Source organism: Mesocricetus auratus, unplaced genomic scaffold (assembly GCF_017639785.1).
Source record: "Mesocricetus auratus isolate SY011 unplaced genomic scaffold, BCM_Maur_2.0 Super-Scaffold_100006, whole genome shotgun sequence".
In the NCBI taxonomy this organism is placed as follows: Eukaryota; Metazoa; Chordata; class Mammalia; order Rodentia; family Cricetidae; genus Mesocricetus; species Mesocricetus auratus.
Window position 1 is genome coordinate 55,201,882 of NW_024429190.1, and position 71,555 is coordinate 55,273,436.

General features: G+C 45.4%; 2 protein-coding genes and 1 long non-coding RNA gene across 5 annotated transcripts in view; 2 read left to right on the forward strand and 1 right to left on the reverse strand.

Annotated features, from left to right (window-relative positions):
* Positions 1-1,396, forward strand: part of Thegl (theg spermatid protein like) — a 42,021-nt gene extending 40,625 nt beyond the window's left edge. For both annotated transcript variants that reach the window (XM_040747262.1, XM_040747263.1), the window contains 2 exons: positions 630-805; positions 1,128-1,396. In XM_040747262.1, coding sequence (XP_040603196.1) covers positions 630-805; positions 1,128-1,242 — 291 coding nt within the window. In that variant the 3' untranslated portion in view covers positions 1,243-1,396. The remainder of the gene's footprint in view (positions 1-629; positions 806-1,127) is intronic.
* A 27,004-nt stretch (positions 1,397-28,400) lies between these two features.
* Positions 28,401-54,252, reverse strand: Hopx (HOP homeobox). 2 transcript variants are annotated; one of them, XM_005080758.4, is made up of 3 exons: positions 53,913-54,252; positions 35,216-35,372; positions 28,401-29,076 (listed from the first exon to the last, which is right to left on the reverse strand). In XM_005080758.4, exons 2-3 carry the CDS (start codon positions 35,357-35,359, stop codon positions 28,999-29,001), a joined length of 222 nt encoding a protein of 73 aa, XP_005080815.1. In that variant the 5' UTR covers positions 35,360-35,372; positions 53,913-54,252; the 3' UTR covers positions 28,401-28,998. The 2 variants fall into 2 exon arrangements, with proteins under 2 accessions (XP_005080815.1, XP_005080814.1); XM_005080757.4 differs by lacking the exon at positions 53,913-54,252 and adding an exon at positions 35,562-35,707.
* A 1,120-nt stretch (positions 54,253-55,372) lies between these two features.
* On the forward strand, positions 55,373-57,501 carry LOC121140852. The gene is made up of 2 exons (XR_005877808.1): positions 55,373-56,112; positions 56,802-57,501. It is a non-coding gene; the product is annotated as an uncharacterized LOC121140852 (long non-coding RNA).
* Positions 57,502-71,555: the final 14,054 nt, after the last annotated feature.

Here is a 71,555-nt window from a genome sequence, read left to right on the forward strand (position 1 = left end):
GACAGTCTCCAAAGCCACAGAGAAACCCTGTCTCGAAAAACCAAAAAAAAAAAAAAAAAAAAAAAAAAGAAAAGGACCATCTGTTCCTTAGGGTCTGATGAATCTGATCTAGATGCAAATGAGGAAAAAGTATCTCAGCCAAGAATGAGGAAAGACGTCTTAAGTAGAACTAGTAAGTGCAGAGGTCCTGAGGCAGAAAGAGCCAGAACGAGTAGAAGCCTTGTGTGGTAGCCAAGAGTCACAGTGTCCCTGATGGGGAGGGGGAGAAGTTGAGTTTGGAGAAATGGGGTGGCCTCTGCAGATACAGGAAGGAACATACTCTACCGTCAGCAAAATGAGGGTGCCTCAGAAGGGGTTAGCACCTGAGCATGGTGTGCTCCTTAGCTTTAGGAAGTACTGGAGTACTTCCTGGCCGAGTGTTGAGATGATGACGTGGGAGTGATGGAGGCAAGTCACTCAGAGCTGTTCTCCAGTAGCCAGCAGGGGAAGGCTGAATTGCTTAGGCTAATGGGGGAAACAAGGAGATCAGTAGGGAGCATGGACCATCACAGTATCGTAGGAGAGGAACAGAAGGGAGACAGGCATGGGGAACCCTGGGATGAAGAGCTGGGTCTCTGTTTTTGCTACAGGTAGCCCCTGCTGCCCTGCTTGCCAAACCTACTGACCGAACCATATCTCTAGCAAAGTCCAAACGTGTTCATGAAGATTATCTCCCTGCTCGAGATGCCCGATGGCCTGTATCTTATGCTGCTGCCCATTCTCAGGTGTCTAGCAGAATCCAGCAGCTGGCTAATCCACCTGCAAGGTATGGCAGTTTAAGGCTAAAGCAGGGAAGGAGGGCTAGGGGTCTGGAGAAAAGGGGGAGGTTGATCTAAAGTTAAAAAAAAGGCAACATTTTGGGGGGAGTGGAAAAGACCAAAATCTTTGGCATCTGACAGCATGCAGACCCTTGATTGTGCTTATAGTGTCTTGAGTCTTCATTTCCTCACCTATATAATGGAGACCATGAAATCGCAACTGGACAATAACATCCTGGGGCTTAACGTGGGGGTGGGGCGTGCTTGGGAAATATCAGTTCCTTTCTCTCTTCTCCTTAGTTCAGATTGGTTTCTTTTTCTGCTATTCAGGGCTTCAGTGCATATTGTATACTACGACCCAGACGTCTTTAAAGTCAAGCCTTCTGCTTTGAAAGCACAGTGTTCTCCCAGGGTCAAGGAGCTGGCGGAACCCATTGTGCGCTAACTTCAGCAAGCCACCCGAGGCTGACACAAGTTACCCAGTTCCATATCCAGAACATGCAGCAGATGACTTGTTTCCCTGCCTTGGTGTTTACATCTTACCAATCTCCTCCTAAATATGAGACTTCCAGGGAATACCAGCGTGAGCTTCAGATAGGCACTGTCTGTGACCCTGTCTTTACCGAGTTTGGGGACTCCACCCTGCAATAAAGGGGAAACCAATACCTGTTTCGAAATCCCTCCCACTCACCCCAGGCATTTTGGCAGCTCCCTCGCTGTGCTGAGAAGAGGACTCACTTTCTCACATTTGTGTGCTCGCCTACCCCTCCCTCCCCCACCAATTATGTCTCCAGCCCTTCTCTACAAAGTCCTGGGAATTGAGGTTACTCTTAGTGTTACCTTGTCAATCTCCCTTCATCATCTGCAAAAAACCAACCAACCAAACAAACAAACAAAAAAACACCACAGGGAGAGCTTCTTTGGATGAGATAAAATGGTTTTCATAGTCTCTATTAGGGAACTGCTCGCTTACTTTAACTAACCTTTTCACCAGTCTCCATTGCCTAGCTCCAGGCTCGCAGTCACTCATCAGGAAGGACAGAAAAGAGACCCCCACGTGGTGAAGTGGTATGTGCCTACAATCCCACTACAAGGGGAGAGGGAGGGGCACCTGAGCCCAAGAGCTCATGATCAGTAGGCAGCGGTGACCTCCCATCTCAAAACGATAAACACAGTTTTAAAAGGAAAAGGCTTACCTGGGCGTTGGTGGCGCATGCCTTTAATCCCAGCACTCAGGAGGCAGAGGCAGGCGGATCTCTGTGAGTTCGAGGCCAGCCTGGTCTTCAAGAGCTAGTTGCAGGATGGCCTTCAGAGCCATAAAGAAACCCTGTCTCGAAAAACAAAAACAAAAAGGCTTAGTGATATGATGCATATCTGTAATCCCAGAATTTCAGAATTTGGGGGACAGAGGCAATAGGATCTACACATAAAAAGACCCTGTCTTGGAGTGTGTGTGAGAGAAGGGGAATCAAGATATTGTTTTTAATGGCAAACATGAAAAATTCTCTGTTACATTGTATCCACTTAGAGTTTTTTAATTTAGTTCTCGTCATGTACCAATGTTTCAAAAATTTAATTTTTATGGGACATGCCTAGATTGGCATGAGAATGAGTTTACTTGAAATCTTATTTTACAATTTAAGAGCTACATCTTGAAGGATGTTGGAAGGCAGTGTTATATAATAGTTTTGTTGTTGTTGTTGTTTACTGTGAGCTTAGATTTGTAGCTCTCCTGGGCCATTTACTGGGCATTTGAGCTTAAACAAATTGCTTTACTCCCTGTGCCTCAGTTTCCTTATATCTAAAGAAGGTTCTCCCCACAGTGTTGAAAAGAATAAATGGAAAAAATACATATAATAAAGTGTGAATATGAATGAAATTTGTTTTTAAATTTCACTGTGTTTTCTGCGAGGGAGAAATGGCATATGGATGAGAAAAACGTGGCTTGGTGTTTTTTTTCCCTCATCAAGTGCATGTTTGCTGACTACTGTTCCAGGCACTGGAGGTGCAGCACAGTGAGCCAATCTCAGGGTCTGTTCATCTCCATGAAAAACTCCCTAAATGAGTTTAAAATGGCCATAGCAATAGTAATACGAAGCAGTGTTGTGAAATAACAGGACGGAGAGCTCCCACCCTCCCCCTAAGAAAAGTGAGAGAGGTTTTCTTCAACAGAGAGACAGTTGAACTGGAACCTGAACTCTGAGTAGGAAAAACTTAACTTCAGAGTGGACAGCAAGGCGTTCCAGAGAGCGGGGAATATACGTTTCTGGGGTGCATTTGGGTTTCGGGTTATCGTGCAGCAATTCTTCCTCCCTTTGGAGAGCATCTTCAGTTTCCTTTCCAGGAGTTAGCTTCTACTCACTCAAGCTTTACACAGGGGGATGGGCACACAGCTAAGGATTGGGACAGTGCTCATCTAAGTGCAGGCCCCAAGTACAACCCCCAGTACCCACAATGTAAACAAATAAGGAGGCTGGAGAGATGGTTCAGTGGTTAAGAGCACTTGCTATGCTCACAGGGGACCCAGGTTCAGTTCCCAGAGCAGCTCACAACTCCCTGTAATTCCAGTTCTAGGCTATCTGAGGCCCTCTTCTGGCTTCCTCAGACAATGCATGTACATGGTGCAGTTCCGTATATACTAGCAAAGCATTCATACATGTGAAATAAAAGTCAAATCTTCAAAAGGAAAAACATAAGTAGCAAAGTTTTATGGGGCTGGGTACAGCGGCACATGCCTTTAATCCCAGCACTTGGGATGTAGAGGCAGGAGGATCACTCTGAGTTTGAGGTCAACCTGGTCTGTACATCAAGAGCCTGTTTACCAGGGTTATACAAGAGACTGTTTCCAAAAAAAAAAATGGTGACTTTTCTTGCAAGTGGCCTAGTGAAAGGATGAACATGTGCCCAAGCCACCCAGGCCTAGTTGGTGGCCATTGTCTGAAACTTTGGGTCTGGAGTAGAACGATGCCAGGGTGGCAGTGAGTGACATCTCCCGCTCTGGGTGTTTTGGCGTTTTCCCACCGGATCTCTTCTCAGTCCGTGCCCTCAACTACTTCTTATACTCAGGACTGCCCATAGCCTTCTAGTAAATCCTCCATAGCAGCTGGAAGGCACACCACAGGCTGAAAGAATGTTGGTATAGCTCCAAAAGAGAAGTTTATAAGATGCCGGAGGAAGCTGGAGGTCAAGTTGAGCATTTTCATCTCCATCTTAAAGATAATGGAAAGCTACTGAATTAAGTAGATTAAGTAGAAGAGGGTACAGAATATCTTTGGTCCTTAGAAATCCTCTCTGGACTTTGGGCAGAGAACAGGAAGACTTCTTGCATTGCCTCTTAGTTTCAGCTCAACAAGTTTGTTGTCACAGTAAATCCCCACTGTCCTTGGGTGAGATGCTCCAAGTCTCTTGTGGACATTTGAAGCTGAGGAGAGTGCCACGCCATTTATACTTTTTCTATACATGAATGAATATAAGGACATTTCAGTATTTTTTGTTTTTGTTTTTCAAGACAGGGTTTCTCTGTGGCTTTGGGGGCTGTCCTGGAACTAGTTCTTATAGCCCAAGCCGGCTTTGAACTCACAGAGATCTGCCTGCCTTTGCCTCCCAAGTGCTGGGATTGAAGGTGTGTGCCACCATCACCTGATGACATTTCATTTATTATCACTATTATTATCTTGACTTTTTTTTTCTTTTCAGACTGGGTCTCTTTATGTAGCCCTGGCTGTCCTGGAACTCACTATATGGATAAAGCTGACCCCCAAACTCATAGAGATCTACCTGCCTCTGCCTCCTGAGTGTTGGGATTAAAGATTTGCACCACCAGGCCATAAGAAAGTTTAGTTTACACCAGGCAGTGGCAGGTGAAAGCCCATGCTTGGGAGGCAGAGGCAGGCAGATCTCTGATTTCAAGGCCAGCCTGATCTACAGAGCGAGTTTCAGGACATCCAGGGCTACACAGAAAAACCATGTCTCAAACAAAACAAAACAAAATGTTAAAAAAAAGTTTAGTTTATAAAGTAGACATCATAAGTGGTAACAATAGCTAATGTTACCACAGAGCATTATAGCACACTTGTTAGTGTGATCCTTCCCTCTCAGAATATCTTCACGTGTAGTCACCCTTCTTCTTGTGATGGTGTGAGATGGCCCAGCGCCTCCATGAGGAGATGAAGCTGAGAGAATGACAGGCATGTGGTACAGCACTAGTCTGTTACCAGTCTTCTGAGGGGTCAGAAAGGCACTAACTACTTTAGATCACCCTTATGCATTTTTTCCTATTTAGTTAGAAACATTTACCTTTTTCCATAAAGGAAGCATGGTACATATTCTCTTTAGCACATTTGAATTGCCCATGTCACTTCTTAAAGTTTGGGGATATGATTGAGTAAAATAAGGATTTCCTGAAGACAAATACTCTGATACCACAAGGACAATCTGGTAACCCAAGATGGGCATTAAGCGACTAACAGATGTGTAGCACATATGATGCGGACACACCATATACAAAAGTAAATCATGTCCCGGGTTGGAGGAGTGGGGGGTTGGCAGGTAGGGGGTTATATGAGGTTCTTTCAATACTCAGAATAGCAAACAATAAGAAACCACCCCTGGGACTCTCTATTTAGTAACTTTACAAAATGAAATAACAGACTATGGAGCTAGAATAAACTAAAGGAGGGGAAGCCTGCAGACTAGCCTTGGCTCACAAAATGGGGAAAGTGGAGTGGTTTTGCCAGCTGTTGTCTGCTCTCCACAGGCTTGTGGACAAAGGTTTTACTTTGGCAGAAAGAGCAGGTAACACTTCTTCATTCAGCCCCCTACCAGTTTCCTTATAGCCACCCAGAGTTGGCCAGTAAGAACCTGCACGGTTGGAGTAGAGAAGGGTGTTGGTCATGACAGGTCCAACTCTCCCACCTTAGTTGACTCTTCTTTCTTCCTTCAGAAGACTGTCGGCTCTGTCCTTTTGTTTGTTTGTGTTTGTTTTTTTTGAGATAGGGTCTCACCATATGGCTCTGACTGTCCTGGAACTCGCTCTGTAGACCAGATTGGCCTTCAACTCACAGAGACCCATCTGTCTCTGCCTCACCAGTGCTGGTATTAAAGTCATTCACCACCATGCCCAGCAGGCTGTGACCTCTAAAGGACCTGTCTGAGGAGGTCCTGGCCCCTGCTAGCTTTGGGAGAGGCCTGAGGAAAGGTGCCTGGAGACACTCGTTCTTTCAGACTGGGTGTGAATTTTCCTTTTCCACCTGAGAGGTGTTCCTGGATTAAAGGATGTTCCCGCCCACTGTAGCATGCATCTGCCTGCCTGTCTGGTTCCTCTGGCGGAGGTGTGCCTTGTTAGGACTTCCAGGATGATGGGAATCCTGAGAGGGATTGCAAGAGAACACAGGCATCTAGCCAGGGATAAGGAAAGGTGGCTGTAGGGAGTGGAGTTCGAGAAGCAGAAACCTTCAGAGTAAGTGGGCTGTGAACCACACCCAGATGCCAGGAACACTGGCCATGGATAGGGAGCTTCATGGAATGAATTGTAATGTCTAAGCTTGCATGCATTCCTTGGGACGTGAAGAGTTTAAAAGTGCCTCCTTCTTCATGGCCAATGCCATGATTACCACATGGTTGGCTATTTGAAAAGGAAAAAACTGTATCATGTAAGTTCAAATGTTACAGGGAAGCAGTCTAGATCTATGATTAAACCTGCATTATGAGTACTATGTCTAATCTCTCTGGGCCTCCATTTTCTCACCAATAAATGGGAGCAAAAAGGGGCTGGAGAGATGGCTCAGGGGTTAAGAACACTAGCTGGTCTTCCAAAGGACCTGAGTTCAAGTCCCAGCAGCCACATGATGCAACCATCTGTAATTAGATCTGGGGCTTTCTTCTGGCATGCAGGCAGAACACTGTACACATACTAAATACATTTTTTCAAATGGAAGCAAAACTACTATTATTAAATTCTGGCTTCCAAAGACCATCATGTAGCTTTGGAACAAAGAAGAGTTGAGCTAAGTTTGCCAAGGGGCAGTGCATCAAAGCAGCATTGGAATAGTTTAGACCAAGAATGAGCCAGCATTTGGATTCTCCACTTTTTTCACCATGTCTTTTGTCTGTTCTGTTGTCTGTTTCCCGGGGTCTGTCTGTCATTTGCTGGTTGTGTGTGTCTGGTGTCGGTGTTGCTGTGAATTGATGCCATCCATGGTCGAGTCAACTCTTATAAAGGGAAACATTTACTTGGGGCTGACTTACAGGCTCAAAGGGTTAGTCCATTATTGCCATGGTTGGAAGCATGGTGGCCTGCAGGGAGACATGGTCCTGAAGAAGTAGCTAAGAGTTCTACATCTGAATAGGCAAGAAGCAGGAAGAGAGAGAGACACTGGGCCTGGCTTGAGCTCTTGAAACCTCAAAGCCCACCCCCTGTGATGTACTTCCTCTAACAAGGCCACTCCTACTCCAAAGAGGCCACTCCATACTTGCTGTTTTGTTTTTTGTTTTCTGCAGGTTTTTTTTTATTTGCGTGTTTATATATTTATTTTGGAGACTAAGTCTCTCTAGGTAGCCATGGCTGGCCTGGAATTAACTTAGATCAGGCTGGTCTTGAACTTAGAGATTCCCACCTTTCTTTGTCTCCTTAATATTGGGGTTAAGGCCAAATGCCACACTACTCTCGGAAAGGGATAATTTTTCTGCAGAACTCTTACCACAGTTTTACAAGGAAAGACTGACCCCAAAGATTTACTGACCCCACCTAACCCAGTGTAGCACAGGCTAGTAAACAGGCTGAGTACCAGTAGGAAAACAGATAGTTTTTTAAAAAGATTTATTTATTATGTATACAGGGTGCTGTCTGCAGTATGTCTTCGGGCCAGAAGAGGGCACCAGATCCCATTATAGATGGTTGTGAGCCACCATGTGCTTGTTGGGAATTGAACTCAGGACCTCTGGAAGAACAGCCAGTGTTCTTAACCACTGAGCTATCTCTCCAGCCCCTAGAGCAGTTTTTAACATAGTATCTTTATTGATCATTTTGGAATTTCACATATTGCACCCTGATCCCACACACTTCCCAGTCCTTCCATATCTGCTCCCCAACTCTTGTGACCCATCCCCCCAAAAAGAAAAATAACCCACAGGTTCAATTTGTGTTGCTCATATACTCACTGGAGCATGGTCAAGCTCCCAGTGGCCCTTTATAGAAAACGGAGTCCTTCCCCACCTGCACCCCTGCCAGCGGCCTTCAGTTGTGGGGAGCTACACTTCAGCATATTGATCACATTTTCTAAGAGTTCCCTATTGGATAGTTTTAAATGGTCTCAAAGCATATTATTAATATTGCAAAGACTGGGTAAAAGTACACATTTCTGAAGGCAAGACATTTTCAGAAAAAGCTATTCCCAAAATTCAGCAGTTTGGCTTTCATAGAATCCATCAAGGGGAGGGCTGTGTGTAATATTCATAAGATTTGAGGGGCTTGGCCTAAGATATTTCAGGAGGAATGCCTGATTAAGATTAGACAGAAGGAAGACAGATACTGTCAGGCAGAGACTGTCAAGGGTGCCTTGGAGAACAGGCGAGGCTAACGGGATCCTTTTAGGACAGTAACAATAAAGGTTATTTTTGTGGGCAGACTTCCCCGAGTCATATTCCAGAAGGCAGAAGTGAGAACTGTGCTCACAGAGGCGGTAAACCGTGTGGGTGTAAGTGGTTTGAGCTCAGTTCTATCCATTTACCTTCAGCATTGCTGTAAAGATGAATGAGACAATGGATGAGATTCTCCGGGTCCAGTGTGCGTGCCTGGTAAATTCTCACAGATTGTCTCCTTTCATGTTGTTATGGTCTTATCCTAATTCCACCCCTCTTACCAGCTTGCTAAAGTGTAAAACTCCACCTCCAGAATTATTTTCCCATGACATAAGGATTTAGGTCTTTCAAGAATGCAAATGCATTTAGAAAAAGACGTCTCATGGCATGTTAAAAGCATTTGCACTTCAACAGGGTGCTGTTTATAAATTCCCAAATGGAGAGTCTAGGTGCTTAAAATACAAGCCTTCCTAAGCCATTAGGAGAGACAGCATCAGAGGTCCTCAAGCCATCCTGGAGGAACCTTGCCCATGCCCACTTCCAGGCAAGAAAGACAGACAGTAGCACCAGACCCAGAGCCTGTGACTCTTGTTGTTTTTTTTTTTTTAAGATTAATTTTTATTGGGGCTGCAGAGATGGCTAAGCAGTTAAGAACACTCGTTGCTTTTGCAGAGGACCCAGATTCAATTCCTAGCACCCACACAACTCTCTATAACTCCAGTTCCAGAGGACCCAACATCCTTTTCAGGCTTCCAAGGCACTGCACACACATGGTGCACAGATAAAATACCCATATGCATAAAATAAAAAATTTTAAATGAGTTTAAGATTTATTTTTAATGGTGTGATATATTCTGTATATATATGGAACTGTGGTGGTTTGAATAAGAATGGCCGCCATAGGTTCAACAGGGAGTGGCACTATTTGAGAAGGACTGGGAGGCGTGGCCTTTTTGGAGGAAGTGTGTCACTAGGGATGGGCCAAGTCTCTTTCTCTCTGCCTGTGGATCAGGATGAGGAACTCTCAGCTATTTCTCCAGCACCATGCTGCCCGTTTGCCACATGCTACTGCCATGATGATAATGGATCAAAGCTCTGAAACTGTAAGCCAAGCCCCAGTTAAATGCTTTCCTTTCTGTGTTGCTGTGGTCATGGTGTCTCTTCACAGCAAGAGAACACTGACTAAGCTAGGACTCATGTGTGTAGTTACCCACAGAGGCTAGAGGTGGGCATCAGAATTCCTGGAGCTGGGGTATAGGGGATTGTGAGCCGCCTGGTATGCACGTTGGGAACAGAATCCCTGTCCTCTGCAAGAACAGCAAGTGCTCTCAGTCACAGTGACATCTCTCTATCCCTGAGGCTCTGACTCCTGGATTCTTCCCTCCCAGTGAAGTTCTTTGATGAACTTTGGGTGAAGAACTTCTTTTGAGGCTGAGCAGAGACGACCGTGGGCAGAACAGAGCGGGCAGGGCTGTAACAGTTTTGCCGGGGAAACTTTCCCCTGGCAGAGAGGCATTGTTACACTCTGCTTTCTACTCCAGAGAGCAGAGCTGAACTGTAGCAACTTCACCTGGGAAACCCTCTCCTGCTGGAGGAGCAAAACTGCTACACTGGGCAAACATGCCCAGCTGGAAGACCCTTTCTTGTTGGAGCAGAGCAGTATACACTGGGGAAGCCTTTCCCTGAGGCAGGGCTCTGAGCTGCTGTGCTTACTGCGGCCTGTGATAGTCCTTGGCTCCCGAGCTCCAGGATGCTTTTCCACCTGAGCTGTGTAACACTCATTATTCTGTGGCTCCCAAGTGCCAGAATACCTGTCCCATCCCGATCTGACCGAAATGCCTACAATCTCTAGAGAATAAATCGGACTTTGTCTTTGTCTTAGTTAGGGGATCTATTGCTGGGAAGAGACACATGACCATGGCAGTTCTTATAAAGGAGAACATTTAATGTGGGGTGGCTCCCTTATAGTTCAAAGGTTTAGTCCATTATCACCGTGGGAGGCGTGCAGTCTGCAGGCACACACGGTGCTGGTTACATCTTGATCAGAAGGCGTCAAAAAGTCAGCTGTGACACTGGGAGTAGCTTTAGCATAAGAGAACTCAAAGCCCATCCCCACAGTGACACACTTCCTCCACCAAGGCCACGCCTTCTTCAAGGCCACGCCTCCTAATAGCACCATTCCCTTTGGGATAACAGGGTTGGGGGCAATTACATTCAGACTCCCGTGTTCTTTGAGTCACACACTATCAAAAAGGCTCAGTTGGTCAGGGAAGCAATACACTGCCTGATTCCCCCACACTTCCTGTGGTGAGTAGGCCCTTGTGAAATTTCTGTGCGACACCAGCAGGCACTAGATTCGGCATGGATCTCAACCCTGGCTGCTCCTTGGAGCCAGCAGGAGACCTCTCAAATAATAAAGCTGCATACACTCTCGTCACCTTCCAGCATGCACCTCTTGGCCAACTGAATCATAATGTCAAGGGGACACTTGCTTTCAGAAATTGCCTCGGTGATCCTAATGCGTGGAGCTGTGGGTCAGCTTTGGCCAAACTCCTGAGAGGAACGCTAACACAGATCCAGAGCTTTCTGCTCCCAGAGGTGCTGGTCACACAGGCCTAGGCTGAGGCTCGAGAGTGGGTATGTCAGAGGCAGTTCCCAGGGATGTGGTTGTGATGGCCAGGCTGTCACGTCACCATGGACAGGGAGAAGGCTACCACAGTCCTATGGTTAGCTGACTCCTCGTTCTCGAGCCTGTGGCTTCTGAGGTTGAGGTCCTGGCTAGCTGTTTTCTTTTGAGTTCTTGCCTTGAAAATCTGTGTGCTCGTGTGGTCTGCCTTTTGAACCCACCTGAGTCTTTATTTCCTTTTCCTTTGGGATACCAGTCAGTTTGGATTAGGATACACATTAATGACCTCATTTTAACTTAATTATCTCTTTGATATACACAGAGGGTTTTTTTTTTCTCCTCATGTTGGCTATATGATATCAAAAACTCAGGCAATAAAACCAAAGAATAAGCAGGAACACTACATTAAATTTAAAACTTATGCATGGCAAAGGAGGCAGTCAAGGTTAAAAAAAACATTGTGAATAGGAGACAATGTCCTTAAGGATCAGCTCTAGGCCCCCACCCCCTCATCCCACCCCCATCCTGTGGATATCAAAACTCACAGATGCTGAGGTTCCTTAAATAAAATGGTGTGGTGCACGCATGTAGCCTGTGCAGCCCCTAAAGACTTTAAACCAGCACTAGATTACATACAATACAAAACGCAGTGTGAATGCTGTAGGAATGGTTTTACAGTATGTATGCTATTTCAGGAATCATAAAACCTGCATCATCTTCAGGACAGACACTTTTTTTTTTTCTGGAAAGCATTTTCAGTCTGTGGTTGGTTGAATACAGGGCTAGGAGGTCCAGGATCCTGGGGACTGACTGTATTAGCAAACCACGTAAGTGGTAAGATGATGACCTCTGAACTATGCAAGGAACTCCTATAACTCTTTTAAAAACAAAATGACCAGTCTCACAGCCTTTGTATCTAGGAAGCGGCTGCTGCAGGAGTCCCATGAAGAAAATTGTTCACAATCTAAAGATCTCTACAGAGTCACGGTGCAGACAGGGTGCTTGGAGTCTGCAGTAGCTATAGGTTTCTGCTCCTAGCTTCCCTTCAGCGGAGAGTCTGTAAGTCCTACATGGGAAGTGGCTGGCAGGGCCTCAGCATTGCCAACCATCTATGCACAGGGAAATCCCTCCAAACAAGGAAATAGGGACCCAAGAATCAGGCTGACTCTTGCACAGTTCAGAGGAAACCTCTTTTAATTAATAGCTGTTGCTCAACTCCTTAGACACTTTCCATAAAGGGTGAGGGAGGGAAAACTTTAACTTACATTCCAAAGGATATTTTTTTTAATTGTTGTAAGATAAAGTGAGTTCAAGCTTAAAGGTACAAACATTCTCGAAATGATTTTAAGGTATGTGCAGTTCAGGGGGATGCTGGCTGGGGTCTTCCATCTGCTGTAGAGACACATTCTAAGCAAATACGACTTGCTCATTTAAAGTAGTGTGGTACAAAAACATTGTCTTGCAGTGCAAGGACTCATTCCTGATGGCTCCTGAGAGACCCCTTTAGCTTGCAAACTGTGACTTTGTGCATGTTCCGGGTCAGGACTCTGATAATTGAAAATGCCTAAAATTGTCTTAGGTTAGTGTTTACCACATTGTCATTCTATGACTATTACTCAGTTGGAAAGACTGTATAAATCCTATAAAAATAACATTCAAGTGATGATGTTCTGAAAACTTTTGATGAACAATGGAACTGTGAGTTAAAAACAATTCCAGAGTAAAACTTGGATGTAATAAAATGCTCTGCCCAGGCAAACAAATACTGTGTTCCAACTCAGGAGACAGCCTTATAAAAAAAGTCTAAACTTACTCTAAGCACTGAGAGCAACAATAAACCAAAGACAGGTTCCCTTTACATTCTAGAAATGGTTCTCTTAGTCTCTGTTTCCTATAGGACAATCAGAACTGAATCACGAGAAATGACCAAAACCTTGTTGACTTAATAGAATATGACTCTTTGAGAAGGTGGGCCAAATCCAGACATTTAGTCCACAAGTGAAAAAAAAATCAAGTTGTGTTCTAGTGTTGATTGCTTCTGTTGAAGAGTTAGGTCATTCATACTATCAGTATTCATCTTTACACATCGTGGGAGAGCGTGTGTGTGGACTCTGCTGGAACGTGGAAATAGGGTTACGACGTAATGCTGATTGGGAGCCATCAAAGGCAGAATTACAAGTACAGCCATGAAGATGAGTATGCTTGGCTGCTTATAAAGACTGGAACATGATTCCAAGAGATACAGTGAAAGACTCAGGTGTAGAGCCTGGCCCCCAGGACCACTAACCCGAGGCACACTATAAACAGCACTTGAATTCATTGGATTCTCATGATCTCTGGAGCAGTGTGATGAGTGAAAACAAATTGGATGTTTCCAGGGCTGGAGAGGTGGGGGGGAGAAGTAGGGAGAGCACAGAGGACTTCTAGGACAATGACCATTCTCCATGATTCTGATGGACACTAGTCATTGCATATTTATGCAAGCTCAATGTGGAGCACCAAGAGTGAACCCACCAGCGAGTATGAACTTTGGTTAAGAATAACCTATCCAGGTGGATCTCTGTGAGTTCAAGGCCAGCCTAGTCTACAGAGTGAGTTCCAGATAGGTTCCAAAGCTACACAGAGAAACCCTGTCTCGAAAAACCACAAAAACAAAACAAAACAAAAAACAAAACTATTCATTTTGACTCATAGAACTGTATCCCACTAATGCAAGATAGTATAAGTTCTACTCATTTTCTAATTGTAAACTTAAAACTTCTCAAAAAAAAATAGAATCTAGGGTTTTTGTTTGTTTGTTTTGTTTTTAAGTAGATGGGTGTCAGAGAGTGCCAGCTGCATATCACAGTCCCGGGGAAATCCTGAATCATCCAGTCAGGCTGAAACATGCTTGTTTGTGAGGCATGAAGATTAAGAACTAAATGAGAGAAAGACCTTGCATCCATTGCCCAAAAAAAGTGTTCTCTCAAATGACTCCCATGAGTATCCCCTCTGCATACTCAAATGAATCAGTTTCATCTTTTAGGAAAGGTTCCAAATCTACTTGTCTGTCAAGTAGACACTGTGCTAGTAATTCTTACCATAGGATTCATCTCACCAACAAACATACATTAAGGTGCTCAGCAAGCTGCTTTAAGTCGTGGCGATTCTAAGGCGACTCGTGCCTTTTAAGAGCAACGGCAAGATTAGCGGCGAGAAATGGGCATCTTTTTGATCCAAATCCACACATTGCTTTGCTAGAGAATGTAGCTTTTGCTTAGGCAGAGAAATGAATAAATCTTTGAGTTCTTCTTTGCGGTGGTAGTTTGGGCAAGCTCCAGACTGGTTCTCCACAATCAGATACCACAATCAGATATCAACCTCCTCCAGCCCTGAGGCTAACTGCTTCCTTTTCTCCCATGCCACTAGCCAACTCTCGGGTAGCAAAACCTGGACACAAACTTAGATGTATGAAAAACAGGGCTTTATAATTCTCCCTGCTTTCTGATTTTGAGCCTTTTCCCATCCAGATACTTTCTGGAGTTCCCGAAGACTCCTCAATGCTAAGATATGAGGGGATGGGGACAGTCCTATGGAATCAGGAAGACCTTTGGGTCCTGGTCCACACTGGTTACTGCTGAAACGTGCTGTCCCCTCCCAGTGTTCTTGTCATGTCCTCTAACTTCCTAGAGTTTTCTGCCCTGTCTGAGATGTCAGATGTGTGCCAGGCCGCTGCCAATCCTATTGGCTTGCACACAGCTATTCCTATTCCTCTAGGGTTTTCTTTCCTGCCTGGTGACTGTGTGGCCACACACCATTATTTCTGCTCTTAGAACTCACAATCTCTCTTCTCCCCCTTTTAATCTCCCCTACGGATGTATCTTCCCAAGCCAGAGATGACGCAGATTCTCTTCCTCTAGTCTTCTTCACAGCACCTTCATCCTAGAAGACTCTAAACATCTCAACTTTTGGAAACAGGGGCAAAAACACTTCCAAGCTATGCCCATTTTCTGTCTGGCTACGTTCTTTCCCTGAGGCAATGAGACCAGACAGACCCTGATGGAAATAGAAGAAATGGAAATGAGTCCTCAGGGAGAAAAGGAAGAAACTTATATATCACTTGGTTACATGTTTTATAGTTGGCCCCTCTATATTTTGTAGGTTTTTTATGTTGAATTTATAGGTTCTGTAACTACAAATTCAACCAAAACAATACATTGTATTAAGTATTGTACATAATCTAGAAGAGGTTTCAGAATAAGGGACGATGGGCATAGGTTATATGCAAATATCTCAAGCACCTATTTGCATGGGATTTTGAAGCCCCCATTGACCTTGAGGGGCAACTGTATAGATTTGTAAGTCCCCTGGAACATTTTAAGCTGTCTCACAGCAGGGCTTCTTTGTTTTGGGTTTTTGTTTTCCTCAGCAGGGTAGAGTCTGAGGTAAGCCCTCTGAGAGTCTTGGTATACCCCTCCCTGAAGCCTTGGTCAGTCCTGAGGAAAGTCTGGGATTATCCCGTCCTAAGAGCCACACACCTGCTGCTAAATCACAAGACTTTCCATCCCAATCTTTGCCAGTGATTGCATTTTCCCTCACCTCTGGAGACACTGAATACCTCCAAACAAAAGTTCACCAGACTGCATGGAATTTTAAAATTGCTTTTCACGAAACGGAAAGATTCCGGTCCAAGTCACTAAAAAGGATGGCAAATATTAAAAATCACAGTGCTGCAAGGAGGAATTCCAGAATTCACACAGTAGGCACAAAAGTCTCATTTTAAAGCTTGAGTGGGCGCTTGCTGAAGTCCTGTTATAAACTTGGGGGTTGTTACCCAAGTGAAAACCCCTGAAAGGATGGTACAGAGAGCAGGTAAATTTTGGAGGGAGGTGGGAATATGGAGAAAGAAGGCCCTAGACTCCCAGGGTGGGAATGAGGTAAGATTCGCAGTCTCCTGAAGTTCAACTTCGCCCAGGCTCAGCCCAGCCTCTGCAGAAAGGCAATGGTCTTGAAGCCACTGCATTCCTTTTGAGAGTTGTCCCAGGAGAGCATTAGTCATTCTCTACTCAACTGGGCATGGAGCCCAAGGCTGCATATTTATCCTGGCACGCAGTTCCCTGTTCACTCCGTGGGATAGAATCCCAGGGTCTAGGCTGTGGCCCATGACTGGGAGAAAAGGCCATGTGCTCTTTGCCCAGTGACTCCACCGCTGCCTACCCAGGGCTGCTGGTATTCTCCAGCCCTTCAGCAGTAAGCCTTCATTACTGCTTTCCTTCTAAACCTTCTAGTACCTTCCAAGGAAAGCATGACATGCGTATAGTCCTAACTTCACCTAGATAAACGTTGCCTGCTGGAAATGGAAAACAGAACAGTTGTGTCACAGCTGTGACCCCTACATCTCTTATTTAAGAGGCTCTGGGGTGTGTGCCCAGGAAATTCTGCAGGGACATCTCGGCATAAGTGAGCTGATGCTCTTTTGTCCTACATTTCACTGAGAAAAGTTGAGGCCCTAACTGGAGTGTTCTACACTTCTGCTTGATCTCTAGTCTTTCTTCCATTCTGAAGGTGCATGCAGACCATCCCCTCACATAGGAGGCTAGGATTTCAACACTTTGGGATCAGGAGGACACAAACATCCCATGGGGGTGATGAAATGACCTGGAAGTAGGTAGCAGTGATTGACATTCATGAATAGCGGAAGAGAGACCACTATAGTGTGCTTTTATGCGAATTACATCCCAGTTAAAATTGTAAACTACTATTGTATATGCAACTCATACTTGTTGCCTGCTTAGTAGCTTGCTGAATATACTCCTGAATCTAGCTTCTGGAATCAAGAGCTATAGTTCTTAACTTCCTTTACATGTTAAAAATCACAAGTATCATGATGCTTGAACCACACAGAATCTGTTCTGCAGCCAAGTTGAGAGTCACTGTGGTGGTTAGAATAAAGATGACCTATAGGCAGTGGCCCTATTGGGGGGTGTGGCCTTGTTGGAGTGAGTGTGGCCTTTTTGGAGGAAGTGTGATTCACTCTCTTCTTGCTGCCTGTTGATCTGGATGTAGAACTCTCAGCTACCTCTCCAGTATCATGTCTGACTGCATCCCACCATGCTTCCTGCCATGATGATAGTGGACTAAATCTCTGCAGTGTAAGCCAGCCCCAATTAAATGGTTTCCTTTATAACAGCTGCCATGGTCATGTGTCTCTTCACAACAGTAGAAGCCCTAAGACAGTCACAGACCTAGAGTATCACAGCCTGCAGGTTGCATCCGTTATGGAAGTGATTTCTCATTTTTTTTATTGTTATTGCTATTTTAGTCAGGGTCTCGTTATGTAGCCAGAGCTAGTCTAAACCTTCCTACGTAGCCCAGGCTGCCCTCAAGTGTGTGAGCCTCCTGACCGACTCACTGAGTGTTGCAATTATAGATGTGTGCTATTGCACCTGGTGAAGTGACCACTCTTGCTTCCTGTCTACTACTTCCTGTCCACTCACAGCTGAGAGAATGGTCCCTGCACCCTTGCTAACTCATTTTTTTAACTTTTGTGGGGACTTGGTATTATAATCCAGGCAAACCTGCCCCTGACACTTGGGGACCTGGCAAAGTGTGCTGCCTTTGCTCAGGGCAAGCAGTACCCTGGCTATATATGTAGGTGCGAAGGTCCCTTTAAGAGGCAAACCCCGCCCACTTCCGTTCTCTCTTTCTACTATTTTCTTAGGAGGCAGGTCACTGTCCCCCTGTCTTTCTGTCTCTGTCTCTTTCTCTCTTCTCTGTTTCCTTCCTTTACTCCCCTACCTTACCCCAATAAGCCTTCCACATAGGTTTTCTCAGCAGGTTTCTGTCTGTCTCTCACTCGCCATTTGTTCCGTGCCAACCACAAGATCAGCCAAAAGTCCCACCTTGCACCGTATTCATAACACTTGGGATGTTCAATATTTTGGTGGAGCTGAATTTTAGACTTTCCCTTTCCTCTTTGGATTTGGTTACTGTGATTCAGCTGTGAGCCGACGAGCATTTGTTCCACGTTAGAGCAAAAGCTGGAGTCCATCCAAGTGTGCTGGCACCTCCGCTAGGAAAACCCTAGATTTTATAGTTAGCGAAATTCTAGGCAGAAACTCAAGATCTAAGGAGCCAGGGACGTGCAAGCGCAGACACATGCCTGTGCACCCTCTTTAATGATCTGACTCAAACACCCTGTTTGCTTTGTAAGACCTTGGCTTTTGTGGGCTTGGCCTCCCTTGCTAAATTTTCACCAAGCTCCTTGGTTGCCATGTCCAACCATAGTTTGGCAAATGTGTCTGGGATGGGGTTCCAAACCACAGGGGCCCTAATCAAACCCACCCATTAAAGACCAAGGAACTTTTCTTGTTCATTCTTCCCCAGAAGCTGGAACCAACTGGTAGAAAAGATTTGGCTGAGTAAAGAAACAGAAATCAGAAGGTTAAGGAATAGCATAGGGAACACAATAGGGGTGGCTTCTACTTTGAGAAAGCTTTCACTTTAACAGGAGACTGTGCCTGTTAGAGGACTGCTGTAAGGAAGCTTGTGACTCTCAGTGGCTTACACACACACACACACATTCTTCACACATTTCATCTCAGTTGTGTTTGCCTACTGAGAGGACAAGATGCTCTGTTCATGTGATCGTCCAGGGTGCCAGGTTCCTTTGGCTGTCTCCTAAATCCACAGCATCTCCATTTAACCAGCAGACTGGAGACAGCCAGGAGAATGCACAGGTGTATGCAGGAGTAGGTAGCAGGGTTTGGCCAGTACTTTACTGCCTCAGTCACTGGGGTGAATGAACAAGGATGTATAAGCCAGAATGGTAAATACAGTAATACTCACAGGAAGAGGTTGCTGATAATACAGGAAACGTTTCTACCGGCATGTGGGCCAGGTGAATCCGGAAGAGATGGATGTCTAAGGTAGGGTGACAAAGAATCATTGTATCTTTTCAGGAACCTTTTTACTAATGGGATACTCTTGCATGAACAGCTTGTTCTACCTATGGTTATTTGGGATTTATTTTATTATCTTGTGTGTTGTCGTTTTAGGGCTATTGGCTTTGTAGCATGGGAATTGAGCCTATGTCCCCTGGAAGAATAGCCAATGATCTTAACCACTGAGCCAACTCTGTAGGTCCTCCTTGGGAACCTTAAAAACTATTATTAGCCATTAGGAAGCAATAGCCTTTCCCTGAGCCATTCCCTGCCTCAAGAAGCATCAAACACTATTGCAAATGACTGCTTTTATTCTTCCTTAGTAAGAAAAAGCCGGTTCTCTTCTGGTGTCAAGCAACAGCCTGTCCCAGGAAGGTGGGCCCCAGGAATCTACTATGACTGGCCTAAGCCAACCATGGCACTCCTACTCACCTTTTGCCCATTTCTCAAATATTTATTTAAGAAGCTCCTGCTGTTAACACCAGTGTGTTCTGATGTATCAGTTACAGGCATGAAGAGGGGCATGTGTGTGGCCCGATGCCTAAAGATGAGAAGGAAGGACAAGACTTATGGGGAAACGCTGGGAAGGAGCTTTCCTTCTCTGACAAAATATGTGAAGAGATACCTAAAAGGGAAGCGGGCCTTTTTGCTTTAGCGTTTGGACATTGGCTGTGGGATGTGCTGCCTGGAACTGAGGAGTGTCCCAGGAATGGTGAGCGGGTGAGGGAGAGGCCTGGCCTGGCTACCTAACCACATCTGGAGTCACGGACCTCTGCTGTGCAGGAAGTAGGGATTAGACTCATCATTCTCAACTCAACACTCAGTCACTTGTAGCCAAAAGCAGCCTAAAAGACATACACTATTTTCCCCGTTATCTCTTTTAGGTAAGAATGAATAAGTACGTCCATATGAGGATAGAAAATTTGACGTTTGTTTCCCTTCCTAGCTTTAATGTTTGATCATAGATTTCTGTTCCAAGATAGATTTGTGTACAAAAGCGTGTTGTCTGAACTGTATTCTTTGTGTCTATGGTGGCTAGTTTTGACTGTTCATTTGATACAATGTAGAATTGCCTGGGAAGGGAGTCTCTGTGAGGGATTTTCTGAATTAGGTTGACCTGTGGGCATGTCTATGAGGGATGTCTTGGTTACATTAATGGAGGCGAGAGAACCCTCTCAACCGGCGACCCCATTCTCTAGGCCTGAGATCCCAGACTGTGTAAAAATGGAGCGAGAGCTGAGCACCAGATGGCATGAGTTCATTCTGTCTCTGCTCTTGACTGTGGGTGTGACCAGCGGCTTCAAGCTCCTGCTTTGACGTCCCTAAAATAAATGGCAACTTGGAATTGTGGTTGAATAAACCTTTCTTTTTTGCTTTGTTTTGTTTTGTTTTTTTTTGTTTTTTGAGACAAGGTTTCTCTGTGGCTCTGGAGGCTGTCCTGGAGCTAGCTCTTGTAGACCAGGTTGGTCTCGAACTCACAGAGATCCACCTGCCTCTGCCTCCCGAGTGTTGGGATTAAAGGTGTACCAGCACTGCCTGGTTTTAATAATAAGCCTTTCTGTAGTAAGTTTTCTCCAACTACCTTTGGACCACCAGTCTCCAAATAATGATCCAAAGACTTAACATTAATTATGAAAGCTTGGCCTTTGCTTGGGCTTTTTCCCAACCAGGTTTTATAACTTAATTAACCCAGTTTTTTTTTTTAATCTATGTTCTGCCTCATGGCTCAGAGTCTACTAGCGAAATTGTGCACCTAGATTCCTCCTCCCAGTTTCTTTCTTTGCCTGGAAGTCCTGCCTAGTCTCTCCTCCCTAGCTACTGGCCATTTAGTTCTTTATTAAACCAATATAGTGGTCATTTAGCTCCTTATTAAGCCAATCAGAGGTTGCCTTAGGCAGAGACACATCTTTACAGTGTAAACAAATATTCCATAACACTTTTGTCCCTAAAGTTGCTTTGTCGGGGTATCTTATGACAGTAATGGCAAGTTTTGGAAGTCTCCCTGAACTTTACCCAAGTAGCAACCTAGCAGACAACCTATTCTCATTCAAAACTCCTGGCTGAACTCAATGGAACCCCAGCTAAGGAGTCAAGCTGGTAAGTCAATGATTGTAGACAAATGATATTTGAATGAATGATGGTGATATTTGAGAATAAGATTTAATTTTTGAATTAACAGATCAAAAAGCTGCTTACTGGAAAGTTTGGTTGAGAGCCATGGATATTTGTTACTTGTTTTGATGGTGATAATAAAGAGGATATATTTCTAAAACACTGTGAGATTCAAGTGTAAATGTGTGTTTGTCCTGATTATTACATGGTTGATCCAAAAGATTTTCATGTCTGCCCATTTCTTATGTAACTGTTATTTTAAATAACAGCTACCATTTAAGGGGTAAGTATTATATCAGTGAAAGTATATGACATATACAACTGAAGACAATTTAATGAAGGGACTCTACAAAGATACGAAGACTATTAAAGGAAACCGACAAGGATTGGTGTAGCATTGGGGCTGACAACAGTTATCACTTCTAGGCTTAGAAGGGGCCAAGGAAGGAAATGTTACTGGAAGATGGAGAGATGGAGATGTGACAATGGTCTCTCTTAGGCAGAACACCTTAGTGACTATCAAGCCATAATTCTGGGTGTACAGAGGCAGGTAAAATCCCCTGGGATTCTCTGCACTTCTGTGTCCTCCCAACAGTGCCTCTCATTGGCCTAACCTAATGTCAGAGGCACAAGATCCTGGTTGAGGCAATCACACTGCCTTCCTTGTCCACAAAGGAGGTAGGAAAAGAATGGGCTAGTAGATCAGGAAGGTCAAGTAGACATTCGCCAATTGGGTGACCCTTCCTTCTTTGTCAATGACTTCAGAACCAGGCAATAGGCAAGGAGTGTTTTGATCCACTCTTTGGTAACTATATGCTTTTGATGTTTAGGACACAGACTGCAGTCATTAGTAAGACAGACATTTGTTTCTTGTCCAGGTACTTTGCTGCATAAAAGTCTGGGACTGCAGTGTTGGCTTGATGATAATGTTGAGTTCCTTGGAACCTATTCTTGCGGCTGAAATATTTATTACCAATTATTTTTTCCTTTTGAAATGAGGGTGCTTTACATTTCTGCCCTCTTGGGGTTAGATACAGCCATGCACCTCACGCAGACCAATGAGATGTTGAGTCCAGCATGTGTGGCATGAAAGTAACCAGTTGCGCGAGCAGGCCTCTCACTTTTTCTCTTCCAGGGAACTTCAATGTGGAAGGAAGCTGCACTAAAAACTACTCTAAGGGCAAAAGATTTTGGGGAGCAGGGAATATACCACTGTGTTTAAGCCACTAAAAATCGAGGTTGGGTGTTATGCAGCTAAGCCTGGTGTTCCCTGACTAATACAGAATCCGAGCTCTTTCTGAATGCTTCCAAGTAAGGCGTTGCTGTCACCCACGTGATGTAAGATTACTCATTAAGACTTAGGATAACTGCATTATTTCTTAGGACATAGGAAGGAAAAACAAGAGTTCATTCTTGACCAAGTGTGAGAACAGCACCCCTATAATCCCAGCACTTGAGAGGCTGAGGCTCCCTTACTAGAGGCCAACCTGGGCTACTTGGGAGGAAGCTTTCTAAGATCCCTAAGTAGCACATATCTCTTCCTTGGCAAGCCAGGTATTTTGGTTATCTATTACCTCATAGAGCATTATTCCAAAGCTTAACATACTAAAGCAACAAACGTTAAGTAGATCAAACAATTGCAAGGGTGGTCTAGGTAAGTAGTAACCATTAAAAGGCTACCGTGGCATGACTCTGGCAGAAGGATGCTCTCCAAGGGCAGGAGGATGTCTCACCAAGATCACACACATGGCTGTTGGCAAGACTCCTCATGGCTGCTGGCTGTTATCTGGAGGCCTCTGTTCCTTGCTAGCTGGCCCGTCTGAGAGCAGTTCAGCAGAATGGCCATTTTCTCTAGAGTGAGGAGCTACAGAGGAGGGAGGAAGAGATGGCAGCCACCTAATCAGGAGTGACTCCTTCAATAATTTTTGCTGTTTTATGAATAACACCAACTGCAATGGTACGTTGTCTCTGAAACTTGCAAGAAGTTGGATAGCCACTATGACAGACTTGGGGTTGGGTCTTTAAGTGGTGACTGGGTTAACAAAAGAGATTAGTACTCTCCTTGGGGAAGTGGGATGGAACTTGGGGCTGTAAGAGAAGGCTTTATCAGCAGGACAGCTTCCGTGTTACATTTCTATAGTCACTCCTGGTCCTTTCTTACTATCTCCATGTTTTGAAGGGAATCAAGACTCTTACAGATTGGCTGCTCAATCCTGGACATCTCACCTTCCAGAACCATAAGCCTAAGAAAGCTCCCTTCCTTTAGAAGTTATTCAGGCTCAACTGTTCCCCACAGAAATGGTAAACAATGGCACGGAGGAAGATGTGTCCTATTTTGCTTCTCTGTTTTGGTGATAAAATACTGACTAGAACCAACATGGGGAATAAAAGCCTTATTTCATCTTACAGCTTACAGCCCATCACCAAGGGAGCTAAGGCAGGAACTGGAGTCAGGACCCTGGAGTTGGGAACTGAAGCAGAGACAGGTCATAGAGGAAAGCTGTTTCCTGGCTTGCTCAGCCTGCTTTCTCACGCAATCCAGGACCACCTGCCCAGGAGAGGCTCTGCCCACAATCATCACTCAAGACAGTGCCTCATAGACATGCCCACAGGACAGTCTGGTGGTGGCAATTCCTCAGTGGGATTCCCTCTTCCCAGATGACTCTAGTTTGTGTCAAGTTGAAAAAAAAAAAAGCTAACTAACCAATATAGCTCAGTACAACTTGAGATGCAACTCAGTAAAAGTGTGACTATCACTGGGCAATGGTGGCACATGCCTTTAATCCCAGCACTTGGGAGGCAGAGGCAGGCAGATCTCTGTAAGTTTGAAGTCAGCCTGGTCTACAAGAGCTAGTTCCAAGACAGCCTCCAAAGCCACAGAGAAACCCTGTCTCTTGAACGCCTCCCCTCTGCAAAAAAAGTGTGACTATCAGGAGGCAGATGTCATTAGAGACATCTTAGGGCTGCTAAAACCCTAATGGAATAGAGTATGAACACACAGTCTCCCACCGGCCAGCCAACTCCCAAGAAAAACTCAAGATGGGAGAAGGGCCAAGGGGGCAACCAGAATTCTCTGTCTCATCTCTCTCTATTTGTTACATAAAGACTTCTCATATATTAATACATTCTGATTTCTGGATCATAGTACCTATACTCTCATGGATTCTAGATCATATACCCCCCAGGATTCTTCCTCTTATGGAAACTGTCAAATACCCACACAGAAAGCTTCTTAAAAACCAGGAGTGGAAGCCGGGCAGTGGTAGGGCATGCCTTTAATCCCCCTCTTGGAAGGCAGAGGCAGGTGGATCTCTGTGAGTTTAAAGCCAGCCTGGTCTACAGAGTGAGTTCCAGGAGAGCCAGAACTGGCACACAGAGAAACCCTGTCTCTAAAAACAAAAAACAAAAACAAATAATAGCCCAGGTGTAGGAAGGGAGCTTCCATTTGGAAGAAGAAGAAAGACTCTGCATTGCTGAACTCTGGGTGATTCACATGAACTATGAGTCAGCTCATCGCTGTTGACATACTTACATGTGTTAGCTAAGCCGAGATTCAAATCTTCTTGTGCTTTCCCAAGCTTGGCCAGCAAACTCTTACAAGAAGCCACAGACGCTTCGGGTCTAGAGGCGGAGGTCTTCAGGCCATACTCTCTACATTTGGTGCAACCCAGAGGGTGGAAGGGAGCAAGTGGGTCTTAGGAAGGCAGCGTCTCTGTTCCCATGCTTGCTTATAGGGAGCATCTCATCACAGCTCCCTGTAAATAGGCTACGTGACACCTGTTTGGCCAATATAAGCCATGAGTGCTGTCCTAAATCCTGGGCTGGCAAGTGCCCAGGTTGTTCCTCTTAGCTCTCTGTCAGAGGAAGAAAATGCAAGGTTTCCATGTGTTTTTATTATTCCCATGGTTGTCAGTATTTTGGCATTGAGTTTAGGCATGGGTACACGTGAAGCAGTTGGTGTGAGGTTGTCATTTTTATTTTTGAAAGATTTATTTGTTCACTTTCATTTATGTGTGTGTGTGTCTGCATGAGTTTGTGTGTGCCACATGCATGAGGTGCCCTCAGAGGCCAGAGGGCATTGGATCGCCAGAAACTGTGCTTACCAGCAGGTGTGTGATACTTGACACAGTGCTGGGAATTGAGCCCTGGTCCTCTGGAGGAGGACATGTGTGTGTGTGTGTGTGTGTGTGTGTGTGTGTGTGTGTGTGTGTGTGTGTTTATGTGTGTGCCCCTCAATATATACAAATACTACCTGCTCAGTTCCTATAATGCTACTTGTACGTGTTTGATTTCAGAGTTGACCAACTGACACTGAATAACCAACAGGGGTGTTCTTCCGTGGGGAAGATGGTTTCTCCAGCTGTCCAACGTCCTTAGTTGCCTGTAGTTCCTTGTCTAGGGTTGAGGCCTGGTGAGACTTCTCCATATAATCCAATCATTTTGGTTACCGGGGCTTTTGGTTTACTCTCTTTGTATCCTGGCTGCTGCGCCTGGTCCCCTCTCTCCCCTCTCCCTAACCCCTCCCCAATATGGCCCAGCTCAGTCTGATCATGTCCACTCTGGACTCTCTCTGATGACCCTGCCTCTGGCCATGCTCTCCCCATATCTATAATAAACTCTCTCCTCCACTGCACCTACAAGCAGTCATGTCCTTTTCCTTTTCATTCACGCCTCTCTCTTGCTTCTGACTCTTGTCTTCCTTAAAATACCCTAGTGGCCCCCTACCTAAACTCCCCAGGGACCAACCCTGGATTTATGCTGCAGCCACTCAGGGTCCTCCTCTCTTCCTCTCCCTCCTCACCCCTTCCTTCTCTCCATAGTTGCCCAAATATATCAGAGTGTGTTCCTAAATGAGAGTCATTTTTCCCCCTTAGGAAGACTCTCTTCATTCTCTCAGGACAAAGATAGGACCTGAACTGCATAGCTTCTAATATGGCTCCAAGTACATTATTACCCCAACCATGGAGCACTAGAACACTAAGGTTAATTAGAGGGTGGTGGGATCCTGGGTAATTTTTATAGGTTTTATTGTTTCTTTTCCCATTTTTTGTTTGTTTGTTTGGTTGATTGGTTGGTCGGGTAGTTCTTTATTTTTTTGTTTTTGGGGGGTTTTTGTTTTTTGTTTTTCTTGCTATCTTTGCCTCTGAAGTCAATGTTACTGGTACAAGTCAAAGGACAGTGTCTGCTGTGTGTATGTGTATCTTTTAACCAAGAAATGCGAAATTGTGCCTTTAAGCACTGCCCCCAGCACCCTAACCTCTCATTAAGCCTTGCATAGCTGCTCAGTCTTCTCTAGTACTTGTGGGGAATATATTAGTTGTTCATTTACAAAACTTTAATAAAGATTAATGTCCTTGTTGTGTAATTTAAAAAAAAAGGCAACTCAAGTTGATTAGAACTTGCAACAAATGTACAGCTGAAAGGATTCTTGTTGCCTCCCAGCACGTACTATTCAAGGGCTCTGGATGTTTGGGCACCAGAAGTGCTCTTTCGACCTGGTAAGACATACTTTGATTAACCTTTCTTTCCTCAATTGTTCTTGCTTGCCGCATGGCTCAGACATACTTGAAAGATGTCTAGCCTTGGGTTGGTGAGACGGTTTCACAGGTAAAGACCTTGGCCTCCAAATCCAATAATCTGAGTTCATTCTGGTGGTGGAAAGAGAACCAACTCCCGAAAGCTGTCTTCTGAGGTTCACAACAGAGAAGTGACCACCCCCTCCCAATACTTAAGTGTAACGTGGTTTCTGACCCAGTTTGGCATCCCTCACTGCCCACAGGCAGATCTGTGCAAGGGCTGTTTTCCCCACAGCCATCTGGGTAGCCCTCTCTTCCCTCTATGCATAGACGGTATCAAGAGAATGCTTACAAAAAGAAAAATTACTCCCTCTGTGCTCTCTGTCACTGTAAGTACACATCCCTGCTTGTTCCCACCTTTGTCCTTCTTCTTGTCCAGAAGGAAGTCAGAGTTTAGCCTGGGTGCTGACAGCTACTCAGATCATGAATTAGGTTGCAGGGCAGTGTGCTAGACACCAGGCCATTCTGCTCAGCTCCAGTTCATCGTGTGTTTGTTTACAGAACTGCTTTCAGGTGGAGAGAGAGGAAGCTGACCGAGGATGTTTAGTAGGATCTTGTAAACATTTGTATTAGCGATGGTTCTTAGTGTTCTACTCATGGGCTCTATTTTAAAGAAACGGGAAGACTGAGCCAGCGTGGTGGGTAATCAGAGATGTGCCCAGCATCGCTCTTGGACGGGCTAGCATGAATTTCAGATGCCCTTTCCAATCCTTTCCTGCTTTGTAACCTTCAAAACCTTGATTTTGTTGGCCATATGATCCACTCTGGCCAATGAGATGTAGTTGGAAGCTGCTAGGATGGAGCTTCCAGGAATCCCTATTCCCCTCCCCCTTTGGGGGGGGGCAAGGTAGAAACTTATTAAACCAGAAGTCCTCACTGTTTGGCCTCTGCTTGGTGCACTAGCTCCAGTGTCCTCCTGCCTCCTTATGAAATGCGCACAGGTCAGCATCTCAGCATCCATCAGCTTAATAGCCAGCCAAGCACTGAAGATCTTGAAGTGGAGATGCTGCCCACCTGAAATCCCAGCCCTTGGGAGGAGGAGGCAGAGGATCTTGGTTGAAGGCCAACCTGGGCTACATAGTGAGACTCTGTTCCAAAAATCAATCAGTAGTCAACCAATCAATAGTAGCAAAGTATAGAGAATGACCGTAAGTCCCCAAGGATCTTAGGGAGTTACTCTAACAACCCAAAATTACCTATGAGTTGATGAGCTGATGCCTTTGTTTGTCTGTTTTGTTGCTGTTTTTTTTTTTTTCAGAAACAGGGTTTCTCTGTGTAGCCCTAGCTGACTTAGAATTCAATCTTTAGACCAGCTGGCCTTGAACTCAGGGATCCACTTATCTCTGCCTCCCAAGTGCTGGGACTAAAGGCGTGACTCGCTACACTGGGCTCAGCTGATGCCTCTTAAAAAAAAACCAAGCAAGCAAACAAACATGCCCTCTGAATTTAATGCACTGTAGCCAAGTGGCTCTTCTGTGATGGGACGCACTGTCACTCAAGATGCTCTTAAGGCATTTACACGCTGAGACAGTGAGTCGGTGCAAAGGGCTGGGCCCCCTTGAAGCAGTGTGGCTCATTTGGGGGGCTTTGTGGGAAAGGCAGATTCTGAGTCTGTGGGTCAGGCCTGCGGTCCGAGATTCTGCGTGCCTCACAAGCTTGTAGGTAATACTGATGGAGCAGATCCTGGACCATGCGTGGGGGAGCAAAGATTTGGAAAATGGAGGCCCTTTTAGTGATTGCCTCTTTGAGGGCTTCCTATTCAGTTTTAAAAAAGTTCCATGCATCTCAATTTCAACAAAAACTCTTTTATTTAGGATATCATTTTTGAGACAGAAAGCAGTTCATTTTATTCAGCAAAATAAACTTAACAAATCCATTTAAATAAAGTAAATTTCCGACTTTTTCTTAGCTACTTGCTTTCCTGTTATATATAAAATTTGAATGACTCAAATGCACCCATGCTCTCATTCAACCACCAGTGAATTAAATGAAACAGAGGGGAAGGGACACGGGGAAGAGGATTCAGGAGATGCTTTCCCTGCTAGTTCTGATATGTTTTCAATAGAAGCCTGGTGGTTCTGAAATGGATGGTAAATGTGAATTGCTACTGGAAGGTGATGACCGAAGGCAAAGAAAAAAAATTTCCACACCATCTTTCATTAAAATCCAAAGGCAAATGCAAGCCACACCCCTTTCCCAGCCAAGCTGTTGCTTTACACAGAACTGTTATATACATTTAAAAAACACATTGTATTAAATAGCAGGACAGAAAACAAAGGGACATTCAACACTGCACTGAAACATCAAAACAGCCTGGGCAAGCCGAGTCCAGGGGGAGCCGGTAGAGTTCGACATGCCGGCAAGCAAGGTTGCAGGTGGCCAGCTCCCTAGTCTGTAACAGACCTGCATTCGGAGGGCAAGCCTTCTGAGCGCCGCCACTGGGCCAGGCGCTGCTTAAACCATTTCTGAAAGAGAGAAATGTGAAAAATTACCCGTCACGTACTGAAAAGCTGAAGTGTCTATGTAATTTCCGAGGGTGGTCTGTGCGGCCCTGTCGGGAAGCAGAGAAGCAAGGGATGTGGGGATGGATCTCTCACCACCTTCCTTGCCTCAGGAATTCTGCGCATGCCACAATTTGCCATCCCTCTGTCTCTGTCTCTGTCTCTCTCGCTCTCTGTGTCCCCTCCCTCAGGTCTCAGCTTAAACAAGACCACTCTGTTAAAAGTAGATTCCCTTTATTTTCTGTTTTACTATTTCGTTAACTTCATAGGACTTTCACTATCATTACTTCAATTGCTTGCATACGCTCTTCTAGAACGTAAGATGCATGAAGGCCAAGGCTGTTTTCATCTTAACATCATCACATCTTACTCCTTACACAAAGTCTCAAGATGTAACTGATTAAGGAATGCCTGATGAGTGAATAAAAGAAGCTGAAACAACTCCTTGATGCCCCAGAGGATGTCTAGTCTCTGGGTTCAATATCCCATGATCAGTGCTGATGACAACATGGGCTTTGCTCCTTAGTAGTATCCTGGTCAAATTTTGTTCAGTAAACAACTCATAACCAAGCATTAGGCAACCCTGGACCACTCCTCCTTAGGAATCCAGGGAGTGGGCTGCTGAGCAGCGAAAGAAGGTACAGTGACTCTGAATTATCCAGCTCAAGTCACTCAAACTAACGGGGGCCCGGGACATTCCTGTAAGCTAGAAAGCACTGTGGTACACTCTCAACACATTGGCAGCCTTTACAATATTACTTCAGATGGAGGGCCTTAGAGACTATGAAATTAAAACTGTGCTCTGGGTACAAGACTTAGCTCTGAACCAGGAGGTCAGAAGGAAGCCAGGCTTTGAAGAAACCAGCTTTGAAAGGCACTGTTGAGGAAACAGAAGCAGCAGGCCTCTCTCCTTGGGAAGGCAGAACGAGCAGTTTGCCCTTGAGCCTGGCATCTCACGTGTCATGGAGGACATGGGTAATGATCAGATTGCATAGCATTGGTCCTAATCGGTCAAGCTGTTGGAGTAGGTGAGCATTGCAGGTTGAGCCAATAGTCAACTCTACTGTTGCTGACTGGCTGCAAGAAGTCCCTAAGAGCAGTGTCAGTCAGCTCACCTGCAAACAAAGAGGTAAGCTTTGGAGGCCCCTATTGTCCTTTGTGGGGTTCCTAAGGTTTGCCTAGACTAGGGGTAGGGAGGTGAGGGAAGACAGTAGTGACGTAATACAGCTGCTGTGGGGTGTGCTGACGGGGTGGCCCCAGTGGGAAACCTTCATGTTCATAAGTAGGCTGGGCCCCACTGGAGAAGAGCCAGCTCTCTGCTGGGATCCAAGGAAACCAAGATCAGAAGAAAGGGTGTGACCCACAGGACAGAAGGGCCACTAAGTGCTGGGGACAGGCTGACCTCAGGAAAGGGCCTGAGGCTTCAGGACTGCTTGGTGCGCTGAGCGTGTTCTGTGCCGGGACTCAGGTTGCCCGCCTGAGAGTTTACCCGCTGAGCCTCTGCCTCACCCCTGTGCCAGCACCAGCCGTCTCTCCACCCTTCTTCTTGGGTGGCAGCAGAGAAAAGCAATAGAAACCCAAGGGGGTGACCACCACAGGGAAGCCTGCTCTGTGGGACTTGCTCCCTGGAGGTCTCATTTCACTCTGGGGAACCACTCTTTTTCTCTTCTCCGTCTGTCTTTTTATTTTTTCCTGTCTTTTCCTGTTACAGCACAGGCTGTCCTGTCCTTGAACTCATTATGCATCTGGGGACCTTGCACCTCTGGTCCTCCTGCTTCTGCCTCCCAAACAATGGGGTTACAGGTGTTCTCCACGCCTGGTTTAGTCAGTGCTGAGGATGGAACCCATGGCATGCTAGGCAAGCGCGTACCAGATGAGCCACATCGCCATGGCTATTCCAATCTTAAGGTGAATGGAGGCTCATGTGATGGTGACTTCAGCCCGACTTTGACTGTGACCAGTGGGCACATCTTCTTTTTATTTGTGTGTGCTCAGTCAAGCCTGGGTGTGCTTTTGAGAGCAGCATGGCACCAACTTCATTAATGAGGTAACTGTGGGGTTTTCAAAGCTGCAAATGCTGATTAAATAGAATTTCCAGGGACTAGAGCTGAATAAATGGCAGCATTTTAAAGACTAATTAAAATCTAGAAGGGGGGGGACTCACTTTCTATCAGGACTCATTTAAGACGAAGTGGTTAAGCTGGTCTCATTCAAAAGAGCCACCCGCATCTTTACATGCGGAATACTGATGGGTCATTACCCAAAATAGCCTCGACCTGGACCACATTTGTGAATTTGCAAGGTACCATCTAAATGCTTAACTAATTAAGCCCCGGCACTGAGAGATGGGAAGAGATGGGAAAAAGCTCAGCTGTTTTTTCTCTCTGTCTGTGTGTGTGTACATATATACGTGTGTGTGCATATATATGTACACACACACACACACACACACACACACAGTCAATGGAGGTTATACATCATAATTCAGCAAAGACCAGCCGTTGGTAACAAAATGCACTCCATCTCCTGCTAGCTCCTCTACTGTCTAGCTCTGGATCTTGTAGCTTCTGACTCACATAAATCCTAATTTTCTACCTGGCTTTGTCTCTCTCTCTCTTCTTTGTTTTAGCCATCCCCTGGGAAAGACATTCATCCCTTCTTGCTATGAATGGGTGCTCTCATTACTCCTGCTCACTGATGGAAATTTATTTACTCTGAGTGAACAGATGATAATTGGACACTGGGGTTGGGAGGGGTTGGGCCAAAACAACATTGTTCTTGTCCTTTTCTCTAACCACTAGCATTTTGTTCTTTTCAGAGCAAGACCTTTAGAGGTCTTATCCCACTGATAAAACAAGCAGCAACCGAAAACCCTGGATCCTGGGAACAAGCCCAGAACACACACACACACACAAAAAAAAAAAAAAAAAGAGAGGGGGGGACTTCTTCAAGAACCAATGCCAACTGCACTCTGTGTGTGTGTGTGTATGTGTGCCCACGCGCGTTTGTGCGTGCATGCGTGCTTGTGTGTGTGTGTGTGTGTGTGTGTGTGTGTGTGTGTAGACTGTATCATCCCAGCCTCTCAGGGTGAAAATGAAATAGTGTTCTCAGCCTCCTTTACATTGACCTCCATACAGTAAAAACCACAAGGAATAGGATTCTGTAGGATTTCATTTAACTTAAATGTAGCAGATATACAGTGACTAGTAATGAGAAAAACTCCCCTGGGGATCCCAACAAATGCAAATGAAGAAGTCCTCTGACTATGAGGCCCTCACTGCATACTGAGATCCTAGAATTTGGTTGGATAGTGGGACTGTTACCAGGAGATCTGTGAATATGACTCCTAAACAACAGCCTGGCTTTTCACACCATTTTGTAAGATGTGCCTCCCTCACACCTTATTAGGATGCTGGTTGGTATATTACCCATCTCATGTTAGGGGGCAGGAGGAAAAACAGTCCACAAAGGTCCCAGCCAGAATGCTTCTGACTTTGCTCTTTCTCGCCTTTGCCCAAGTGCCGACAGTGAACCAGTAACTACTTCTCGAGGTAGATCATGTGTATTCCTCTTTTACTAACGCAATACTTGCTTTAGGGAAGGAATACGATGCTGGCTATTGTGACACCTGTCTATAATCCCAGCAGTCAGCTGAGGCAGGAGGATTGTGAGTTCATGGCTGGTTTGGACTACATAGGAAGACCCCGTCTGTCTTGCTCTCTAAAAGGGGGGGAGGGGTGTGATGCCACCTCTGGAGATGGCTGGAGTCAGGATGGGAAGATTTCTGGTGTATGTGGTGAACATGGTTTTGGCTGGGAGAGGACCACACTAGTAAAGAAGAGAGGCAGGGGCTGGGCTGGCAGCGGCATCACAGACAGGTGAGAACCAGCAAGCGCTGGCCTCCACAGAGCTCTGTTAAGCATCCCTAAAGACCTGCTACAGATGAAATCAATTGCCTGACATTTGCAGTCTCATCACAGGACTCTGTGTCTGCAGAAGACACTTTTCTTTCTGCAGAAGACATCCTTTCACATGTAAGTGTTAGAGAAGAAAATACAACCACTCTCATATGAAGGTGGTTGTGTGGAGTTTAGAAAGGATGGGGGGATGGGACCCAGTCCAACCAGAAAGGACAGGGCAAGCAGAAGCCTCATTCCTGGACTCGCTATGCTGACAGTCTGCACTCTGGGTTCCAGGTACTTCCCTGCAGGTCTAGACAGGAAGATGAGGGTAAGCTGAGCTGCAGCGGGCCTCTAGAGGAAGAAGGTGTTGGCCGGTGGCAGGAAGAGGAAGCCAGGCCCTCCCATGAGCCTGACTCACCCAAACCCACTCTTGTCAGTCTGGTTGCACCATTTGTTCATCCGAGGATAGCAGAAGAGGCAAGACAGAAGAACTACCATGGGCAGACACCCCGTCGTGCAGGTTTCTCCATCTGTTGACCTCAACTCCTACTAGATTTTATGTCAGATCTCGAATGGCAGGTAAACCCGGAGGAAAGGTTAGCAATAGCCTGGCATGACCGTTGCTTAATGCATGGGTAACTGATCTTTCTGCCCTTCCTTCCCATGCCACCACACAGTCGTTTCCACCCTCCTCTATGAGGTAGTATAGCAGTGAGGCCCAGGGTCTACCACATGGAACCAGACTTGCAGTTCCAGTAACTTAAGCTTTCTGTGCCTTGGTTCCTTTACTGAGTGCTACCAGTGCTTTCTCTCCTAAAGACAGTGACAAAATAAGTGGCATTATACTTAGCAAGTATCTGAAACAACACATGGCAAATATTTGTCACTCCAAAGGTCAGCATGGGGCAGGTGGCACAGCTCAGTGGCACAGGGCATGCTCAAGGCACCACACACACACACACACACACACACACACACACATGACGGTAAATGACAGACAATGTGACTATTCTGTTTTTCAGGGTGAAGAGACTTGAAGGCTGAGACGGAATTAGATCCCTAGTTAGTACTAGGTCCATAATATCCAACAGTTTAGTTTTTAAACATGAGACATCTTCATGATCATTAAATACAGCATGTGTTTTAAAACTCTAATACTCCAACATCTTGCCTTTTCATGGGCTCCAAGAAACATGAGCTTTTAGACTTGGGTTACAATAAATCACCTTCTATTGGATTCTGATTCTGGCTAGACAGTCTTTCTACTTGATCTGGGATCCCAAGATTACATATGGGTAAGTTCTCCAAGTTGCCCTGGGCTTATTAAAAGATCATCTAGGGTTTGGGGCTCAGGATTTTGGTCCCAGGATCCCAGAGAGCATTCATGGCAAGGTTTTAAGCTTCATTCAACTGTGCAGGGTGAAGAGAAGACAAAGCCCCTCCTTCTCCAGTCTACTAACCGGGAGGGATAAGAATATCCCAGTTTCGGAGGGGAAAAGAGAAGTCAGAGTTTAGATAGGACTAGACAGGGAAAGCAGGCTAAAGCTCCAACATTGCGCCAGGCGGCGCTGCAATCTCTACCCTAAGCAATTTACAGGTAAATGCGATAACAAGGGAACCTTTTACAAATAGACACATTATCATCGCGCTGGGGGCCTGTGCGCAATAGCATCAGAGGGCTACCTTCTTGGAAAACTCCAGAGAAAGCCTCTAAGCCTCCGAACCAGGGGATTAATAAAAACAACAACAAAACCCGAACCAAACCATGGCAACGTGCCAGTTCGGTTGTGTAGCTGAGGAGACGCATACAGCACCGCGATGTGGCGGGAAGAGCAATTTAACAACCCTGGCAGGTGTCCCGCCACCCCCGCCTTAGTTTCCTCGTTTGACAAAACCAAGGGCTGAATTTATAGCTGATCGTCAAAGTCCCTTCCAACTGTGACACCCCTGATGAAAATAAGCCTTCCTGAAGATCTCCAGCACAGAGGAGAGAGTTACTGAGCTGGGAAACTGTAAGGACAACAAGATGCTTGGAGAGCCAGCAGGAAAGCGGTGGTGGGACGGGGTTGGGGTGGGGGCGGATTGGGCGCCCAGGGAGCTGCGGAGTAATGAATGCATGGACTGGGACCCGCGCAGTGGAGGCCCGCGAGAAGTGCGGGGACCCGCCAGTCCCCGGGGATGCGCTAGGCTTGGGGACTCACCTGCGTCTCTTCCTCCGTGAGGCCCGCCTCGGCGGCGATGAGGCACAGCGTGGTGGGGTCCGGGTGCTTGTTGACCTTGTTGAAGTTGTATTCCAGGATCTCCACCTGGTCCTCCGTGGGGCCGCTCGCGGTCTTCGCCGACATGGTTCTGGCGCGGCTGCGGGGGGAAGAAGAAGCGCTGGGTGAGCGAGACTGGCTTGTCCCCTCTCACCGTCCCGCCGAGCCCCCTCTGCGCCTCCACCCCCACCCCCGCGCTGCGGGCTGCGGAACTCCCGAGCGCCTTCTCCCGGGACCCCCGGAGGAGGGACTACAGATCGTGTCCTAGCCTCCTGGGACCATCCCCAACCTGGCCAAGGATGGAGAGGGGGAAGAAGCCGCCTCCCGGCTGCCACTCCGAGGGGACAGTAAAGGAAGCGCCTTGAGAGCTGCCTCCGGAGATCCGGAGCTGATCCGGAGCTGCCCTGGGGACCGAGGACACACACAGGGCTGGGCTCCCGGCCGCCTAGGCACGCCTCCCGGGCCGCCGCACCCCGCCTCCGCCGCGGGCTAGCACGTGGGGGCCTCGCCTGCGAGCGCTGCGCACCGCACACTTTGGGGGGGGAAGAGACTCCCACCGCGCAAGTTGGGGAAATGGAGACCTCACTTAAAAAAATAAAAGTAACACCAATAGTTATTTACTTTTTTTCCTGATTAGAACATAACACATACTGTAGAAAATCTGAAGTGCACTAAAATCACAGAGGGAAAGTTAAATTGCCCACAGTCACAAATAACAGTTATAAAATTGTAAACGATGCTTTAAAAGATCTTTCCGATTGACAGATTAAGGAAATGGAACTGCAGATAATGACTTCCGGCGGGGTGATGGAGTGGAGGAGGCTGAACCACCTGCACGCCCCAGCAATCACCTTTGCCCACTTTCCTGGCAACTTTTAAACCTAAGCCGTGAACCCCAGACATACTATCGCCAGGCCTCCATCCTAAAGCCCACCCCTCTATGCTCTCCTGTATGGGGGTGATACCTTTCAAGACCTACACAGTTAAGCAGGATCAAAATCAACTGCCATTTAAAACCTCGGGACTTCCTCAAAAGAAAGGAGGTTCACCTCGGCCTTCGAAGTCTCTCGCGAGTCTTCACTTTAAAGACAAATTGCTAGCAGGTTGAGGCAGCGACCTTCCTGCTGTGTTCCCTCCGGTCTCCGTAGGTTGACTTGGGACTAAGAAAACTGACAGGTGTGCTCCCTTCCTCCTACGCTCCCTGGTTGAAGACTGGGAGGTACAGAATTTGATCTTCTAGATATTCTTGGCTGTGGATTCGGTACAGGCTTGGCCAAGCAGAAGTGTGGGAATCACCCTGATTTGTTGCATTAGCAAACAATTGTAAAAACCCTCAGCAGAGATGTCCTGAGCAGGTTTTGATGGGGGTGAGCTACCTGGATAATGTGCCCAGTGCTTAGACCTTTCCACCTGTGACCTATACCTCAGACTTCAGACAGGACAAGAAGCTTTTTGACTGCGTGGGACTGGGGTTCAAACCATTTGCCAAGTCCCCATCAAATCGTTTTCAGGCAACTAATTGTGCCTCAAGTTAAAATTTGTACCAAGTTTCTGCACGAAGGCCATGGGGTCTCCCATGAGCACCCATCCTCCCTTTCTAAGACACACATTCTCTGGAAAGTCACCTCCTCACAGCCAGGGACAGAGACCCCAAAGTTCTGCCAATTTCTGCCGATGACCAGCACTCTGGAGTGGAAACACTCAGCGCTGGTTCAAGGCCAGGATTTCGCTAGCCTCCAGTCTGTCTTCAGTTTAGGGGGAGAAAGTTAGGAGGGTTAAGAGTGTGAGTGTAGGGACGGCTCGTTGCCATCTTCAGTGGGTGTGTTTCTAGTCAGACACTAATCCCAGCCAAAGCTGTCCACTGAAGCCACCCACCACTGTTCAAGCTGTCAACTCAAAGAACATAGCAAGGGCAACGGCTGCCTCTGGTTTTACTTCTCACCTGGAAAGGTTTCATCCCTTCCATTTATTCCAGTCCTGCTGGCTCTTCCCCCAGAAGCTCTGTTGCGGCCTTGTGGGATCCTCTGGCCTCCAGAAACATCACACTGCGGAACCCGATTCAGGCTTAGACATATGCTTTCCCGTCTTTTTCTAACTGCTGCTATATAACTTGTAAGCTGCTGACGTTCCTACGTGGAATCAAGTGCATTTTATTTTATCAGATTTCTGTTACCACGCTGTGTGGGGTTATAGCAGTGAGGTCCTAGCTGACTGCTGAGTCTTGTGGGAGGGCCTGCTGACAGCTAGTTCTCCAAGGTACACTGAACAAGTGTTATTGGCTGTGGGGATGAAAGAGCTCGACCGTCAGATGTATTTGTTACTGCTCTGAAGAGCTCGGCACCATTATTTCAGCCCTCCCTCGTTGGCAAATGTTTGCTTTTGCTTTGTCTCTCTCTCTTTTACTGTATAAATCACACTGCCCTGGTAACCCCGGCCTTATATAAAGGTTCTCAACTGTTTCCAGTAAGGAAATAAGGAAACCCTTGAGAAGTTTCTCTGAAGATAGTCTAAACAACTTCAGACACAAAGAACTAAGACCTATTTTGAAGCTATTTAACATTTAATCTCGACACCAGTCTTACTGTTGGGGTTGTTCACATCTTAAGAAACACTTTGGAGAGTAATTTGTCCTGTCATTGTATTTTTCTTTTGTGGTTGAGGAAGTCATTGCACAAGCCTTTTCGAGAGGTTAAATGAAAACAGCTGGCTTTTCTTCTAAATCAGTTCCAAAGCTTGGGCTGACAGTTGTGTGGGTCCAACAGCTCTATGTCCCATGAGCCAGTACAGTCTTTTTGCTCTGCACATATCCACCTGCATTAACTAGCTCACAAAAAGTGCTGTGAACCGGTAAACGCGGGCTACCTCTCTAAATATCGTCTCATTCTCCCAGAATTATGGCCTTTCTGAAATGACACTAATGCCCAATCAAGAGACCAAGACATTCCCTGTAAACCCACTCCAGTTGTGAGTTGGCCACGGGTGGGGGGGGCGGGAGGAACAGATTCTTTTTCTTTTTTTTCCAAAGATAGGAGTCTCAAACTTGCTACATGGCTGTTTATGATTTTGAACTTCTGAACCTCCAGCCTCCACCTCTTGTCGTGTGTGTGTGTGTGTGTGTGTGTGTGCACGCGCGTGCGCACCCAGGTTTCATGCATATTGGATGAGCATGCTACCTAACAACTGTGAGCTACATTGATATTTCCCAATTTTTCTTGCCTGTATTTTTCTTGTTTTCACTGCGAACTTTCTGAAATCAACTGACTCTGGAAACATTTTACTTTTTCAGTCGACGGCTGGTTTAGGAAGGATTGGGAAGTATGGCCTTGTTGGAGGAGACATATCACCAGGGGTGGGTTTTGAGGTTTCAAAAGCCCACAGCAGGCCCAGTCTTCTGCCTGCCAGGATGTAAGTTCCCAGCTACCATGCCAGTGCCATGCCTGTCGCCAAATTCCTGGCCTTGACGTTCATGGACTCACCCTCTGAAACTGTAAACCCTCAGGTAACTGCCTTCTTCTATACATTGCCTTGGTGGTAGTGTCTCCTCACATCAATAGAACAGTAATTAAAATGTCTGGGGTAGCCCGGTGGTGGTGACGCACGCCTTTAATCCCAGCACTTGGGAGGCAGAGGCAGGAGAATCTCTGTGAGTTCAAGACCAGCCTGGTCTACAAGAGCTAGTTCCAGGACAGCCTCCAAAGCCACAGAGAAACTCTGTCTAATAAAACAAGTCTGGGGTAAAACTCAGTGAGTATAACGTAGAATGTGCAAGGCCCTAGGTTCTCTCTCTAACCCTAAATGGATCTGCCCCTACTTTCTGACACCCACAGTGGACATTCCTGAAGAGGAGTCCTTTTAAATAGAAACCTCATGATCACTGTCCTTGAGCTAAGAGCAGCAGCTGTCAAGCCTTGCTGAGTCCCAGAATCATGTGGCTGTGTCTAGGCCCACTCCATACCTCCTGAATGAGGACCACGTTTTTAGGAACTTAGTATGGGAGAGACATGGAGAGTATTTCAAGTATCTTGCAATTTAACTACTGAAATTGACTGTAAGCGTTTAGAAACTCTCGTGGCTTACCTACCTCTTCTTGGCTGTGTGTCATCTCAACATTTGAGTAGTTGATATGCTGAGATAGTTTTAGGGAAATCGTTTGAAAGGTAAGTTTTAAGTTTTTAAAATAATCTTTTTTTTTGGCAGTGCCAGGGGTTGAACATTCTTGTCCATGAATTCTGAAGCCCCACTAGGGCAATTCTCTAGAATGGTCATGAGGTCTGAACCTGCTGGCTTACAGGAAGGGCAACTGTTTCTCTCTACAGGATAACATCGACATTTTCTCCCAAAGCTCTCCAGTGAAACTCCTTTTTGAATAGCAACAACATCCAGAATCTCTGCCCCACCACTTGTATTGTCAGTCTTAATCTTTACCAGAGCTGTGTGCTCTTGTCATCAGGGACTGCCATCTAACCTCTTGAAGCTATTTTCATCCCTGGCTTGTGTGACCTCTTGGGGTTAAAGGCCCCATCTGACTATGTTTACTGTGTAAAAGTAGTTCCTGTCCCAGCCCACAATGGGATTTGAAGTATTTTCTTTTTTAGAGTTTGGACTTGGTCTCCAAGCTAGCTTAGTTGCTTTGATTGGTCACTGGAGCAATGATGAAAAATGGAGGGACAGCTAGTCACAGAACTCCTGTCCATGGTGTGCTAAAAGCATGATTGTTTTGCTTCTCCAGACCTCTTGGAAGTCAGAACTTGATTTTGTATTTAAAATGGGTTAGTCAATTAGCCACCCCCCCATGCCAAATCACCAAGTAATCATCAGTCTCCAAATGGACTCTAAGCAATGGATGGAAAGAGGAAGGACGATGAGAAACTACAAAGAGGGAGAGATTATCAGGCTGTGGACACTCTGTGGTGATCACGGTATGCTGAGCTCTGGTTTTTGTCATTGCAGTTTCTCTCAAAACCCTCTTTTTGAAATCATAGTGGAACTAGTCTTGTTCTGCAATGAAGAAACACTAACATGTCTTCAGGGTCAGGGGAGGGCTGGAACCTCTTTTATTTTAATTTCAGGAAGGAGAGAAGGCAGCTTATGATTTTATGAGCATCAAGGTTGGTTTATGTCTCCAAATATATTCTCCTTATGCTGTGTGGATGTCACAAATCCCAGGCTTTCACTGAGTCACCCATCTGAGTCTTTGACTTAACCAGCCATCTTCACCTTTGGTGAAGAATTAGAGTGGCGAGGACTGAAGATCTTTGCCAAAGTGTCCTGGCCCATTGTGACCTGCTGTGGTTGCTCCAGCTTCGTTCCCTTGACTTCTGGGATGACATTCATGCAAACTTCTATGCCTCTATTTTAAAAACCCTTGTGTATTACTTGACATTACTCAACAGAGGTAATGGAACACATGCCCTTAATGCTTTGTTCTGATACCATTTGACGTGAAGAAGTTGAAGTATTTTCACCTTTGACCTGTGTGACAGCTACAACATAGGCAGAGTCACCAATTCGCAGTGACACAGGCATGCATGCACTCTATTCTAGAACATGCTTTATATGACTCAAGGCTAAAAGACTGAAATGCCCGCTTCACCTGAATCCATGCTATACCAAGCGGTTGCCAGGGGCCAGACCAAGAGCCTCAGTCCTGCATGATTTGCCAGGCAGAGGTGGCGTCATGCCGGGGTTCTGATATTTTGGCTGGGCCACAGAATTGGGCATCTGTCAACAGGTAATCCAGGTCTTAAAACCTTGAGGCGCTGCCTTTCTCTTTTGAGTTCTGCGTTTCCTGAGCTTTCTAACAGCCCTGTGCCGCTCTCAATTCAGTTTGCTGCTTCCCAATATTTCTTCCTTGATGTTTGCTTTCTCCTTGCCTTAGAAATCCTGCTGCTCTAAGAAATACAACAGAATTAAGAACAAAATAGGAGATGACTCTGTTGGAAAAGTGCTTGCTGCCAAGCTTGAGGACCTGAGTTCAAATCCCCAGAACCCACGTAAAAAGCCAGGTGTTGTGGCACACACTTGTGATCCTAGCAATGGCAACTCGGGAGGTGGAGACATGCAGATGCCTGCATAAGCTATTCTAATCTACTCGGTGAAGTTCCAGGCCCATGAGAAACACTGTCTCAAACAGAAGATGGGAAGTACCTGAAGACCAAAACCCAAGATTGTCCTCTGACCTCCACATGTGAGTACACACACACACACACACACACACACACACACACACACTTGTGCTCACACATGAACATGTGCATACACAGGCATGCAAATGCACACACACACACACACACACACACAGATTTCAAAATGAAATTTGAGTTAATGTAGTTAAAAAAATCAAATACTCCCCCAGACTTATGACTGAGAGGCCAGCATGGGACTGATCCAGACCCCCCGAATGTTTCAGTGAGGAGGCCTAGGCAATCTATGGGACCTTGGGTAGTAGATCAGTATTTATCCCTGGCATACAAATGGACTTTGTATGCCCATCCCACAATATGGGAGGCTCTCTCAGCCTGGACTCTTGCGGGGAGGGTCTAGGCCTTGCCCTGAGCAAAATGAATGACAGACTCTGGAGATCACCCATGGAGGGCCTCACCATCCCTGGGGAATGGAGTGGGGATTGGGTGGGGGGCTGGGGGGGAGGGAGCTGGGATTGACATGTGAAGGAAGCTTGTCTCTAATTGCAATAAAAATTTTTAAAAAAGAAGATATTTCAATTAAAAAGAAAGAAAGGACATCTGTTAAGGTAGATAATAACCCTATTCAATTATGTAATTGATTACATATAGATGATCCATATAATAAACATATTTTATTCATGAATAAAAAAATCAAATGATCTGAAACCTCCAATGCTATGTATGCATTGGAAAGCTCACTGCTTGCTCTTAGGAGGAGGAGACACACCAGAGAGGCGCAATTGATGCAGCAGGGTCACTAGTGAGGGAATGCCCTGCGTGCCTGTGGCATGACCCAGCCCACTGGATGAGTCAGGGAAAGCAGCTCACATCAACCAGCTAGGTTTGCTCCCCTACCTCACAAGCTCTTCTTTCACTGGTGCAGCTATGGTTGCAAGATGACACTGGTGAGGAATATGTCATACAGATGAGAACAAGTTGCCGCGTTCAACAGAACAGAGTGGAACTCTTACCTTTGGTGAGAGCAACCAGGGCGCACTATCTGTCACTACCATTCCATCCCTGGATTGTACATTTGTATTGAATCGATCCAGGAAGTCCCTGAAACTTACGCTGCAATGGTTCGGATTTTTCTATATCCACTTCAGAAAACAGGAAGATATTATAAAACAAAACAAAACAGGGGTGGGTGTCTGGGAATGACTTCCAACCGTGAGTCAACCAGTAGTTGACCCTTAACAGCCAATTCTTCTCACAGACACCGAGTTCTTTTCAGTGAAAGCCTACCGCCTGCCTAGCTGTTTCAACCTGGTACGTGACACATCGGGAACAGTGACAGATAATAAAGCTTTAGGCTCCTCTGAGCATGCTGTGAAACAAGAGATGATTTCAGCTAACCTTTTGGGGAGTAAATGGGCAAGGGAGACAGGGAGATCTACATGAGCAAACAATCTGCCCTTTGTAATGATGTTCACAGACCAGAAAAAGTTTTCTCCAGAAAGATTATGAACTGTAGATAGGCTCCCAGGCTAACTCACAACAGGGGACATAGCTAAAAACCTGTAAGATTGCAATGATCAAAGCAAATTATTCTGTTGAAATAGCCCAGTGAAACCATTTGCTTATTTGAAAAGCAAACCGTTTTCTAAAAGGCCATTTTAATTAAAAATTGGCTTGGGGAATGAGGTTTTGGTACAGATATTATTGGGACTTGCAGGAAACTTTTGAAGATTTGGGGGTCTATAGCACAATCCTAATTATTCCAATAGCTAGAAAAGTTCCTGAAATATTGTCGGGTATGTTGTGAATTCATAATCATTGAAGCTGTATGGTGACGTGAATGGGGCAAAGAGGGACAGGGGAGGAAGAGAGTTGACTTGGGTTGTCTGAAATATGACTAATTATGCTGCTAACAGCAGGTGATAATGAGTAGGCAGATCTTTGCATTTTCCTTTCCTTCCCATCCTACCCAAGACATCCAAGAGAAGGGCACAGGTTGCGATTCTGTGTCACATTCTCTTAGCAAGCCACCAAGTGGCACTATCATATGGGACAGTTTAATCACAGGTGCAGGTTCGTGTCAGCTAGAGAAAAGCAGGAACTAGGGGCTTTTGCGTAAGTGGCATTCATTACTGAGAGAATGCTCACTTATCTGGACTGGATACATTGTAGGAGATACATTTCTAGTCCGCCTTACTGAATGAAAAGATTAACTAGCGTGGCATGATGGGCGGGGTCACTGGCAGGAGGCCAGAGGTCGATTCCATTTTAAAGTCTCTGCCAGAGTCCTCACAGGACCTTGGCTCTGTCCTTTAACTTATTTGAAACTTGGTTCTCTTCACAGTAAAGTGTGTCTAAAAACTCAGCTGGCTCAGACAGGCAAGGAGCAATGGCCAATTGCTCATGAAGCAATTCAGAATAGTGGAAGATGACACGGATTTCCACAGCCCTATAATTATGTCTTCATCCACGAAAGCAAGGTTTGGGCCAGAGGCTCCGGAGAGGACCTCTGTTCTAGAGCACTGGTGATCCAAGTAGAGCAGATATCGAACAAAAACGGTCTTCCTTAATAATAGTTTACTGGTGCCACTAACGGGAGAAGGAGACCTAGTCTGAGGCCTACAGAGGCCTTGATTTGATGAATATATTGCACTAATTCCTGCTCCAAAGGAGTGCTGAGTGGCCCATGAAACATCTTAATACCAGGTGCTTTTTTCATATTCAGCCTGTTCAATTAAAACAGCCATATCGTTTGTCATCTAAGCTAGAACACTTATGGATAAAAAGAATGAAAAGAATGCTCTTAATAAGTGTGCCTCTACAATAGGCCACAGCGGGTACATCCCAAGCAAACGGGGCATCTGGTCCCCTTACTCTCTGTCAGATGTGTCCTTTAGGTGTGGGTCAGGAGCTCCTATGGGACTTCATCATCTCTGCTGCTTTTTGGATTAGCAAGATGCAGGCCACAGAAATGAGGATGAAGCTCATTTAGACTCTTTTTTTTTCCTTTTCTTTTTTTTTTCTTTTTAGTTTTTTGAGACAGGGTTTCTCTGTGTAGCCCTGGCTGTCCTGGAAGTCACTCTGTAGACCAAGCTGGCCTTGAACTCACAAAGATGCTCCTGTCTCTGCCTCCTGAGTGCTGGGATCAAAGGGGTGCGCCCAGCTTCTTTTGACTCTTAAGGAAGAGTAACACTGAAGCTCTGTGGTCAGAGCTGAGATGACAGTCTGTGGCTTCCCATCTCCTGAACACTGGTTTCTTTTGCGGTTTATAGACGTTTGTCTGGGAGGAAGAGTAAGGCTCAGGGTCTGTGCTCACTGTGGCACTGAGAGCATGGAAAGCTGAGCAACTGGAAATCCATTACTTCTCAAAGAGTGTTAGTTAGTCCTGCCACCAAGCTCAAACACAGACCCCAAAAACATTCCATCCCAGAGAATCCTACTGGTACCCATGTGTTTAGGGAACTTCAGGCCAGAGAAAAAAGAAGGATGACAACTGTGAAATACACAGACCGATCAAATTCATCTTTGAAAAATATTTGATGTTTATGGCATCAATTAGAGATTTTCATGAGACAAAATTCTCATATTTCCTAAAGAGAATCATTAAAGCTAAAAATATCTGTATGATCAAGTTTGGAAACAAATAACAAACAGATCAATTTTCTGTAGTTTGTAATGAACAAAATATTGTCCCAAATATACCAAAATGGCAGCCAATGAATTTCTTTATATGTCTTTGAGTATGTTACTAAATGTGGTTGCTCATTTAATTCTCCAATTAAATTTGATTAGAAAAGTATTAAATAGCTTCATTAGATCAAACAGCTTGCAAGTAGGGTGATGTGTTTGTCACACAAAAGTATAAGGATGATCAAAATATAAAAGTGGATGACAGAAATCAGTTTGGTAATTTAAAAAATATAATATGTATATATATATTATATAATAAAGTTAAGTTACAGATGAACTATGGAGAATGAAGTCCATAAACTTGTCTTGTATTCTGTAGCCCCATTTGGTCACTTTCAAATATTCAAAAGTAGAGTTTCTTTCTGAAAATGTTCTCAGGCTCATTGCTTGACTCTGGAAATGGTTGTGCAATTGCAATTCTGGAGATGTGGCACCATGACTTACTGATTTATTTTGAGAATCTATGCTGGGTTCCAAGTGTATTTACTCAAGCCCAAATCACAGAGAAACAGTCTTAGGGACCTGTAATACTGCACATGGATGGCATCAGGTGACAAGGGATCTGTGTGTACTCCCTCAGGTCATCCCACTCTGCCTAAAGCAAGCAAGGATGCTCCTCCAGATGGCTGTGCATTCGGAAAGTCCCAGAAGATTCTTGACAAGATGGAGGACCACTTTGCCCTAACACACTTTAATCAATTATTACTTTTTATGATCCAACTACCATCCATATTTTATGGCCATGATTAGGTAATGATAAAGCAGCACACCAGTACACCACCGGCACCAGTACAATGCCGAATTATGCCAAAGTCCAACTACCCAAGCTGCCTGTTGCCAGGATACTCAGCTCTACTTTTTTTTCACAGTTGAACTGTTTTTATGAACAGGTGCTCAGCCAGTGGGACAAACAGATGTAAAGCTTTAGCCTCATCATTAACACCACAAAAACAAAAAAACCCTACCAGGACAAATATACGTTTTGCTGAACCTAGAGTAGTATTTCTCTAACCTCCAGACGTGTTACAGAAAGAGAGTGGCTGGAGCTTCAGGAAATTTGAACTTTTGAAATGTGCCTCAGCCTCCATGTGACTTTGGACAGCTCACACTTGGCGTGGACATCCTGGTCTGAATCCTACATTGCTACCATCCTACTCCAGCTGTCCCATGTCACCGGTGTAGGAGTCAACGAGATGTCTATGAACCACAAAAGATAAACACCATATATATTCGAGGTACTGATCCAGCTTTCCCAATGGCTCAAGATGCAAAGTTGGGCAATTGAATGGCATCAGATTTTAAATCATTACATGACAAAATGATTTAATTTTTTAATACTCAAAATTGAAGAATGACCCAATTTCTTAGAAAACTTTATTTGCTCTCTCCAGAAAAATCACTGCCCCAGTATGAAAATATAAAATACTTCTAGAATCTATTAAAATAACTGTGACTCAGCCAGGCGGTAGTGGCGCATGCCTTTAATCCCAGCACTCGGGAGGCAGAAGCAGGCGGATCTCTGTGAGTTTGAGGCCAGCCTGGTCTACAGAGCGAGTTCCAGGACAGCCTCCAAAACAATACAGAGAAACCCTGTCTCGAAAAACCAAAAAAGTAAATAAATAAACTGTGACTCAGCTCTTATTAAAATACTAGGGAACCAAGAGAAGGCCCCCAGATGTTTGAAATACTAAACTAAAATTTATTATATCATGTTTCCACTTCTTACAGTGAGTTCCAAATTCCACATTGCTTTAAGGAAATGTGGGAATCTAACCTCCCCCAGTCTCCCAACAGCCAGAAACTGAATAATGGTTGAGCATGTATTGGGGGAACGGCACAGAATCATTTGTGAGAGCTGGAGACAGGAGAGATGGCCACAAAAGCTGTAAACACAACCCTGAATCAGCAGTTACAAAACTACATTAAAAATAGTATCTGTATGCATCATGGTACAAGTCCATACTGCTAGCATTGGCAGGCTGAAGCAGGAGGATCTTGAAACAAAGGCCAGCCTATGCTACATAATGAGACACTGTTCCACAGGAAAAAAAGAAAGAGGAATGGGAGAGAGAGACAGAGAAAGGGGGAAGAAAAAAAGATACTCATCATCAATAAGGATTTCAAAAGCACAATTCTGAGTTAAGAACAAGGAAAACAGGAAACATGAGATATCATGAGAAACAAGATATAAAACCTAAGGAAGGCTTTTGTATGCCCTAGCAGTGAATGTCTGTTTTTATTTTTCTATTTTATTTTATGTGAATGGATGTTTTGTCTGCATGTCTCTCCGTGCACCATGTGTGGACCTGGTCCCCAAAGAGGACCCAAGAAAGATCTGGATCCCCTGGAACTGGAGTGTGTGTGTTGAGAATGGAACCTGGGTCCTTTGGAAGAGCAGTCAGTGCTCTTAACCACTAAGCCATCTCTCCAGTCCCTAGTTAACAAATGTCTTAATATGAGGCCAAGTTAAACAAACAAATGAAAAAACACATAACGAGTGACAGACCGGTGGTCAGTCTGTTTTCCAGAACTTGCTTGTGCTTGCCCTGTGCCTTCACATACAGGGGATGTTTGAGGGCATGCAATGCCCACTGCGCAGTGGCCCACACCCATCCCTGCCCTTGGATCTGTCCTGGAAGGTTAAAGTAACTGGCCACTGGCGCGATGCCTTCCAGCAGCCTAATTAAATGAATTTTAGTCCTCTCCTAGTCAAGTTAAATCGCATCAGGTCCTCTTGCAGCTTCTTACAGATCTGCCCCCTGAGGCTGTCTAGTCGTCTAGAAGCTCTTTCGAGTCTGAATTCTGAGCCAGATTGAGTGAGCAGATGAAAGGGAACCTCTTGCCTCCTTCAGCCCTGCTTCCCAGGTCACCCCGAAGGGTGAAGAGCGAGAGGGAAGCTCAACGTGGCGACAGTTGCTTCCAGAGTCACCTATTTTCTACAGCATTCACTCCCAGCCACCAGTAGACTAGGAAGCTGGGCCGAGAGGGGACACGAGCTCTAAGGAAGCCTGCTTATATAAATTTCCTTAGGGAGAAGTCACACGGGCAGGAAATGGAAGCACATCAACAAAGACTGCGCTGTGTAAGCAGATCTGCCATGACCTGAAGAATTCCAGGAAATTTCCATCTAGATCCATGTAGATCTGTCTCGATCCAGTGGCCAGAATGACTGTCATAAGTTTCCTGATTAGTAGTCTCTAAGATTAGAACTGACTCGGTGTCTACTTTGGCATTGTTTCTTTCCACCATATGAGGACTGACCAGGTCACCATATGAGGACTGACCAGGTCACCATATGATGAGGACTGACCAGGTCACCATATGAGGACTGACCAGGTCACCATATGAGGACTGACCAGGTCACCATATGAGGACTGACCAGGTCACCATATGAGGACTGACCAGGTCACCATATGAGGACTGACCAGTTCACCTGAGAACACACTAGCAGGGTTTTCATGTTTGGTCACATTTTATGAAAACCACAGGAGTGAATGAGGAGAGACGTGGAGATGGGAAAACCCAACTCCCTAGTTTTGGATAGCTCTTCAGTTGCTACTGACATGGAGAACTAGTAATGGCCTGACATGGAGTAACTCAACCTTGTGAGGAATAGCCCCTTAAGCCCCCTACATTTATTCTGAACTTTTTGTTTGAGTGATATGAACAGTCCACCTTTTTCTCTCAGGGTAAGTTCCAGGCGCCCTTCAGGGAACCCGAGTGGTTGAGTGTACAGTGCCTCAGTGGTGTCGGGCACTGAGCCTGCTTGGCTGAAGGCTAAAATCCCAGGCAAATTAGTTTGCTCCCTTGAACTTTCCGGTGTATTCAAAGACGACCGGATAATTTATTGCTCCAGTCATGTATTTTGGATAGGGAAGGGGCAACTATTTAGAAACCCCCTGTGGGCCTTCAAGATGGTTCATCCAGAAAAGGCGTTTGCTGCCATGTCAACGCTGGATCCTCAGAGCTCCTTATGGCAGGAGAGAACCAGACCCAAGGTGTCTCTGTCTGTCTGTCTGTCTGTCTGTCTGTCTGTCTGTCTGTCTGTCTGTGTCTCTCTCTCTCTTTCTCTCACACACACACACACAGTGGCACAAGCACCCCTCACACACACACAATGGGCATACTTTGGCAAATGCACACACACAATGCACATGCACACACGCGCACACTCACACACACACATATACACACACAGTGGTACATACACCCCTCACACACACATGTGCACACTGTGGCAAATGCACGCACACAGTGCACATGCAGACATGTGCACGCATTCGTGCACACGCACACTCACACACACACAGAGCACAGTATGTGTTAAAAAGAATGCATTAAAAAACCCAGTTAAGACTTCTAATCTCACTCCTGCCTTAAAATTGCATTACAGGTGAGAAAGCGCTCTCTGTTCTGCAGGCTGGGCTGTCTTCTGCCAGGGCTAGTCTCTACTGGTGTCTGTGGGAGACTCTTTAACATCTCACTGAGGACAGATGCAGGGACTTTCCGGGCAGCTAAAAAGGATGGACAAACCTGCACCTATTTGGTTGTATGGCTTTTACTCCAAATTTCACATATGCCTGGTGTCAACAGCATTAGACTGGCAAAACTCCATTGGGACCAACTGAAATGCAGAGACTGTGAGCCAGAGAATGTGCCACCTGTACCAGGACACACATCTCCATCTGCATAGTGGGGATCATCTGGATCCCCATCAAGCCTGCGCCCCACCAGCATGCCCTGGGTAAGCAGGCGGGAGGGTAGTCCTTCCATGCTGGTTTTTAACTGGATGATGGGCTGATGCTCTGTGTACCCCTCCAGGCCACAGGCCACATTCCTACTACCCACCGCCTCGTTCACTCAACATTTTGGAAGTCCGAGGAATTCATCGGTGTTCAAAACTTAATCCAGGTGACATACAACAGCCAGGAAAAACCAAAATCCAAGTGAGCTTTGAAATAAACTATTCTACACAGAAATAACGGTGGAGGACATGTGTTCAAAGGAAAGTCATTTAAGGAAGAAATTCTATCACTTCTACACATATGTTCTACCAGCTATGTGAACCCATTGTTTGTCTAAAAACTGTTTTCATGAACTCTAAATGGCAGGAAGTAGTTTTTGTTTCAGAGTAGCAGTGGTACCCAGTGTTGGTCTACTAGCCTGATGCTTACAGCCTAGTCCTTTCTGAGAGGCTAGTCTCTGGGTTTCAGGATAGAGTTCAACTTCACCTCTGTTTCTGGTCCTCTTTGAACAGGCTGCTGGTCCCACTACTGTCCCCCCCCCTCCTCTCTCCTTCCCGCCCTTTCTCTCTCACACACATATACGAAAGCAAATGAATTTAAAAGAATTGTCCAATGCAGAAAAGACAATTTGGCAAGATGCAGTCTTAGATGAAGCCTGTAGGATGGGACCGAAAACCTATAATTTTGATATTCTTTCTCTTGGTGGTTTGGAAAGTGATTTTTCTAATTGCTTACTTTAAAATTTAAGTGATAATTATATTTATATAACATTTCAAAGATGGCACGATAACACAAGCCTATAATCTGGACTCAGGAGTTAGGAGTAGGAGGTTCAAGGGTAGCCCCTGACAACTACATATCAAATTTGAGGCCATCTGGGATACATGAAACCCTGCCTTAAACAAACAAACAAACAACAAAAGCAGGAAAGAAAGGAAGGAAGGAAGAAGGAAAGAAAGAAAGGAAACACTTGAAAGAACTCCCAGATAGGTTATCTTGTTAGAATCTATTTCATAACCCAAGGGTCATTAAGTAATTACTGTCTATTAACGTCATAACTTTAGTTGGTTTGCCGAAGATGGGTAAACAAACCCCTGAGAGAATTAGACCTTGGTGATGGCGCAGAGGGATGCTATCTAAAACACAGCCAGCTAGCCAGGGCAGGTTCAGTGGGGCCTGTGGTCCTGTCCCCACACCTACACTAGCACCTGCATCCACACAGGTCTGAGCAGGAGGTGGAGGACAGCAGGAGTGGCAGAAGTCAGGAAGACAAATGTCACCAGGCGTGCTTTTGCCTGGGCTGTTCCGACTTTATACTGATGGATTGACCCATCCTAATGTTTCCCGAGGGAACCTCTAGAGGAGGATGCAGGAGGATTACTGTGAGTTTGAAGCCAGCCTGGGCTTCAAAAACACCACAAGGAAAGGGAAGTAAAAAATTCAACACTCCCTCAGATCTCATCTGCTCCCACCTCCAAGCCCTTTCTTGGTCCCTTCTCCGGGCCACCACTGACATGCATTACCCCACCTCAGATGAGTTCACATACAACATAAGCTGTTTTTCTCACCTCCATTCTTGTTATCACTCCTTTTAATATCTCTTCTCTTGCTCCCAGGCCCCAAATGCTCTTTGCTCAGAGAAATTCCTTAATAATCATCATTGCTTGGCTAGCACAAGACCTTTAACTCAGCTTCAGTTTGGTGGCTATGGAGAGCTCCTGTGTTAAAGGTTTAAGTACATCACTCCTGGCCCACAAATCTATTAGTCAGGGCAGGTTCAGTGGGGCCTGTGGTCCTGTCCCCACACCTACACTAGCACCTGCATCCACACAGGTCTGAACAGGAGGTGGAGGACAGCAGGAATGGCAGAAGTCAGGAAGACAAATGTCACCAGGCATTGATTCAAAGCTTTAAGCTCCTTAAAAAAACAAGGTTCCACAGTGGAGGAGGGTGGGGTGGGGCAGGGGAGGGGACTGGGAAGACAGGAGGGGAAACTTTGATTGGGATGTAAAGAAAAAAATAAAAAATGGAAAAAAAGAATTCTATGCAAGCAAAAACAAACAAGCAACAATGAAAGCACAACCTTGATTTAGCATTCATGGACTTCCTAGTGGTCTAGAACATGTGCTTCAAGATGGGTGTTGGAGCCAGGTGGTGATGGTGCACACCTTTAATCCCAGCACTTGGGAAGCACTGGCTGGCAGATCTCTGTGAGTTCGAGACCACCTGTCTCAAAAAATGGAAGAAGAAAAAAAGGATGTGTGCTGGAGGATGACTCCCATCATTGGCTGTCCAGTGTGGAGTGCTAGGCCTTGAAGCCACATACATATCCGTGCATACACACGCAAGTGTGCACAGACACATATGTGGCAATGATAATCAAGGAAAAAGAGGCTATCAGTTTGAGAGTTAGGGAGGATGTGGGAAGGTCTCAAGGGAGGGTAGCTAGGAGAGACTGTGTGGAGGGAAGGGAGGGGAAATGCGATAGGAATCTACTTCAAGTAAAAACATTAAAAAAAAGAAAGAAGAACTTTTTAAAAATGTGTGTTAGAGTTGAACATAAGCCTAGCACTCAAATAGATGTCTGTGAGTTCTAGGCAAGCCTGGTCTACATGGAGAGTTCTAGACCTACCAAAGCTACAAAGTGTAAAACACGGTCTCAAAAAGAAAATTGTTGGGGTAGGGGCTCCTTGATGGGAAATATCCAGGAAAGGTCCTGGGATTCCATCACACTCTAATGCTTCATCACCAAATCTTTCATTTTTTGTTTGTTTGAGGCTCTGAAACTCTACTAGCCTCAAACTCAGGGCAATTCTCCTGCCTTAACCTACCAAGAGCTTAGATTACAGGTATGAGCCGTCACACAAGCCTTCATCTCTAGACACAGATGAACTGTGTAATTAATGTCAGTTCTCCTTACTGCCCGCTTGCTTTTTCTCAGCGTGATGTTTAGCCCTCTGTGATTCCTTCGTCCCTCTTATCTCCTCCCTCCCCAGCATGCGTTTCCTTCAGTACCTGCCCTGGATATACAAGCCCTGTCCTGAGACAAGCTGCAGGGAATGGTTGGCATCTCTCTTCACGGGTTCTCATCTAAAATACGAGATATACCGTTCCTTTTGTTCAATGACTCTTTCTTCCTCCACCAACAATTGACTTTGAATACCTGGACACCATTTGAGCTCAAAAAAAAAAATCACAAAACTCTACTTTCTGGAAAACCCAGAGTGAAGCATTTCTTTTCATTATTGGCATGATAGTTTCATTACTGTAGATGTATGGAGAACAAGAGATAGTATCCCAGCACTCGGGAGGCAGAGGCAGGCGGATCTCTGTGAGTTCGAGGCCAGCCTGGTCTACAGAGCAAGTTCCAGGACAGCCTCCAAAGCCACAGAAAAACCCTGTCTTGAAAAACCAAGAGAGAGAGAGAGAGAGAGAGAGAGAGAGAGAGAGAGAGAGAGAGAGAGAGAGAGAGAGAGAGAGAGACAGAGAGAGAGAGAGAGACAGAGAGAGAGAGAGAGAGAGAGAGAGAGAGAGAGAGAGAGAGATAGTAATATGTATGTAACATGGCAAGTTCAAAATCAGCCAGATAGTCACTCCACCTACCTCAAACACAAGATCTCTATTTTAAACACCATTTTACCTGCTTTTTAGATAAAAAGCTGAGCGGTAGAACAGTAATCATTGGTATTGAAATGACGAAATGATAAATAACAGTTGCACAGGTGATGAAAATTGAAACAAGAAACAGTAAACAACAACAAACACTGCTTTATCTCCCTGATCCAAATTCACCCACAATCTGACAGACACTTTTTTGCAAAAGACCTGGTTTCTCATTCCCAGCAACACTCTGATTCCACGCTGACTCTATGTGTGGGGTCGGGGGGGGGGTGGGGGACGATGACACGAGGGGTAAGCATTATATTTATATTTTTACCTCCCCTTTCACCTCCACTACTTTTCCACCAGAAAAGAAAAAAATGTTTTAAGTCTAGCACTTTGGGCTCATCTGTAGACAAATTCATTCGGTGCACTCAAGGCCGACCTCAAAAAGCTACTTACGTGGAAGTCTGGGTGAGCTCTGGGCTGGAAGCAGCGGGTGCTGGTGCCGGCCGGCTTAAATAGCCTGCTGTCTGGCGCGGCTGCTGATCGCACGTTTATTTACGCCCGGGAGTGCACGCTCAAGCAAGGACCTGAAAAACCTGCAGCGTGGGCAGGCGGGAACCACGGCAAGATTGCCTGCCCGCCTTACTTCTCTCCCGGTTATTCAGGTTTGATATTCAGACGGTGACTTCTGAGAGTCTCCAGAACTTCTCACTGCCCTGTCCCCTTAGCCACCAAGATCACTTGGAAGGTGCCCCTGAGAGAAGAGAAGGAGCTGCAGGCCCCTGGCTCTTTCCCCAGCTTCCTTATTTGGACCCGGCTTGGGTTAGATGTTGCCGATCTCAAAGCTTTAGTCTGCCAGGCTGAATTCACAGCTCTATGGGCGATGTGCCAAGCCCAAGAGCCTGGACTGATGCCCAATTAATGAAAAGCTGTTTTCTTTCGGACATAGAATGTACAAACAAGGAAAACCTAAATCAGAGGGCCGGTATGAGACAACTTTAGGTGCTTTTCGAACACTCCCTTCTTTTCGTGCATTTGCCCGTTGTTGAATGGAATTCGTGTCTGAGGGTTGAAAGATTCCTAGCTGAAACTCGCGTTAACAGGTAGTGTGGGAGCGAGGCTGTGCGAAGGTAGAGCCAAGTGTGAGTGTTAAGGGCCTAGGCCGTTGGCAGTTGCAGCACGGAGCACATGAGACTGTGACTTGGAGGGGAGGAAGGGACTCGGGGCTACTGAGATCATCCGTGGGAGGATCTGCGTGTGTAGCACTAACTAGCGCCTCCCCGGTACTCACCCTGCAGTGCCTCACCTGCCCGGAGAAAGAAAAGCCCACTTGGTTCTCCCGGGAACTGCGATCACACTGAAAGAATAGCAGAAACTGTTGAGACAACGAGATAATGGCTGTAGTACGTGTGTAGGAGAAAGAAGAGAGACACATCCCGGTTCCCAGGGAAATTCCTTTGCTGCCTGTCTCTTGGTTCCTTCACTCCTAACTCTTCTATGGCCACATCTGGACTCTTGTCTTCCAGGTTTCGTCCATATATGATCTGTGCCTTGTTGCTCCCTGAAAGTCGGGGTTATGGGCATAGTCTGGAGTAGTTTAGGAGTGGAACTCTTGCCCAGCATATATAAGGCTCCATGTTTGATTCACAGCAGGGCAAGGAACAAACAAACAAATCAAGCCCTCCTGTGTAACGATGCCAATCTGGCTCTAGAGAGACAGTGTGCCAGCCTCTGTGTGGAGCACTTCACGGAGTTCCTCGTTTGTCAAATCCTTACAGCAGCACTGTGAATTACGTTCTTTTATTATTTATGCTGAAGACGAGGAAACTGATAGCCAGAAAGATTAAATCGCCTTCTCGGGACCACAGCAAGTGGCAGTGATGGAATTTGAATCCAGATCTGATTTCAGAGTCTGGGTTTATGTTTAGGAATGATTTAACTGATGGTTAGGAAAGTTGCCAAAGAATCTTCTCGCTGATTCACATTCTCCAGAATGTGACTTCCATGATCACAATGACCTTGTCTGCTTTGTCCATTCTCGCAACTCTAGCACCTAGCATTGGACCCAGCACATAGTAGGCCCTCAACAAACCGTGTTATTCCATTTCTAAATTCTTTTGGAAGTCACACAACCCGATAGGTAAGGGGTTGGCAATGGCAAAGACGCGTCTTGGTCCAGGCATGCTTGTTTTGTTCTTGTGTAGTGCATGGGCAGCTGGCTGTTTTGCTTGACCTCACTGTACACTGTGGAAGGAAACCTAGACATGGCTGAAAGCATGAAGCAGTGTTAATCCCACCAACAGCGAATAAGACCACTACATAGTGAAAGCCAAATTTGAAGCTAGCTTTAATTAAATACTGGCCAGGTGGATGGGCTCTGGCCAGGTCCATACCCAGGTTCCCAGGAAATGGACCAGAATCGTAGTTTGTATCCGTTTAAGAATGAAAACCCATGCTTTATTTCTTTTCCCATCAGGTCCAAGCAGGGGCAACTATACATTCTGACGTGCCTCCCTCCTGTGAACCTCCTGCCCCTGTGTGATCAAGGACATCAGTGCAGATGGGTCAAACAAACTTGTTTAGAGAGTGAAAACATGTGGCTTGTTATCGCCCATAAACAGCAGCCTCCAGCATTTCAGGATCCATCTGTCCTTCGGTAAGGGGCTTGCAGATCAGAGGCATTTTTGTTCCATGGATCTCTTAGGCACAGTAATTAAAACTTTACATCTAATTTTGGCTCTCACGGCAGTTTTATACATCACTTAAGTATTCTAAGGGCATGTGGTTTCAGTGTTCAGTGATGCAATGATCTTTCCAGAAACCCTAGATTTTTCTCTTCTGTCTTGTGATCCCCCTTCTGCCTTGTGCAACAGTGGTGTTATCGATTATCACAGTGGCAAGGTGACTATAACAGTTCTGTGAAGAAAAGCCATGAGGGCTGTTTAGTCGTCCTCCTTCCAGAGACCATGTGCAGACTTCCGCTTGTAGCACCTGGGACACATGGCTACCATGGTCACTAACTCCATCACCTGCAGAGAGGAAGGCAAACAGGCAGACCAGGACTCATCTCCCAGGTTCAGGCAAAGGATCCATCTTATCTAGCTAAGCTGTTCTGATCACCTATCACAATCTGGACTTGGCTAATGGGGGTCGTGGCTACCAAGAGTCCTGTCAACCCAGGAGACGGTTCAAGTAAAGCTGTTGCTGCTTGGGTACCAGATCAGAATAGTTTTCTCTTCATCAGTTGTCTCTGGGATTTATTTTATTTATTTACTTATCTGTTTGTTTGTGTTTGTCTATCTAACTGTTTATCATCTAACCATAAAAGCTTGTGTTACCTCCCAGGAACTTCAGACTGTTTCAATAGCTCCCGGACAAGGCAAGCTGCTGGCTGCAGTGGTCCCTCACAAGCACGTTTGGATCTAGGTCTTTGTGTCAACATGGCTCCCCAGAGACCAGCACACAATGGGCAGTGTTCTTGCGGACCAGATGGGACCAGTGATGCTACTGAGTGGTTCTGATACTCATCTGATCCTGAGAAGATGGGGAAGCAGGCTCTGGTGCTTTGAGAGGTGTATTTTCCTATTCCTCCTCATCGGTTCTTTCGGGGACTTTCATAGTCAACGCTTTCTGCCTCTGCCTCCTCTGCCTGTGAGCTCGAGCCACCACCGTGGACACATGGTTCTGTTCTCCTGATAGCTGACAGACTGCAAGTGAACACAGGCAAATAGGCTGTTCTTTTCCTTCCACGCACTGCTGCGGATCTTGTCCTTGCTGTGAACATTGGCAACCCCATTCTTCATGGTCATGGAGAAAAGAAAGGGGAGAGGGTGAGCTCAGACTCAGGGCTCCAGAGAAGAAGGGACTCCTGGGAAATGGTTGGTGTTAGATGCATGTTTGCTGAGTTATTGGAAAGGTGGTTTCTGGGAAGGAAGAAATCTGTGCTTTGGATTACAGGTTTGAGTTCAAGCCCCACCATTTCTGTTTACCAACTGTATGATCCAGGAAAACTTACAAAACTTCTATTGGCCTATTTCCTCATATACAAAATGTGAGTGATGCTATTTATTGCATAGATGTATTACAAACACTAATGGTTATACATGGAAAGTACTTACCAATGATGCTAGAACATAATGCAAGAAGTAGCAACAATAACTATTTACAACCTGTTCATAGTTCTTTTCATGGAACTCGTGCAAAGGTAATTAAATGCCAGCTGCCCAGGTGCCACAGCAAACTTGGCGGCAGAGTCATCTAGAAATCAATAGCTATTTACAACCTTACCATAGTTGTTTCCATGGAACTCATGAAAGGTATTTAAATGCCAGCTGCCCAGGTGCCACAGCAAACATGGTGGCAGAGGCACCTAGAAAACAGGGGAACAACACCCCGCATCTTGCCAGAAGCTCAAGGGCACTGGTAGGTGGACTTGGAGCAGACACAAGAGTGATAAATCATTCTGTCAACGAGTGGTATGTGCTTCATCGCAGGCTTGGGTTCCATCAATTTTTCCCTACTTGTGACCTGCTTATTGTCCTACAGAGTCCTAAGTCAGTTGATGCCAGGGAGGTAGATATGGCAGTTCACGGCCACATATTACAGTAGGTGCCTGGGTGAGGCTGTGCCACCCAGGGTGGCCTATGATAGTGTGTTCATTGTGCTATGTAAACCATAGTTCTCCCAATGCCTGCCCCAGTGCCCAATGAGTGCGGAGGTCACAATTCTAATTTTCTTTATCATACTATTCATGTGGTTGGTTGGAGGTGGCATTCTTTGGTAACTGAGTAAGGGGGAATCACCCCATTGGTGAAGAAAGGTACAGGGAGGTCTCATTCTGCACATCCAAAGCCCAACTCCTCTCCCCGGTGCCAAGGTTTGCCAGGTACTGGCAGAAGCTGCTTAATAAGCAGCATGGTGACATTCTCAAGAGGGGTGGGGGTGGTACCTCACCTAGAGACCTCTTTCTCCATGAATGATGGGAGTATATGGCAAGTTGGGGCCACCCAGCCTGACTATAATCTCTGAATGCTAGGGAGAGCAGGGAGAGTGTCCCCCACCCACCACAGGGATGGGCCCTGTGTTCTCAGAGCTGAGGACAACATAAACTGGGCACCCAACCTGGACACTCTGGTTCTGCTGCCTTCAGCATCCAGGCTGGAGAGATAGTACCCCAAGTTCTACCTGCTTAAGACACTGATGCCTCAATCCAATATAGCCTTTCTTTCATTTGTTTAAGCATTTTCCCACTTATACAGATCAAACAAAAATTCAGTAGGCTTATTATCTATTTCATGCTAGGAAACACCACGGCTGATTAGCCAGTACCAAAGGTCCATAAGAGTCATGCCACCGTAAAATTCACTTGACCTATGATGACTATAGCAGGTTAGGCCATTATGGACATAGCGTTGTTTATACTGCCCATTACAACAACTACAATCTCTTTGCCTCTGGCTATTCGATGCTGTCCCCTGCCCCTTGCTACCTCAGGACCCAACTTAAATCCACTGCATTTAATTCACCTGAGCAGTAGCATCTCCAACCCTAAGGTCTGACACAACAAAACACTTCAAAGGTGCTGGTGCCCCTCTCGCCAGCTTGTGTCTTTCAGAGTTAGTGAGGGGCTTGTCTTCTAGGCCTCCTGCTGTGGAGGATTAGGTTTTGCACAGTGCACCAATTGCTGTCTCCCTGAGCCTCAGGATCCCCTCATCCACACTAAGCCAAGGGACATCAGGCATCTCCAACTCCTTTTCAGTAGGCCATCCTTTGACAAATGCTTCAGCCAGCCATTCAAAGTTTTGACACCTTTTTTAAGCTGTGTGAACTTCCATATTAAACCTAGAATCTTGACTTAGAGGGCCCATATCAATAAACTCAGCCTGTTCCAATTTTTTGTTCCTTACACCATTATCGCACACTCTTGAAACACATTCCCAAACATATCCCTCAGACTTCTGCTTGAATGAATTAACAAACTTATCAAGTTCTTTAGCACCTCCTCATGGACTACATTTTCTACCTCTCTTCAGGAGCCTGTTTTGCCTTATCCAAAGTCCACATTCCTCCAACAAACAGCATGGTTCAGGCCTGTCACAGCAATACCCAGCTCCTTGGTGAAGGTTCTCTCACACTCAGAAACCTCTAGATCGTTTATGCCAACTAGAACTGGTCAATTTTATCACTAAGTTCATCTTTATGCTTTGTTAGTTTATACAGAGATGCTAAGAGCAACGAATCGGCATAATTTTCCATATTTTCCCAAAACTATCAAAAGTTTCATGTACACAGTCAAATACACTGTTACCCACAGTTGGTGAGTCAGGATAATCAAATTCATTTATTTCAAGTCTGTAAAATAGGTTAGTGCTCTCCAAACTCTTCGGAGAGGCTTCAGTAACTGAGGGGGCTTTAGTAACTGTAGGTATTGGCGAATTGAAAAGCCTATTCCAGATACCTAGAAGATTCATCCTTATACTTGTGTTACTCTAGAACCACTTATGGTACAAAAATCTGTATTAGTCAAGGTTCTCTAGAATGTATAGAATGAATCTCTCTATATATGTATAGACAAGGGATTTATTAGAGTGGTTTACAGGTTATGGTCCAGCTAATCCAAAAATGGCTGGCTATGAATGGAAAATCCAAGAATCCAGTAATAACAAGTCTGGATGTCTCAGCTGGTCTTCAATAGACACTGGAATTCTGAAGAAGCTGGCTCTAATGCCAGTGAAGGAATGAGCTTGCTAACAAGGTTAGAGCAAGCGGGCGAAGAGCAAACGCCTCCTTCTTCCCTGTGCTTATACAGGCTGCCAGCAGGTGAGGCCCAGACCAGAGGCGGGTTTTCCCAGCTCAAATAATCTGGATTAGAGGTATGTCTTCCCAACTCAAAATCCAGATTAGAAGAGGATCTTCCTACTTCAAATTAAGCAAAAAAACAAAACAAAACAAAACAAAAAACCCTCACAGGTGTGCCCTCCATCTTTAATTTAAGGTATAGTCAAGTTGACAGTACCTTAAATTGTCATCAGTAGCCATGAAAAGCCACCAAGGTGGACATGTCACCATGTTGTTCAGGAAGGAAATGGGAAAACAACTCAAAAGAATAAAAAAGCCTTTCTGCCTCATTGGAAGAGCTCGACATCTCCTATCCAAGTGCATTTTTTACTTTTCCAAGCAGAGGTGTGAGGAAAGCAATGGAGGATTCTGGAAGCTCTTCAGAAAGCCGAAAAGGCCCTGGCTAGAGTGGATTAAGGGCTCCCGGCCCTGTGATTATCTGATTAAGTGTAAATGGCAGAAGCAGCTGCCTGCCCACAGAAGTCACTACTAACAGCTACAACTGAGGAGTCACAAATAGGAGATTATGAAGCCTTTTCTTTTCGGCTTCTTTGTTGCCCGTCAGCTGTTGCCTGCAGAGACTCTTAGCTAATGGCCCTGTTCTAAATGACTGTTTCCCAGTAACTGCTGTTTAGAGGCTGAAGGAGAAAAAGAAGTTAGTGTTTTCTAAGGGCTCCCTCACAAGGCATTTGCTGCACAAGGGTGGATTTCACAGGCATCTTAATTCCTGGCTGCAAATGCTGGGAGCTGTCTTGGAGACCAGAAACAGCAGGCAAGAACTCTGTTAACAAAACAAGAGCAAGGGGATTATTTATTCAAATGTCCTGATAGAAGGGGGCCTAGTCAAAGATGCTATAGAAAACAAGCTGCAGGCAGTGAGGGAGTGTGTCAAAGGGATTCAGGCCTTTTCTAAACGGAAGGAAATGACTGGGTGTGGGGGTGAGGGGCACTGGTCTTCAGTTGCTGAGCAGAGTTGAGTCAGAGCTGCGTGCCAAGGGCTGGGGAATTATTCACATCACAAACACCTTTACCATCACGGCCCTCCAACCCCATCACAAGTCATTAGACTTGGTGCCAGATTCCCATCGTAACTAGGAGTCTTTGAAAGTTGGGGAGCTCAATATGCAAGACTCTGGCGCCTCCACTTGTAATGAACTTGTTCGTGTTCATGATGATGACATAGTTCTGCATAATTAGAACACCTTTGGCAAGAGCTGGGAGAAAGGGGCTCGGCAATCTATGTTAATTTACTGATTAGCATAAACATTAATGCAGCTAGGGGTTTTCACTCCTAAGGTACCCCATTGATGGCTGCTTTTGAAATGAACCATGTGGCTGAATGCCAATGGGAGTAACGCTGACGGCCTTAGCCATCACAGAATTGCTCACCAAACTCGGGGGAGAATCTAAAAGGAGATGTTTCTAGATTACCAAATCACCTTGGGGGGGGGGCTTCTCACCCTTTCCCAGAGAAAACTAAGTTTTAAAACAGCTGATTTAAAAGTCAAGAAATTTAATTGTCAGTGTGACATATTAAGGCTTGCCTGGTTACTGGTTCCTGCAGAAGAAGTTATCCCAAGTTTACCTACCTCTCCTGGTCTCTGTGGGTCAAGGATCCAGAGAGGACTCAGTAGGGAGATTTTGGATCTAGGGACCATAAGTGGCCGTAATGAGACACTGGCTAGAGACAGAACTGTAGAGGAGCCCAGGAGAGTGCAGTGTTGCCGGACACCTCCCTCTCGGCCTGGTCCCAGGTCTTTCCCATGTGGCTTCTTTTGGACTTCGTTTGGGCTTCTTTACATGAATGGTGACCTTTACATGAATGGTGACGCTCCAGTGTTTTAATGTCCCCAGTCCCATCCAGGCAGCAGCTGCATCAACATTTGCAGCCCGGACTTAGAAACCATCTGAGGCCACTTCTGCAGCCCTCTGTTGGTCACCAGCCATGCCCACATTACTTACCAATAAAGGGATGATTCTAGAAGGACAGTTCTAAAAAGAACCGTGGTGGCGCTTTCTGGGAAATACAATATGCCATGGGTGTTGGTATCCAAGCATTATGCTGACACTGCCCCCTGGCAACCCCTGGCAACTGGCAGGGGGTACACATCAGCATTCAGGCAGCTCAAAGGGCCCTGTGTTGCATGGCTACATCATGCGTTACATGGCTACATAAGGACTCTGTACGAATGCACAAGCTTTCCCTTTTAAGTGAGCACCTCCCCCCTGTTCACCCCTTATCCCCCTTTCTTTCCCCTTGTCCCCTTCCCCTTCTATCTCTGTTTCCAGTCAGCCAATATCTACCCTCCCTTTGTTCCCTTCTCTCAATAAACTCCACGTGGGTTTCTCGAGTTTTGTGGCTCATCGCTGACCACTGCAGCAAAATAACAATAGGTCCGAATGAACAAACTTTCTGGAGAAATATTTACATTTTAAGAAATTATGTCAACCTAATAAATTTTTAAAAGCCATGTATGGAAGAACCTTTGTCCACCGCTTTCAACCTCTTCTTTTTCTGGTTACCTCTGATTCTTTAGTGCACAATGGCTAGGTGTAAGGTACTGTGTCTGAAGGGATCAGACCCTTCTCACCCCTCCCCCCACCCCCACCCCTCCCCCCCAGCCCCCACCCCCAACCCCCACCCCGCTTTGGCAGCTGTATCTTCTTACTCAGCAAAATATGCTGAGCTTCCTGACTTTGCAGGAACTGCCCTAGTCACTAGGAGGTCAGATACCCTCCACCCGTGATAAGGAACCAATCAGAAGTTAGCTGGCAGGATCTGGGTGGTGCTTTATGGTAAAGGGCGCACAACAGTGATGTGCAGAGCATAGCAACTGTCCTGGGGAGGGGCCTATAGACCATAACAACCAGTTGACCAATCAGCACAGGACAGATGGCCCAAGCCCAGAAGTGCACCAATCCCGAGACTGTTCTGTACCCTTGGACACTCCCCTTAAACACCCAATAAATTCCCCATACCTCGTGGCCCCTTGGGGTCATTCTCATTCCACCGGCTGTGATGAACGGAGAAGAGCCCGAGTTAAGGCAGCTAACTGGTTAATAATTAAAGACTCATTGCTTTTGCATTGGAGCAAGTCTCTTGGTGATTTTGAGGTTCAGAATTTGGGCACAACATGTCAGCCTCCTAAGGCTGCTGTAAGGAAGTAGTAGACACCAGCTGTCTTAGGCAACAGAGGATTGTTGGAGTCCAGCTCCAGTGGGGTTCAGGTCCCAAAGAGGAGGTGTCGAAGAGAAGGAGGCCGCTGACACGATCTGAGAGTGAATCCTGCTGACTTCACTCTATTGAAAAAAGACTACACATTTTATACTCTGTAATTGCACAAAGGATTAAATGAGAGAAAGGGGGCATGTGGCCTGAGGTGTGGCTTGTGATCAGGGATTGAGGAAGTTAGCATGGACCTTGACAAGTTAATAGGCACCAGACATATGCTAATGAAGGCCCACATATGGAAATCCCATAACACGTAGTGAGAGTCATTAAAAATAAAAGTTAAAAGGTGCTGAAAAGTTGTTATTCGAAAAGTCGAAATGCTGGACCTTTGTCAAGCAGCAATGGTCGCCATTCGGTCAATACCAGAGTGTCTTCCCTCATAGGTCTAACGGCTGGAAGTGTAAGATCCAGGTGTCTGTGTCAGCAGGATTGGCTAGTTCTGAAGGCTGTGAGGCTGATTCTTGTTCCATGCCTCCGCCCTGGCTTTGGACGGTTTGCTTGTAGGTATCAGAGCTCTGAAATTGTAGGTGCATCACTAGACCCTGGCCTTCATCCTCACCCTATGGCGTGTGTGTGTGTGTGTGTGTGTGTGTGTGTGTGTGTGTGTGTGTGTGTGTGTGTGTGTGTGTAGTTCCCATTTTTTGTAAGGATAGCAACCACGGTGGGTCAGGAGCCTAGCCTACACTATGACCATATCTTAACCAATTACACGTGCAATGATACCATTTCCAAACAAGGCCACATACTAAGGCTCTGCTTGTTAGGAATTCAACATATAGATGGGTAGATTCTTAGTCAGGCCCAACATGTTTTTGAGAATGTGAATGGAAGAGCCAGGCCCTGTCCCATGTGAAAATCTAGGGTTTTCTATCTGTTTTTCCTTCCATACTCCCTGACACCCTCTGACCTCCTGAAGCCTTCCATAAAGTTTAAGTAAAGGTTTTCAATAAGGCTATTTGATGGATAATCCTCACTGTCAACTTGACAGATTTAGAACTGCCTGGAAGACTTCTGGGCATTATCACCAGCGGTTAACAGAAGAGGGAAGAGCCGCTCTGAGTGTGCATAGAACCCTCCTGTGGGCTGGGGTCCTAGACAGAACTAAAGAGAGAGAGAGGACCCCAACATTCATGTCTCTTTGCTTCCAGTCTGGCTACAAAGTGACCTGCTCTCACGCCACCACCAAACCTACGGTGACTGTTCTGTGAACTGCCCCGCCTTCACTGATGTGAGGACTGAGTGCGTGAACTCTGAGGTAAAATAAACCCTTGATTCCTTAGGCCGGTTTTTGTCAGCTATTTTCTCACATCGATGGGAAAAACAATTAATATGGGTCCTTAATTCCATCAAATTGGGGTTGAATATTCATTTTAATAAAAGTAGCTATCAGGGCTGGGATCACAGTCCGGTGGCAGAACACTTGTTTAGCATTCACGACATCCTGGGTTAAATTCCCAGCACGACAAAAACCAATATTACCAAACTGGTTATCAGATACCAGCCTCCTTTCCCCTTACACATTTACAGTCAAAATCTCTCTCCTTATGCAACTTGAAGTTGCACAGCGTTGTTCAAGGTTATGTTCCTTGTCACCCTCAAGTCAACAAAAATCTCTCTTGTGAACAGAGGCTGGACGGCCAGTTTATTGACTTGGTGTCTCCACATCCCACTCGTGCCCAGTGTGACATTTTATTTATTTTCCATTTGAAGAAAAGTTTGACTCAATGAAGAAAAAGTTCTAATACAGAGCTAAGTCTGGGCATTGAGGGAGAAAAAGGGAGAAGGATCTTAAGAAAAGGACAGTTGGTCAGGTGTTGAATGAAAGGTTCAGGCATTACGCTGGCCTACCCTGTTACCTGGCAGGATGCACTCAGGCAGCACTCTGGCCAGCCCAGGGTTCTGTGAGAACCACGCAGGTGCAAAGGACCCCTTTAAAGGACTGACCCCTGCCTGCTTATGCTCTCTTTTACTCTCTTACTCTTATCATCATCATCATCATCATCATCATCATCATCATCATCTCTCTCTCTCTCTCAGCTCTGCACGGGTTGGTTACCTCTCACCCCCCTTTCCTTCCTTGTCCACCAATAAAACTCCACGTGGGATCGTTGAGTCACAGTTTGTGTCTTGTTACTGGGTAAACTTAGACATTTTAACAACATTGGTGATGCACACCTTTAGTCGAAGCACTTGGGAGGCAGAGGCAGGCAGAGCTTTGAGTTCAAGGCCAGCCTGGTCTACAGAGTTCCAGGGCAGCCAAGGCTGTATAGAGAGACCCTGTTTTAGAGAACTTCTCAAAAGAGAGAAAGAATTGCCCAGGCATTACAAAATCCATTTCCTTTGACTATTTAAGTGAGAGGAGGAAATTAAGAGGAAGGAGTAAAGGTGGACACACCCAGCTGCCCTCTTAGGGAAGCTGCAAATCTTTGGTTTTCCTGTCCCATCACTTGTGCTCTGCATTTTCAAATTATCATCCAACCATCCAACAGTCAGTTCCTGTTACATCTTGCGAGATACAAGAATTCTTGACAAATTTAGCACACAAAAATAAAGCAAAAAGCATCAAGGTGACCAAGCTTGAGGTGGAAAAGGGGGCAGATCCAAGTGAACCGAAGCGATCCTAGGACAGGCTGTGGTGGCCATGGCATTTTCTCCTTCTTCTAAGAGCCACACTTCTCTGCTTTTGTCCTGAAGGAGCAGGGTGAAAGCACTGGGTCCCTGCTGTCACCCTTAGGAGTTATCAGTGCAGCTGACACCCTGGAGAGTCCTAGAACCTTAAGGGGAACCTCTAAGGTTCAACCTCTGAGTCAGCAGATGGGCACTTTGGTCTGTGCAGGGTGCTGAGATCTGGACAACTTGTCAACAGAAACAGCAAGGCAGGTGAGGCCTCAGCCATTCCTTCCGGTACATTAGAAACAAGCCGGAAGCCTCTGGTTTAGTCTTAGTAGATGTGAGCAGTGAATTTTCCAGACTGGGTTTAAATCCCATCATCACAACAATAAATGCTATCAAATTGCTTACCAGATACCAGCCTCCCTTCCCCTTACACATTTGCAGTCATGATCTCTCTCCTTGTGTGGCTTGAAGTTGCACAACATTGTTCTTAAGGCTATGTCCTCTACTAATATGTTGTTAATGTTGCAAGGTGCTTCAGAAAAGAATCCCGGAACCAGTATGTGACTGCCTCTCCTGAAGAAGCCTGAAGGCTCCACAGCCCTCTCTAGCACTTACAAAGCAGCTTGTTTTTCTCTAAGGAGCTCTAATTGCCACATTCTGTCTGTGCTTGAGTGCAGGCAAATCACTGGCATGCGAATTATGCTAGGTAAAGCAGCTATCCAGACTAGCATTTTACACTTAGGCAGGTCCTTGAAGCAAAAAGCACACTCCAAAACACATTCCCCTCCTCTGAGGTCATGCTGTCCCTGTTCCTGCTTTTCACTGTTGATCAAAGCCCATTGGCCTCAACTCCGCAGAAGCAAGCCAGAGAGGTGTGTTTCCCTTTTATTATAGGGTGCTCTTGTGGGATGGTACACGAAGCCAACCTCTTTCTGAGCAAGAATGCCTGTTGGTTTCATATCAAAATGCCATCTTGATCCTCAACACTTAAATTCTAAGTATGGGGATTTAAGAATTTAGGTCAATTATAGAGACAACCTAAGGCTTGGGGATGTTTTCAAAAGAGGGGTAAGAGGAACAGGGTGTCTGCTGTGAGATCGTATCTCCTAGAAAGTCCAGAACCAACATGCCTGTCCAAACACGATCTGAACAAGGGCACCAATAGACACATTAACATGGAAATGGGGGAAGAGTTGCTTCTGGGTCCTCAACCCTAGACAAAGTGCTAAACCAGTCGGCCTTCATATTAGGCTTAAAAGACATCTTACAGTAAAGACAAACTAGGCTCATTCCTGTTTATGATTAAACCTCTGTTTCTCAAGGATTTGGGCTATGCCCCACTTGTATGTAACCTTAACTACAAATGGTTCTATACTTACTGTCTGTTTCAGGAAATGGCAACCATGTCTTTGTTTCAAAAAGTTGTTTGTATAACCAATTTGCAACCCCACCTTTATATAATACCCCTGTTTCAAAGGATTGTTATGACTACCTTGCTATGACCACAGTGCAATCATGTCTTTGTTTCACCAAGTTGTTGTGATTAACTTGTTATCCTTATGTTCTGCTTCTATAACCTCACCTATTTTGCCCAACAAATCCCCCATTTGGAAACCCCCTACCCCCTGAGCTATATAACCCTTGTTTTCCTCACATGCTGATTTCAAACCCCACCTTAGGGGGAGACAGCATTAGTACATTATTTTTTAAAAACTTGCTTTAATTAATTTGCCACAATGATTTGGGATGGTGGTCTTTCTCCTTGCATCTTGGGGATTAATAAAAGAACTACAGGCAACTAAGAAATGCTGAGAACAGGAGTAATAGCCTTCCCCAGGGAAAAGCACACCAATTGGCTATCCAGTATCAAATGGTCAGCCCTGAATACATACATACATGCAAGTAATAATACACAGACTGAGCAGTTTGCATTTATTTAGTAATATATACGTATATTACTCTATATAATATATATTACTCTATATACATATATCTCTATATATATTACTAATGTATATATGTATACATATTCATGTCAATAATTAAAGAATAAAAATTGGCCATGAATTTGAAAAGAGAACAAGGTGGGATACGTGGGGGGGGGTTGGATGGAGGAAAAGGAAGAGTGAAATGATGCCATTACAATACCAAAAAGTAAAAATTATTAAAACAAACTGTTAAAAGACTTTAGGTCAGCTTTCATAAGCAATGTAAGGAAAGCCACTCCATTTCTCATTTTATCTTGGACAGTAAGAGTCTCAGAGTCAAATTTGGAGCTCAGTTTGCTATACACTTAGTTTAGGTTTTCAAATATAAAACTGTCTTCTTACCTATTTCCAGATTTCTTAACAGAATTCCACAGACAAACAACAAACACATTTCTCTCAGTCTGGAGGCTAGGAAGTTCAAGATCAAGGTTCTGTGGTATAACATGCATTCTTCCCACCAACCTCGTTCCAGAGCCATGTCAGTCCCAAATGAACATGCAGGACGCTATATTAATTATGAAGTTGTTGGCCGTTTGCTATGGTTTCTTAATGACTAGCTCTGACTTAATTATTAACCCATAATTACTAATATATGTTTTTATAAGGTCTTATCTTACTGAGGACACAGCCTCATGCGTCCTCTCTTCCCGGGATCACATTGTGACTCTCTACTCTTGACCACATTTCCCAGAATCCTCCTTGACTCCTAGTCCCGCCTATCTTGCTTCCCTATTGGCTAACAGTACTTATTTATCAAACAATCAGACAAACATATACACAGAAGGACTTCCCCCATTGCTGTGGGTTTCCAGGGAAGGTTCGTATCTTCCATTATACGCTGATAGTTCTCCAAGGTCTCCTTCATAGGATGCGCTCTCCTTATGACTTCATTATCTTTCAAAGGTCCCATCTCCGAGCACCATCACATTAAAGTTAGCACTTCAGCATAGAAATTTTGCATAGACATAAACATCCAGGGTACCACAAACACTTGTACACATGCAACTTTTGTGACTTACCTACACTCTGTGTGTGTGTGTGTGTGTGTGTGTGTGGTGTGTGTGTATGTGTGTTACTAGGGATCAAACCCAGGGCCTTATTCTTTCCAGGTAAACACTCCATCAACTGAACTATATCCCGAACCCTACTTTCCCATGTCTTAATTCTTTTATTTTTAAGGATTTATTACTACAAGCTGCCGCAACAATTTTTAAAAACAATTTAAGCATAGTTTTTATAACAAGCTATACCTACAAGCCAGCACTATGTGCAGCATAAGAACATCCTTAAAACTCTGTGGCTTGTTTTATCCGAAGTTTGTTTTGCAGAGGCTGACCAAAGATCCCTGATAAGTAAGTAACCCTGGTATTTAGTGAGAACACACTGCATCTCCACACTCAAAGTTAAGATAACGAAAGAATTCTTTGCTGATTGTTAAAGCCACTCCTCGGGGGCATCCAGAACACACCCCGTACAGCCACCTGGCTCCTGGGATTACTTCCGCTTATACTCTTCCCAGGATGCAACAACCAAAAGGGACGGTCAAGGTGCAGGCTGGGGACTCAGGGTCACAGTCATTCTCAAAGACGGAGCTTCTGCTGTTCTGGTTAAGAATTGTAATTTCATAATATATATAAAATTATGATTATAATATTCTTCCTAGAGGGAACTCTGCCATCTTCCCTGTCAGTATGGACACTAGCTTCCCTTGTTTGTACAAGTACAAGATAGTAGTAGAGAGTACAGACTAATCTCAACCTTAAGTACATTCTGTGATCTTGGCAAATTCTGTACCGTCAGTGTGTCTCATTTCTTCACATGCACTGGGGTAAGAACAGCATCTCATCTTGGAATGGCTGTGAGGAGTGAATGAATGAATATTGCAGGCCTCCATATCCTTACAGTCCACATCTTCAATTTTAGCTAAATGACAAATGAAAATACCTTTTTATTTTAAACATTTGTTTTATATTACATTTTTGGAAATCTGTGTACTCTCTCTCTCCCTCCCTCCCTCCTTTCTTCCCTCCCTTCCTCCCTCTGTGTGTGTGTGTATGTGTGTGTGCATATGTATGTATGTGTGTATGTATGTATGTGTATATGTATGTGTGTGTATGTGTATGTATGTGTGTGTGCGTGTATGTATATGTGCATGTATGTATGTATGTATATGTATGTGTGTGTATGAGTGTGTGTATGTGAGAGGATGTGTGTATGTATGTGTGTGCCCAAGCATATGTGAGGGGAAGAGGACACTTGCCCGAGTTGGTTCTCTCCTTTTTTCATGACAGTCCTGAAACAAACTCAGGTTGTCAGGCTGAGTGCCAAGCACCTTTCCCTACTGAGTTATCTCCCCATCCTCAAAACACTTTTAGTTCTGTCTCTCCTAAGCACACACATTTCCCTTGCCATTATTCCCTAAACAATACAGCAACTATTTACAGAGTGTCACATTGTATTAGGCAGTGTAATCCAGAGATGGCTTAAAGTATGCAGAATGATGAGTTCATGCTATATTCAAATACAATGCCAGTTTATGAGGTATAAGCAGGCTCAAATTTTAGTACCTGTGAAAGTCCCAGGTCCACACCCACTACCACAGATGTGAGGTCGACAGTGTATGTAAGTCACTTAGAGAAGTATTCACAGAGCATAACTCGTTGGCCCTCATTATTGAGCATCTGATATGCATCAGACACTGTGCCAAATGCCACCACCAAGTAGGTTCCACTTAGATTAAAAAAGAAAAGAAAAATGGGCCCTTGGCTGTAGTACTAGTTATGGACAGAGCAGATTTCATTTGACCTGAACAAAGATTGTGTTTTCCCCTCCCCATGAACTTTCTCTGATAAAGGCAGCACTTTGCCAGTACCTCTGGAGGATGCTGAGGGCTTGGTGGATACAGAGACCTTACAGAGGATTGGGGCAAGTGGAGGTCCCCTTGGGCTCCCCTGTTCCAAACAGTAGCTTCCTACCGACCAGACTTCCATTCTGGCAGCCATCCCTGGCCACTCCCAGTTCCCGTGATGTCTCTCACGTCCCTGTCATTCCGTCGGCACCTTGTGCTAATTGCTTTGCCTCAGATTCTCATTACCTCATGGCTAGATCATGCTAAAGGCCTCTTAACTAGTGTCCTGTCCTCCTGCCTGCCACACCTCTTGCAACCACTGCTTTATTTCTAACGAAACTGCTCAAATCTCATGAGTTCCATGTTCAAAGCCTTTGAGGGATGCCCCACGGTCATCTAGAGACACTGTAGCATTTTATGCCCACATTCAAGTGCTTTCTGCATCCGATGAATTTTCAAGCGGCTCTCTCTCCCCATGTTGTCCTCCAGTCTTCTAAATCTTGCCCCTCTGTCATCACTCAACTTGGCCCCAACCCCACCAACCCCTGCCAACTCCAGGGAAGTGGAAACTGCGCTTA

What these genes read in the sequence shown, in the direction of transcription:
- Hopx (XM_005080758.4), bottom strand. Translation starts at nt 35,359, where the DNA reads ATGTCGGCGAAGACCGCGAGCGGCCCCACGGAGGACCAGGTGGAGATC. An exon ending in TCACGGAGGAAGAGACGCAG is followed by an intron (nt 29,077 to 35,215) that starts GTGAGTCCCCAA and finishes TCTCTCTTTCAG; the next exon opens with AAATGGTTTAAGCAGCGCCT.